Here is a 52,239-nt window from a genome sequence, read left to right on the forward strand (position 1 = left end):
TTTAACAAGCAAATTTTTCTTTTGAAGCTCAAGAGATTCAATTTTCTTCAGGCCAAGTTCAACAATCATAGCATCATTTGCAGCAACTTTGCAAAGTTTATTATATGCCTTTTGAAGATCTGCATCTTCAGAGAGTTCCCCATCAGAAGGGTTCTCTTCAACAGATATGCTCTCATCAACTACAGCAGTAGTGGTGAAAGCAATGAAGTTTCCATCCTCATCACAATCGGACTCATTATCAGAAACTTCACCATCACTAAGGGTTACAGCCATAGCCTTACCCTTAGACTTCAAATAGGTTGGACATTCAGATTTCATATGTCCATACCCTTGACATCCAAAACACTGAGAGCCCAAGGAATTGTTCGAAGATTGACCTACTCTTTCTCTAGGTTTATCATTGTTGTTAACCTTAGTGGGATCATGCTTTCTAAAATTTCTAGGTTCAGCAGTGTTTGTGCCTCTTGCCTTTCTATTGCTATTCCTGAGAAAGTTTCTAAAGTTCTTGGCAAGATAGGCAATCTCTGTAGCAGAGAGCTCATCATCAAATCCACCGCCTTCAACATCATCAACTGACTTAAGAGTCATTGATTTGGATTTGGTAGTTTTGGGTAGATCTAACTCATAGGATTGAAGAGATCCTACAAGTTCATCAATAGGGATGGAGTCCACATCCTTGCTTTCAGTAATAGCAGTCACCTTGGGTCTAAAGTCTTCAGTCAAAGATCTAAGAATCTTCCTAACAATTTTAGGTTGATCATAGATTTCACCCAAGTTAAAAGCAGAATTAACAATATCATTCAGTTTAGCATAGAATTCATCAAAAGATTCATCATCAAACATCCTAATGCTTTCAAATTTAGAAGTCAATTGTTGCAATTTATTTATTTTGACAGCCTTTGTGCCTTCATGCATAGTCTGGAGAATATTCCAAGCAATATAAGCGATCTCAACATTAGAGATTCTCTTAAATTCCTCCATAGAAATAGCGTTAAAAATCGCATTCATAGCCTTGTTATTAAACTAAGCTGCTTCTTTTTGAGAAGTTTCCCACTCACTAACAGGAGTAGTGGGCTTTTCCCATCCGTATTCAACGGAGTTCCATACCCTTTCATCAATGGATTTCAGGAATGCTTTCATCCTTACTTTCCAGTAAGCATAATTATTCTCATCAAAGTAAGGAGGAATAACTAGAAAGTGTCCATATTCCATGACCACAGGGGTCAAGGATTAGCTCAGTAATCAAAGGATTAACAACAAAAGAGCTACCCGCTCTGATACCACTTGATAGTTTTTAGAACCCTTAAAACAATTGATTAAACCTAGGTAATTAGCCAAGTTGTTACTTAGTCCAATTAAACAAGTCTAGGTTATCACAATATAAAAGATCAAATCATGTAAAGCAGCGGAAAATAAATAACACAAGATATGATCACCCAGGAAACCAAACAGATAAAAACCTGGGGAGGATTTGACCTAACTATCCTCAAGGTAAACTTGAATCCACTATCTTGAAAGAATCGAAGTTCATACAATAAGACTTACAAGCCCCCACGCTCGACTTCTTATTGCTACCAACTAATAGAACTTACTGACACAACCACGTGCAAGTTCCGAATCCATGGACTCTTTCTTTCTTGGATTCACCACCAGATACAAGCACACATGCTTGTGTTTTCTTTAAACTTCAATGGCAGCAACTGAATTGATCATCAAGGTGTAGATAAATCTTCTCCTTGAAAACCCTAAGTTTGTGTAAAGGAAAGCTCATCTAGATCTCACAAGAGATTTACATAAACCGCAAATATCAGCAACACTAAAACGTGGCTAGAGTTTGCCTTTTATACTTAGGACAAATAAGAAACCCTAAAAACGTTTTAAAACACTTAGGGCTGAGTTAGACGAATCTGCAGAAAAACATTCTGCCCGAGCTTCGATCGATCGAGCCTGTCTTTCGATCAATCGAGCCAGGCCGAAAGGCACAATCCTTTCCTGCTTTAACTCGATTCCAACTTTACATAGACGCACAACTTTGAGCTAGACTTAAACACTTCTAAACACTTCTAAACACATTGTTTTGATCATGGTTTGCCAACAATACAAATTAGAGTTCTAAATACATAAAATCCTAAACTTTAGAACCTAACAAAGATGACTGGTGACATCATAAGCAGTAATATTACATGCCAATTCAAGCATTAGTACTAAAACCTACAATCTTCTTTGAAGGTTGATCAAGGCCTATTATCAAGTTAGAAAAATTTTACGCATGAAGCAACATGTAAAATGTAACAACACCTACTTTTTTCCCTTAAATTCTTTTGATATGTAAGGAACATTCACAAATAAGGAGAAAATAAGTCAAATGGGATATGACTTCAATGAAACTGACCTCTATCAGCCATGATCGTCAAATAACTCTCTAACTATTGGAAACAACATGACATAGTCATGGTATTATGTATATATCAACATAACAAGCAAAAAGATGAGACAAACATTCATAAACTTTTGGTAGTAAGGATAAAAGATGCATCAATTTTCACTTCCCAAGAAGGGTTATTTGCTTCCAAATAGCATGTTGTCATGATGATAAAGAAAACATATCTTTTTAACTCTATGAATCCAACAAACTCTAACATCAAATCCAATAAAAATTGTTATTAAAAATATCCAATAAAAATTCAATCCAAATGAACATACCACATGAAGAAAATCTAAAAATAATAAAATAAGCTAACAGTCTTATAGCTCAACTATCAATTTACAACAACAACAAAAAAACAATAAATTACATTTTTACAAATTCGTAGAAGCTATACCTTAGATTCCTCAATTAAATTTAAAAAACATAGTTGCATTAACCAATATAGCACAAAAAGTGTCATCAATACAACACTATATTTGAATTTAATTAATAAACCAAATTTATAAGTACCTAAAGAACCGTATCTAAGTTTTTTGGATCCAATCAGCATATCACTCCACAAATTCCTTCAACCCGCCCGGTCTCCAAATCCATACTAGGCTCCTCTTCACCAATTTTATATTAGCATGAGCAAATCCCAGGTCCCTATTCTCAGGCAATTCATGTACATTTCCCTTTTCTTTCCTCTTCAACAACGTCTCCAAAATACTCACGAGCTCTTCAACATTCACTAATGAAGTGTTCCCCATATTAAAACTCTCAAAAGTGCTTCTAAACCTTTCTTTTTTCCTTCACTCCCACTGGCAACCATGCAACCTTCACAACATCATCAATGTATGTAAAATTTCTCCCTACAAAAATACCTCCATGCCTTCAAACGCAATTTTTTTTCCCTTTCATTATATATTCTTAGTGAATTCAAAGTATAATAAGTTTGGTTTCCCCCATGGCCCAAGCACGTACAGTGAAAAATCTCAACCCCGTGAATAAAATCCTATAGATATAATTATAATTATGTGATATTTCTTCATTAGATTTTTTTGTAGCAGCATAGAGACTTGCTAGTCGGTCAGTATGTTCTTCCTTAGAAAATGGTAATTTGGTATTTAAACCATACAGAACTAGAAAAAGCTCGCACGTTTGCAGGTTGAGGGTCAAAAGATTTACATGCTTCGAGTAAATTAATGAATCCAACAATGTTGCTGTGAATATAAGGATGTGCGTTTTTCATAGCGTAACAAGCTTCAGCTTGTGTTGCCAGATGCATCAAGTGGATGAACCAGACAGTGTCAAAAAGCGCGGTGAATGGCAACATGTCGTTTATGTCACCTTCAAGTATGTAGACACCTCTAGGAAGCATGGGTGCAAATTCGGGTTTGAGTTAGGGTGTGGGTGCGGTGCTGCGACTCGGCAATTTTTGAAAACGTAGGGTACGGGTGCGACAAGATACGTTTATTAATAAATTATTACATATATTTTTATTTTTATTTTCTATATATTACTAAGCATATTTTTTCATCTAAGGGTAAGCATATGCTAATTTAAGAGTAATAGTAGATAATAAAGTGGCAAAATTTAGGGTTTGAGATGAGTTTAGGGTTTTTTCTATAAACTAGGATGTCAAAATGGTATGTTTCGACAAAATCTTTTACGTTTTTTTTTTTTAAACACTTATTTCAGCCCATATTGGATCGATTCGAGGCCATTTTGGACAGTATGGGGCTGAATCGGAAAACGAAAAAAAAAATGGTCAAGGATGCATTTGTAGCCGTGTCCATGGCCAGACGACGCGTCAAGTGTATCGGACTCTGGTGCGTTGACCCAATTGGCGCACCCGTGCTTTCCAAGTTAGGTTGGGATAGATTTGAATGATAAATTGAAAAGACATTTGAATATGACAATCTAATTGTTTCTATTAAATAATGTATAATACCGACTTCCCAATCATATTAACTGTGGTTTTAACTATTACTAGTCCAAATGTGTTTTTGACTATTTCTTGTCCAAAATTAATTTAAGTCTCAAAAGGATTCTTTAGATAATTTGTTACTAGCAATGAGCACAATATAATAATAAATAAAAATGTGAAAATCTCATACCCAAGCCAGGCCTAAATCATAAGTGCCCAGCCCATGCCCAAGCCCTAAATTTCTCTATTCTTTCATTTCATCTCTTAGCCTTAAACCCTAAATTTCTCGACTCTTTTTTTGCTCAAAAAAGAAAAAGAAAATTCTCTACTCTTTCATTTCGTTTTCTCTCAACCTTAAACCCTAAATTTCTCTACATCTTCAAAAAAAACTCTCACCTATGGCCTTGCTCCTGTTGTTCAAGAAATTGTCAATGGCATTAGCACGTTTCTACTGTGGTCAAGCCTTAAAACCAAAGCAACAGTCCCTCAAAGAAAGGTAAGGTTATGTATTTGTGATGTTGATTGTAGAATGGAGATTTTTTTGTGGGTTTTGAATATTAAATGCACTTGACAGTTTTGATCGTGATCATTGAATATGATTTTTTTTTTTTTTGGTTGAATGTAGAAGTTTTGTTGTTAATTGTTGAATACGACATTGGAACCATATGATTGTGTTAAATAATGTGTATTAATAAGACTGACTTCCCTTGATTGTGTTTTTATTATGTAGATTTACTTGTTATTGTAAAAAAAAAAAAAAAAAAAAAAAAAGATGATGTATCTCATCGCATAATTAAAAATTTGGACAAATTTGAAGTTGGAAAGGATGCGGCGATGTGGAAGGCTGAAGATCTCCTTTTGCGTAGCAAGACTACTGTTGTTGGTGCTGTCAAGTGCGAATTATCCACTGGATTTAGGCCACTCAGTCTTGTTATTGGAGCTGTGATCGTGATTGATTCTCACTGGAGTGGTCAGCGATTGGAAGAAAAGATGTCTAATGTGGATGGGGTTGTGACTGTGTAGTTGAATGATGTGAAAGTAGCTCTAGATGGACACTCCAATCTTGGAGATGAAGTAGCAAAGCTTGTAATGGAAGTTTCAAATCTTTCTACACTCATTTTGAAGGAGCCGCCCAATGCAGAGGTGGAGAAAAAAATGGATGCTATTCTAGTTACAATAAACAAACTGGTTTCTGAGCTTGCTAAGAAAAATGAGCAGAAGAAGACATATGGCTTGGGGAAGATCATGCATGATATTGTCACCTAGTTATTTGATGACTGGGTGGCAACCATTTTGTTAAAGCTTAAATTGTGTGGCCTCTCTTGTACCTCTCTAGGATGTTTTTCTTATATATTGTTGAATTTTGAATACATTTTGTGAATGATAAACCTGTTAACTAGATAATCATAAGTTAGGTTAATTGAAAAGCTAAGTGCTTAAATTTAAAGCTTGACTAACTAAATATCTGTTTGGGAAATGTTTTTTCTTTTCCAATAACTTGTTTGCATGGTGATTATCAAAAGATATATAGTTTTTTTTTTTTTTTTTTGTATTTTTTATTTAAATGTATTACAAAAACTAAAATGATTATTTGCAAAAAAGTTGAGACAAAAAGCAAATAACTTTTAGCAAATAGGGTGTGGATTTGGGTTTAGGTGCGGGTGCAGGTGTGGGTGTGGGTGTGGGTGTGGCAGGATATGATTATTAATAAATTATTAAATATATTTATATTTTCTATATATTTCTAAACATATTTTTTTTAATATAATGGTAAATATATATATATATATATATATATATATATATATCAATTTAAGAGTAATAGTAGATAATAAAGTGACAAAAATTTAGGGTTTGAGATGAGTTTAGGAATTTTTCTTTAAACTAGGACATCAAAATGGTTCGGACCGTATTGGGTCGAATCCGAAAAAGAGCAAAAAAAAAAATTCGGTCACGAACGCGTGTCCAGCCGCATCCACAGCTGCACAGCGCATTCGTGCGTATTAGACTCGGGTGCACTAACCTTCATCCCGAAAGAGGCCTTGGCATTTGCATTTGAGTTTAGGAATGTAGTATTTGTTGAAGTTTTTCTAGACCTACGACCCCATCTCTGCATTGTTTAAGTGCGAGGGACATGTAAATACTAATGAAATCAGTTTCATCGGTTACCAATATAAGGTTTTTCCATATGGGTTTAGTTTCGACAGCATGCTGGGTGGGAAGGGGGTAGGGGAGTAGGACATAAGGGTTTATGGAGGAGGACTGGCCAACCGATTTTTTTTTTTTTTTGGGGGCAGACAATTCTAGAATCAAAGTTGATAGTTGTTTTTTGATGAGGGTTATTATTGGGTACTCTGGGAGTATACTCCCCCTCTCTCACATAGGGGTGAGTCCCACCTACCATGAGGCCCACCTCGTATACTCCCGGACTACTCAATAAATTTCCTTCCATGTTAGGTGTGTTTTTCTTGCTATGTGTGAATGGTAGTCAATAGGAAGTGTATGTTTTTAGACCCCTTAAACACAACCAGATTAACCTAGTTATTTAGCCAAGTGATTAACTTAGGTAAATTATGCAGATCTAGGTTAACACATATAAATCATATCATTGACAAGTACAGAAAATAAAGAACACAACAATATGATAACCCAGGAAAATCAAACCGGTAAAAAACTTGGGAAGGATTCAACCTAGCTATCCTTAAGGTAAAACTGAATCCACTATGAAAGAATTGAAATTTACACAATAGCGACTTAGACCACTAACATCCTATTACTACCTCGAGTAAGGAACTTACTACCACGACCACGTGACAGCTCCGAGTCCACGGACTACTTGTTTTTCAGATTCCCAACAAGTACAAGCACTTCTGCTTGTATCTTTAAGCTCTTGAAATAGCAACTGAATTGATCACCAAGTTTTTGACATAATCTTGAATCTTGGAAACACTAAGTACACACAGCATAAGGAGCAACCTAAAACGTGGCTAGGGTTTTCCCTTTTATATCTAGGGTAAAACATAAAACCCTACACGTCAAACGAGCTTGGGCTAAGTTGGAAATTCTGTAGAAAAAACAATCTGCACGACTTTTAATCGATCGAGTATAATTCTCGATTGATCGAGTCAGGTAGATTTACACAGTAAATCCTGCAGCGACTCAATTCCAACTTTACATAAAAAACATATACTTTGAGCAAGTCTAAATAAGACTAAAACGTTTTGATCATGGTTTGCTAACATTAGAAAATAGAGTTCTAATACAATAGTTCCTAATTCCTTAGAACTTAACAAACTCCCCCTTTAGCAATCCATGATAAAACACAAAATTGAACAAAATGCTCAAAGTTTACAAAAAAACAGCCTATTACAAAAATATTGCCTAACACAAAAAATCCAACCTAACAACTATCTATCAGTTGCAAGTGTAGACAATAGCACAACTGAATCAACCTGTATATTTCTTAAAACACTCAACAAACGCATAAACGTATGTGTGAAAAATACAAGCAAAACAAAAATAACTTCTTGATTTCACATACTATAAAATAAAGACATATATCATGAATAACCTCATAAATATAAATTAATAAGTGATGTGAAACAAAAAACATATACAAATCAATGTATCTCCCCCTATCATGGACAACCCAATCAAAAAACAAAAAATATCATGAGCCAAAAATATAAATACATAATGAAGCACCTAGATACAATCTAATAGCTCCATAAGCTCCACAAAAACAAAAATCTCCCCCTATCAACAAAAAACCACTACAAATGCACTCCCTCTTTTTGTGACGGAATGCCAAAAGGCAATCAGAATCCATCATCAAAAGGAGGTGACGGAGGCGATCGTCTAATATGCTCCAAATCCACTCGTAAAGCACAAAACTCATCAAGCATGTCCACCAAAAGCTGACCATGAGTCGCCTAAACGGTCATGACAGTCTCTAACATACGTCGAATATTTGAATCATCTGAGGTAGAAGGTGGAGGAACAGCAGCAACAACAAGATCAACAGACTCCTCAGTCGTAGTATCACCTGTAGAAGAAGAAGGAGGAGGTGCAACAACAGAAGGCTCAACCCTAGGACGTTTAGAGCTTGCTCTCAACTGAGCAGCCCTCTGCTTAAGAAATGTAACACCTATAGGAGCGATAATGTGTACAGGCTCAGACGTGAGGAAGTCATCTAAACCAAGATGCAAAAGAATTCGATGAATGAAAACCGGAAAGAAAAGAGCATGAGAAGTAGAGCTACTCCTATAAACCTCAGTCAAAGAACGAAGAAACAGATGAGAAAACCTAATAGGAGCATCAGTAACTAGGGCATACAAAAACGCACAACGCTCCAAAGGAATGGTATGCAGATGAGAGATAGGCCACAAAGAATGACAAGCAATCCTAAAGAAAAGGTAGTGAATCTTAGTGAGCTCAGCAGTAGTGATCCGAGGATTAGAACCCCACTAGATAGAAGACCCAGTGATGTAAGACATGATGTCGTCTAGGGGAGGAGACTCATCATAAGGGTAGATAGGATGCTGGACCACAGGTACCCCAAGAACATCAGCCACTACTGAAGAAGTAATAGTGTACCCTTCATCTCGTATCCAACTCTTAACTAAAGTGTTGGAATCATAGACATGGATAGAGAGGTTCGAGTAGAACTCTCTAATTAGGGTAACCGGAGGTGGATGAAAAATATCCAACAATAGCAACCAGCCCCTACGCTCAAAGTTACACCGAATCTCAGGATCTAGCTCATCTAACAGAACCTTTCTCTTAGCCCAAATATTCCTCTTAAGGTTAAGTTTCTCATAAGTCTCTTGGTGTTTTTCACTCAGAAACCTCTCACTCTCAAAATAATGAATAGAAGAAGAGGAGGCTTTCCTATTGGCTCTAGTCTTCCTAGACATAGTGCTAAGGAAAGGACAAGATACACATAAAAGAACCAAAAAGAAATAAAGGAAAAAACCAACGGCAAACTGCAAGTTAGCACAAAAATATAGAAATAACACTTCTATATGATGCATGAATAGTATAAGCAAATAATGCATGCTCTAATGCAGTGAGAATAAGTTCAATTTAACTTTAAATTCACAAAATTGGTTGAGCATAGAGTTTATATCAAAAACTCCAAAATTTGAAAAACCACTTGTACAATTTTCAAGAAATTTACCAATTGATTATTAAACAAGATAGAGAACTCAATATAATGATCATATGAATCAATCCAACAAGCCAATTTCATCAAATTAAACCTAATTGAACAAAATCCCCAATTCAAATAGATTCAAGCCCTAGAAATTCAAATTTTCTCAAAAACATAAAATTGATCAAATTAAACCACAAAGATCAGTTTTATAGTGTCCCACAACAAAAACTCTTTGATCAATTTCCAAAGAAAAAGCTTTAAACGACAAAAATCCCAAATTCCCTTAGGTTCGAAAATATCCCCAAATACATGACAAAAATGCATGAAAATTGAAAATAAAAGAAAAAGGAGGGGTAATATGGTCTTAGCAGCCTTAGATGACAAAAAGCTTGCAAAAGATTGGAGGGAAAACGGCAAAAAAAAAACTTGATTGGAAGCCTTGACCAATTGAATGAGAGAGAAAGAGTTTTGAAAGTTTTTGAAAAAGTGTTTGAACACGTGAAAACTAAAGATTTTAAAAAACTCTCCACGTGATTTTCGATTGATCGAATATTAGATTCGATCGATCAAAAATGCCTTCGATTGATCCAACAGCAATCGAGCACCAACCGAAATAGACAGAGGTTGACCAAAATTTTAATCGCAATTTCAATCAATCGAGAAACAGGTTCAATCGATCAAAATTCTAGAAAAAATAGATTTTTGAAAAACAAAGCAATTTTATGTAGAAACTCCTCAAAGCATTGAGTATGAGATGAAATGTTTTTCAAAAACACTTATTTTGAACCTAATTTTCCCAAAATTAAGATTTTCAATCAATTCACCTTATATTCTCAAGCATCAAACATGTTTTGAATAAAACTTAAGGAATTTTCAAACTTGGTTGGCCAAACCAAAATCACACACAATAACATGTACAAAGTTTAACAAAGAGTAACTTGTGTAGTGTGTGCAACTAGTAAAAGCTTGAGATACATGTAAGATGATATGTAAATAGAAATCAAGCACAATGTCTACAAAATTCCTTACATAGAATTTGAAAGAGACTATCACCAAAAGAGTTACATCATATAACTCTCACATCTCCTAGTAAATAAACTTGCAATCATATAAGTTTCTTAATTTGCCTCATATTGTACATACCAATTTGATTTGATCAGAAACTTATTAAAATAGCCGGGATAATGTACACACCAGTTTTATTTGATTGCTTTATTTAAAGTCCAATAATGTACACACCAATTTTAGCATTTAAACCGAGGCTACACCTTATGTTCTTTTTGTACATGTGCTACACTTTCTCGAGCACAAAATCTTACGATATGCACTAAGATGTTCATAATTGGCTAGTAAACAGTGGTGAGATGATTATTTATGCCTTTCTCAAAAAGTTCAAGTTCAACAATCAAAGGCATGTGACTTCAAGATCAAGATCATGTGATCAAAAACTATAAACATCTTCCTACACAACATGCACTACAAAGCTCAAACTAGTAAAGTGTAATAAATAAGCTCATCAAAGCTAAACAAGGTACATACGCATGTTATGTAAAAATAAATTGGCTAACCTTGATTTCAAATCCAAGAATATAATGCAAAACACATTTTGCTTCATTTTTTGTTTTTTTTTGTTTTTGTTTTTGTTTTTGTTTTTTTTTTTTATATATATATTTTGAAAAGAGGAAACAAAAACAATCATAGAATAAAATGCATGAATGTTATGCAATGCAAGTCCTAGAAACAAAAACAAAAACAAAAACCAACAAAAAACAAAATTAAATGAATTTGATCAAATGAATTAGTTAAAACCATACTTTGGTTCTCAAAAAAAAAAAAAAAAAAACTTTTATTTATAAACCCATATTTTATATATATATATATATATATGGGGGATAAAATCTTAAAGAACAATATTTATTACATACTGCCCTATGACACACAATTCAGTTTTTGAACTAATAATGTGTTTTAAAACCACAATTTCAATTCAAAAAATCATGTGTGTATGGTATGTGCAACAATGTGTGTACTAACAATTAGCCAAATTATAAATTTGCCTTTTTTTAGTAGGGAAAGTTTTCTTTTTTAGTTTTCTCTCTACTTTAGAGAGAGAAAATTTTGTAGACTAGGGAAGAAAAGACTTCCAAACTCCTTTTTAACCGTTGAGCTCTATTCTCCACCAAAGAAAAGAAAATCATAATCACTAACCACAAAATTGTTAGCTCAACTGAAGGTACTACTACAAGGAAAAGAAGAAGGCAGTGTTTCTGTATTCAAAAACCCAAAAATCTTTATGGGCCACAAGTAGTTAGTACATCAAGTGCCATGTGATTTTTTTGGGAAAAGATAAAAAAAAAAAATAATAATAATAATAATAATAAATAAATAAATAAAAACAACAACAACGACAACAACAACAACAAACGAAAAGAGAGAGAAAAAGAAGGTTGTGCAACAATCAATGTACTCTGTTAATTCCCATAGGCCTTCCAAAAGCTACCTAATACTAATGGATTACAACTTTACGAGATAGGGTTTGATCAAAGATACGGAAGCTATAGCCTAACGAAAAGAGAGAGAAAAAGAAGGTTGTGCAACAATCAATGTACTCTCTTAATTCCCATAGGCCTTCCAAAAGCTACCTAATACTAATGGATTACAACTTTACAAGATAGGGTTTGATCAAAGATACGGAAGCTAAATCAACATATATGAAGATGTCGTGACTCATGAGTATGACTAAGCACATGCTTTATGCCCAACTGAACTGATCTTAGTCCAAATACAGAATATGACGCTTTATTCTAGTACGTTCTAGTTTCAAACATCTCTCTCTCTCTCTCTCTCTCTCTCTCTCTCTCTCCCACATCATGGTCATCCATGCACGTCTCTTTTTGGTTTTACGCATGCAAGAGGACGCGAGTCTTAATGAGGATGCCGATGTCTCCCATACATAGAAACAAAACTGAATGCTGAGAATCAGTACAAAAGGAAAAATACATCGATCCCACAAACCACCCCCCCCCCCCCCCTCCCTCTCACCGCAGCTTTCCTTTAAAACTACAAAACATGTCACTTTTTCCAATGCTCACTGCACCCCTAAACAAGGACAAGCTTCCGTCTCTCTTTACCAAGAAGTTGAAGCTGAAATACATGTGTATGTGAGAGAACGAGGTTTGATTTCATTAGGTATTTTATATTATAGCCAATAATTAGTATACGTGTTCAACCATGGAAGTGCATGTAAGGGTAAGCGGGGGTTAACTAGAGGCTTTAAACTCGTAACTTGGTGAAAATCTGTCACCTAACTCATATCACGAGATCAAAAGAACGCATCCAAATCAAGTGTATTTGTGAAATAATTTCATTAAGTATGTGTTGGATTGATTATGGTGCATGCTCATCACTTGATTTTATGACTAACTCCAGCTAGTAGTATCTAGCTGTTTAGCTAGACAAAAGAATACAGAGGAAATAGTACAAGATTCTAGAGTGACCAATCATTGGTTCATTTTGGTACATGACGCCAAAAATTTTCTAACTTGGTTCATCTAAAAACAATTTTTAACTAGGACCATCTAGTTTTCATTTTGAAAGGGACAATTTCTAACTTGGTTCATCTAAAAAAAAATTTAACTAGGACCATCTAGTTTTCATTTTGAAAGGGACAATTTTTATTCGCAGAAAAAGTCTAAAATTATAACTAGATGATGCCTAAAAGTTAAGATTTAGTCTGATAGCCCAATGCATGCACGATAAGGACAAGGATGGAACATTAAGTAAATGCATGTGAGAGAAGGATATAAACCCAAATTCTTTACCGTTTAAAAATTAAGTATAAATACTATTGACCCGAAAGCTTTTTAACTAGTAAGATCATTTGAATGGGAATAGCTAAAATTTTAGCTAAATTTAATTCTAGAAGTTACTTATAAAAAAATAAAAAATTCCTAGTCCAATTACTCTATTCAAATATATTAAAATGGAGGACTCTCTAAATAAAATGGTAAGCTTTATTCCTAGGGCTGGCTCGATATATTTATAAGGGCTTAAAGATGAAAATTTTAAATGGAATCTTTATTTAAATATCAATTAAATAAATGTATGTAATACCAATTAAAAAAACTGAAGTTAATTTGATGAATTAAAAAATTAATTTTGTGAACTAATACTAACAAAACTAAAGTTAATTTCATATAAAGAATCAAATATCATCATTTAAGAATAAAAATAAAAATTTATTATTCATTTAGAAAGGAGGTTTTCTTCATTTTATATAAGGCAGATTTTGGTGTTAAGAAAGAGATAGGGATTGTTTGGTGTGTGGCCACATGAAAAATTAGGTGGATAATATTGACAATTTATTCTATAGAATATTGGCTTACGAAAATTGAAGTATAAAAAAAAATCCCTCAAAAACTTTATGGTTTATCAATTGGGTAGCTTTTTTGTTGGTATATACTTCAAAAACTTTTTTAGAGGTGAGAAAAATAGTACACAAGCTTTTATATACACACATATATAAAAAAACACTACTTATTATCGTACAATTTTAGAAAATGTTAAAAGTATTACGAATTTTACTATATAAAACACACAAATTAATGTAGCAATAAATATAATTGTTGGGATTTAACCACCTTATAAATGAATATTTGATTTTTTTTTTTTTTTTTTTAGATTAGTGATACAAAAATTTGTAATATCACTAACACCAATACACTTCAACTTTGGGCCATTTTATAATAAGAGGGGCTTTTTTTATAAAAGGTGAAATCATTAAAAATATTGTGGCCTAGGTCTTGAGTTGCTAATCTTTATTACTTGCCAAAATGAAAAATAAAATCAGAGAGTACAAATTAAGTTACAAGCATGCTCTATTATGAGAGAGAGAGAGAGAGAGAGAGAGAGAGAGATGAGAAACTGACGTGTGGAGGTGTTTATTACTGAACCGGTATAATGAGAGGCATGTATAGGGAGATCTCCAACCAAGCAGAAGAGTTTATGTTTTGTGTCTCATCTCCTCGCAATCCTGTCCTAAGGATGAACAAGAGAATCAAATGGGAGAAGCCGCCCATAGGATGGAAAAAATTGAATACTGATGGTTCGATTACTGGGGGTATGGAGCAGGCGGGCTGTGCAGGGGTAGTGAGGGATGAGCATGGGAATTGGGTTGCTGGTTTCACTAGGCATATAGGAATAACTGATATTTTTGCTGCTGAATTGTGGGGGCTGAGGGATGGTCTTTTGCTGTGTAGAAGATTGAATATTCCTTGTCTTATTGTTGAGATAGATGTCAAAGTGATTGTGGATGTCATGAAGAATTCTGCTTATGTAAATCAGATTATATCTCCCATTTTGGACGATTGTAGGCAACTGATGACCGGATTCCAGCAAGTTCAGTTGAAGCATTGCTACCGTCAAGCTAACCGTTGCGCTGATTTGATGGCTAGACTAGGAGCTAATCAAGAGCAAGAGTATATGTTGTTTTCAAGTCCACCTGTGGACTTAGCTAAAACATTGGAGGATGATAGTTCCGGTGTTGTTTTTAACAGACTTTGTTCTGTTTCAGTTGTAGTTTGTTGAGTTTTCTATGAAATCGTCTTTTACCAAAAAAAAAAAGAGAGGCATGTGTGATCTGGGTGGTTCATTTAATCAAAACGGTACCGTTTTTCCTATAACAACTAATCTCACATAAACAAATTAAACAGTTTGTCTTGTTCAAAGCTTTAACATCATCCCAATATTTGATGCTTTATAAGTTGAATGAGAAAATGACTAAAAGTTTTCTCTAGTTTCCTTTCATCTTTCTAAATTATTTATCTACTCCATTTTTTATTCATTGAAAATTAATTGGACGATTGGGATTTCATTAGCATGATCGATCTGAAGGAAAGGCCAACTGAAAGCCATTCATATCCAAAAAAAAAAAAAAGGCAAACATCCCAGAAATACAAATCCTTTGTACCACATTTTGTTTTTCACTTTATGTTCCACCAATTATAACTTGTTATGTGTTTGTTTAATTTTCTTTATAATATAGTCAAAGTTTAAAATGAAAAAAATAAATAAATAAACATATGATAAGTTATGATTGGTAGAATATAAAGTGAAATATAAAATATAGTACAGAAGATTTGTATTCAACACACGACTCCAACAGTAAAGATCATCCTTTATCGGCCACTTAATATAGCCAATATCATCCACCTCAAACACAAAGCCCAACAGCATTGTGCCAAATCACTAATTCACAAAAAAATTGTTGGATTATTAGCTAGATGCGTGACTAGTTCAATATGAATTATTTAATGTCATTAAGATAATTGCGTCATTGGAAACTGCACTGTTATTTCAAGTTTTATATATTACTATAAATTCTTTTCATTGAACTAGTGAGAGGATCGGAAGAATTGTTTATGCTGTGTTAAAAATAAAGAATATAATCTTAGGATTTGATCAATTGAATTGAAGCTTTGCCTCAAGGGCATCGCCAATTAGAATCGAAGTCTCAGATCACTTTTTGTGCAAAGATTCATCTCTACTACTACTACCTTAACCACGACAAGTCACAAGACATTGGTCAAAGGCAAGACTAATGATTCGAGCGAAGTTGTAAGTTGTAACTAGCTCACTGTATAGTCTGTATTGGTAGTTGTGCATTGATCATGCCTTCTTCAGGAATAGTTGATGCTTTTTTAGGTATTTGGATTTTGACAATGCTTTAACCTGTGTTAAAACAAAAAACAAAAACAAAAAACAAAAAACACAGAGAAAGATACAATCTGAATTAAAGATTAGAAACGTATTTACTTGAATTTGACAGAGGTAAAAGTGTCAAATGGGTTGGATCAAGTTAATCGAGTTATAGATCAGGTCGGGTTTAGGTTAACCTATACTTATTTACATGAAAAAAAAAAAAAAAAAATGAAAACATGTATTATTTGTCATTTGCTTAAGCGATGCAACAAATTACAAAGTGTAAAATGCTTTGATTTTTATTTACTTATGTCAAGAAAGAACTCAAATCAACAATGAGTGGCGAATACTCTGATCATCTCCCTCACTCATGCCACCAATAGACTCAACTTGTCAATGTGAGACTAACTAAAGCATCACACTGCTTGATAAAAGAATCTTGAAAGGTGGCGAGTGTACTACGTGTGACAATTGTTAAAAAATATATTTTTAAATGATCCAAAATGAAAACCACTCTAACAATCACATATGATGGAATGTAAGAGCATTTTTATCAGTTTGTGTCAAAATTTCTATCTATTTTAGCAACATAACTTACTTTTTCCATTTTATATACTCATTTTTCAAAACACCCCCATATCAGATTATATATCCTAGCTTTTGCAATAGTTGCGTTCTTCCATGCAAGAAGAAGACTTGGAAAGAGTAAAGAAGTTTGGATCCAAAAAAGTATGTTTAGGCAGTTCCTTCGCTAGGCACAATAGAATGAAGAGTATTTTACACCATATTTCATTAAAATATCAAATTTTCTTTAATTATTTCTCTTTTTTCACACACAACCATCATTAGTCATTCTCTTCCTTTATTCTCGGGATAAGTAAAGAAATATTAAAAAATTAAACGCAAAATGAATAGTGTCAACATAAATTTACACAGTAACTATAATAAATTTTGTAAATTTACACAATTATACATTGACTTATGTGGGTTAGTTTTAGGCAAAAATTTGTAAATTTTACACATTTTCTATTATACACCCACTAATATGAGTGCTTTAAGGCTGGCGGTAAAGTATACCACTAACAAGTGGGATGGTATTTTTGCCTAAATAATCCAATTATGGGATATATTTATTTATTTTTAATAATTTATAAATTAAGAGTTAATTAAATACAATCGGATTTAATTAAAAATGATTGAAAATTAAATAAAAGTGCATCTAGTGGCCCCTATTCCTTGAATTTTTTGTTAAACAATTTATAAATAATTGATTTTATTTTCAAAATAATTATTTGAAAATTGGTTGGATTGGGCATAATCATTTTAGGGTTTGGTCTGACTCAATATTTCTCATCTCTCACTTGAACATAAAGGACACAGGACAATTGAACATCTCTCATATCAATTTCTTCCATCATTTATACCTATCAAGTAGGTCATGCGTCTGTTGAGCATACTTGCAAAAGAAATTTAGGTGTAATACACTAAGTCTTGTTATACTAGCATTGCAATTAAAACACCCTTCTCCAAACCTACAAAAATAAAATGACCAAAATACTCTTGAAATGTCCAAAACAACCAAAATGTGATCCCTACTACAATGAATGCCAAAATTATTGAAATTCATTTTGGTCACAACACCTCACAATGCGCACTTTATTTTGTCATTTTGGACATTTTGTCAATTTGATCATTTTGGATTTTTGGGGGTATTTAGGTATATTTGGAGGTTTTATGAATATTTTGGTCATTTTGAAAGTTTCATGAGTATTTTAGCTATTTTAGAGATTTGTTTGGTTATTTTGGATGGCCCAGAGGTATTTTGGACATTTTAAGAGTACTTTGTTCATTTTGGTGGTCAGAGTATTTTGGTTATTTTATAGATTTCAATAATATCTTGGTCATTTTAAAGGTTTACAGTGTTTTTTTTATAAGGATTTATGAGAATGTAATAATTGAGTAACCAAACGGATCAAGTCTCGGTCAAATAAAAGAATTGGATATTTAATAAATTTTAACTTTTTATTTAAATGGATAATTTTAAATCTTATCCATTTATAACTTGATTTAAAACCCCTACAATCTATCCATTTATCACCTTATGAATGTCGGTCAACTCTACTTTACTTCCCCCTTCATCCAAACTGGTCAATTATATTTTAGGTTTTACTAATATATGCCCTTAGAATATATATATATATATATATATTTTTTTTTTTTTTTTTTTTTTTGGATGGAATCCTTAGGGCTTTTTTTTTTAATTATTTTTATGGAACCCTTAAGGCATTTTTCAAAAAAATTTATATAACCCTTAAAGCATATATTAGTAAACTATTTTAAAAAAATTTTTATTGAAAAGTGAAAATTTAATGAGGGCATATATTAACTAGACCCTTATACTTTTCAACGCACCCTTTTATCTAGTCACTTGTGGTATAGATGTATTCAGGTTTACAAGAGGTATTCATGTTGTATGATTTCCAAAGCAACACTGCTTTCTTTTAAGTTTGAGATGAGCTGATAATTAAGGAAAAAGATAAGACACTATACATGAAACAGGCACAGGCCTAGAGTGCCTAGGTAAAATTTTCCCCAGTCCAATGGCCTGTGCTCTGTGTAGTCCTGAAAGCTAGTTCAGTGTTACAAACACCAAAATTAACAATATATCTACTTCTGCTTTTCTTGGGTTTGAGATCAAAGCAAATTTGCACAGTATCGCATTAGCACACTTCCGAACAGGTCATACACAAAACCAACTCCTTGGCAGCTTGGGGTGAACCCCAATAAGCGCAATAAACCCTATTTCCTGAGTGGAAACAAAAACACACCTACACACACCTATGTGTGAGTAGCTACACACAGCAAGGACAAGTTAAAACTTTACTGGGGAAAACAAAAAAAAGGTGGCACTTTGGTGATTCCATCACAAATCCAAGGTGTATATTGGGTTTGTTCAATTACATAAGGTAGCTTCCTCCTCAATTATTCTGAGCATGTGGTGTACTGCTGCTGCTATGTCATCTACTGAAGTGAGTTGGCATGCTTCTTCAACCTGCATTTAAATTTTAGCCCAAAACTCACTCATTTTCCAAATATTATGAGCAGACAGCTACTAATTCCAAAGACAGAAAAACATTACAATCTTAGAAAGGACATTCTATCTCTATGCCCATGCTCCCCTTGTGATAATAATTGAAGACAGCGACTTATAAAAAATAATAATAATAATGCTAAAATGTCACCGCAGATATTCTTCTTAAAATGTACGTAATAATGATTTCTCGTTAAACTTGAAAAAATATCCCCCTATGAGTTTTATTGGCCAAAGTACCTCTACTATGGGTTCGTTTCATAACAGCTTATTTAGTTAAAATTGAAAAAAAAAATTTGTTAAAGATATTGTAGATAAATGTAAAAACTAGTTGAAATAATACAGTAAGACTCATAAATAGTACCAAAAAGTGAAATGGAACCCATGAATAGTAGTAAAAATAAACTAAACAGTAAAATAAGTTGACTTTAAACTCTAATCTCAAACGCAACTTATATATATAGAGTCCTTTGGGTTTTGTATGAAATTTATTGGGCAAAGTACCTCTACTATACGGATTGCCCAAGCCAATGACCTTTTGGTACTTAAGGGACCAGGGTAGTGTGTGTGCAGACTTTGTTTCAAAACTCTTCAATATGAACTGAGGGGTAGAGGGAATATTTCAGTTGAGGGGAAGGCAGGTTATAAGAAAATAAGTGTACGTCCAAGTGACCAGTTGATCACATAATATTCCACATATATAAATAAATAATATACAAATAATGACTGATATTAATAGATGTTTAAGAAATTTAGCTTGATTTAATTCTTTTCAAAGGCATCTTCAATCCAATTTTATTCAATAGATTTCTAAGAAAATATCTTCATGTAAAGACAGATGATTGATTGATTTCCTCAAATTTTGGCTTAAGCCTTTAAGGTTGCAGCAATTTGATTTAAACAAAATTATTTGGGTGATTGTTAAATAATTATTTAAAGAGAGCATGCAAATCAGTAATCGAAATCCATTTTTAATTCCTGAAAAAAGTTAAATTTACTATCAATTTATCATTAAAAGTTCACAAAGAGATAATAAATGTAATTAATATCACATCAAAAACATATAAGAAATTTTTTTATCAGTTTTAAGAAATTGATATTTATCAATTTGTAAAACCTATAAAACAAAATTGATATTCCTAACATTCAGGTTTATTTAATTAACTTTATTAAGGTTGAGCACTGTGTTAAAAAGGACATGGACCCTAAAGTTACTATGCATGCTGATCACGGGGTACAAGTCAATTCCTCCCTCCAGTACTAAATATGGCTCTAGATTCTTGTTCCATACGAGAGATGTTAAAAATATACTGTTGATTATAAAATAAATTTTTAAAAAAATGAAAAAAGAAAAAAAAAAAAAGGAAAGAAAGGATAAAGAAACATTTTGCTACCATATAGTTAATTACCTTGGCACTGATTGAGTAGAGGACCAGTGGGTCCATAGTGGTCACATTGAGGTGAAGGATGGTGAGGTGAAGAGTCTGAAATCCAGCAACCAGCTTTGAGAGCTGTCTAGGGCTTTTTCGCCACAGAATTCGAAGGTTTGCATGGGTTTCGATCAAAGTGACCTCGATATCAGCTATAGCAGCCTTAGTCTTAGATGTATACTTGTTAGGGATCTGTGACCAGGTGTACTGTGGATACGCAAAAAATTGTGCAAATGGGGGTGGCATAAACTTTGAGGCTGTGCCTGTGGTGTCTTCATTTACATTTAGTCCTCCTACTCCTGCAGGTTGTAGAATTTGGAGTTTTTGAGCTTCAAGGGTCTGCAAGAGGTGCTCAAGTTCCTTCACAAATTCTATAGCACCACCTACTATAGAGGCCTGGTCACCCTACGTACACAAATAAATTTTTAACATTAAAGGGTGTATTCGTTTTTAGTCTTACATCCAACTAATCCAAAGTATAATATGAGATGGAACATATTGAAGATTGACGGAATATATATGATTTACCAAGTTTATATAATGATGATGATGAAGAAAATTGAGAAACTAAGAACTAACCACAATATCTTTGTATATTAAACATTATACAAATAAAATTTTAACATTAAGTGGTGTAATCATTTTTATTCTTACATCCAATCCAAGTGTAATCATTTTTATTCTTACATCCAATCCAAGTATAGTAGGAGATGTACAAAGTTATATAATGATGATGACGAAAATTGAGAAACTAACAACGTCTTTGTATATTAGACCTTATTAGGAAAAATCTAACCCTCACGTTATTCTTTAGAATATATGTTATCCAAGAATATATATATATTAGCAGTTCATCCATATTTCTTTTTCAGATTGAGCTAGACCGCTCACCTAATACTTCTTTTTTCACGAGAGAAACAAACTAAAGGAAAAATCTAAAGAATGACAAATGAAGTAATAGTGGAATAAAAAATGACAAATTTCTGCTCAACTTTTACTTGACTGGTTTCTGAACCTTGTTGTATTACCCAACTTTACGCTGAACTTTTCCAGATGAACAATTTCTAACTTTAAACTCATTCAGTCCGACTTTTCAGAAACTTTACCAAAAGTTTCAAAATTTCTTCCTAGCCATGAAATTTTTTTTGCTATATAGATTTTTCTTAGACAATGATGTGTCGATTAGTGTAGCAAAGTGTAATCGCATGGAATACTTGAACCATATGTATTATAGACAGTTAGCCAAATTTTCCCATAAAGCTTAAACAGAAATTACACAACGAAAGTGACTCAAGAGAGATATGAGTAGAAAGAAAACACACCCTTTGGACATAGGATTCAGGCATGAGGGAGCGTAGGACAGCGAGGTGCTCATTCATCTGTTTGCGGCGGTTTCTCTCAACAGCAATGTGTGTCATCCTTTGTGTCTCAGCTTCTTCTTTGTTCTTACAAGCCCTTGGCTTTCTTCTCCTCTTCTTTCTCCCTTGCACCCCCAAATTCTGCTTCATCTCCACAGATTCTGAGCTTCCACTTCCTGGGTGTCGTTTTCGGGTCATCGATGAAGAGTTCTTCAACGGACTACCTTGGTGATCTTGGGGTGTAGTCATTCCATTCTCTAATAAGAAACTATTCTCATGGTTGTCATATGGGGTTGCTGAGATAGTGTCATAGATTATGAAGTTGAAAAGCTCACTGGAAGAAAGAGCTTCTAAAGCCATTTTTGACCAACTATTTTGTGTTAACCGAATCTTTTTTCTTCAACTAGCTCCAACACTGTCAACTTTTTCCAATTCAAACACAACAATCATTTTATTGCAGGACCATATTCTTGAACTTCTGAGAGAGAGAGAGAGAGAGAGAAAGAAGGTCTAAAATGATAGGAGGGTACTGTATAGAGAAGGATATGATGCACGTGACTCGTGAGAGGGAAGAGAGAAGAGGAGTTGTGCTTTTCTGCTTCTCAAAAAGTGAAGAAAAAAGAAAGAGGTTCCTCTCTCATCCTTTTTTTGGTTTCCTTCCCGATTTCAATAGATGCTGTCAAGGACTGGCACAGTTTCTGCTATGAAGAAGAGGTGTGGGGGGCCCAAATCTATATAGAAATATGCATACAAACAACATAACAAGCTGTGCAAAAGCTACCGCTCACATTCAAATCTGTGTTGGGTTTTGCAGGAAATGACTGGTTCACGCACCCTAGATTCTCATTTATACAATTTAGACGGTAACTGTAATATACGTGCTCCACTACACATTGTACACCCGGTTTATCTAGATTTTTTAATGTTGGGAGCATAAATAATGTTTTTAATCAGAATCTAGGCCATATAACATTGGTTAAATTTTGTTACCATATACACCATCATCTATATTCCTTTGAAATAATATTTTGAAAACATGATTTGAAAGGAGGCGTGCACAGAATATGTGCAACAGTGTGTAATAATCATTCCTCTATTATAATATGGTTTAGAAGGCATATATAATAACAAAATTTAACTAAGTGTTTAGCAATTCCGTGATCAAGATCATCAAAGCCCTTCATTGTCAACACTAGCTGAAAATGGGTTATCTAAAGCGTTGAAGCACCGAGAAATATAAAGACTGCTTAATATAGCAATTGGAATGGCTGAATGCGTTATGTACAAGCAAAGCTTGCTTATCAACGAGTCATTGTAGGCAAGGACGTAGTCCCTTTCTACCATAATCGGAAAGCACCGTAAGCGCTAGGGTAATCACTAATTGGGTAGTATTATCCCTGCCCATTATTATGATTGGAATTGCTATATCGTTAGGAGAATTACAAGCAAAACAACAATTACTAGGTAACCTTAATCCAAATGGGTACGCTACCCTTTAAGCAAGCTTAAGCTACAGTATTCATGTGTGCATTTTTTATTATTATTATTTTAAATGACAGTCACAATTACACCCTCAAAAGTCTACAACTTATTATGATGCATCTCTGATCGAGCAAGCATTAGGCCTACCATTTTGTTTTTAGGCTTGTCTTTTTGTTTTACATTATATGTAATAATCACAGGGCTCTTATATATATCATATGAGAGAGAGAGAGAGAGAGAGCATATACATCATGAGAGTGAGGTTACATACATGGTGAACTGTTGCCTCATCTGATGACGAGGACATAAAAGAAGGGTTGTCGACCTTGGACCACGGTCCAAACTGTCAGACTCTGAGGATAATCCATGTGACCATCAGTTTCACCTCTAGAAAAAGCACATTTTTGCATAAATTAAACCCATCTGCAAATCTCATACTCCATTTCCAACCTAATTTTTGTTTTGGCTTTAGTTGATTTTAAGGGATTTTTTTTTTTTGCTTTTTTTTTGCTTTTTCCTTCTTAAGTTATCAAGGGACAACTTTTTTAACAACAGAACCTATTGCAATTGAAAAATCATTTCACCTAGATTTACCACTAACTTCATTTATTTTATGCACTAATCACAACGAATCATGTCTATTGAAAAAAAAATATATTATATGCCTATATTGATCATTTTCTTTTCCTCAAATCGTTTCTCTATGTATATGATGCAAGGTTCATCATCACAATTAAATTATATATATATATATATAAAACAAGGAAAAAAAATGCATGCATACACCAAAGAATGAGTTATAGATTGTTTCATTCTTTTGAGAATAAATAGGATATGGACAATGTTTATTACACACAAATTTTATGCGTATTCCCAAAAACCAACTGAAATCATGACTTTAAGTCACAATTTCCAAGTGTCAAACTGTGTACAGTAAGTATAACCCATGGGGCATATGATGATGTTATGAGTATTGGTGTGCCTGATATCTGGTGTTGCAATCCAAATATTTTATGATTATGATCTTGGAAATGGTAACCCAGGTAAGAATTTCCGATAAGAATATAAACGGGGGAGTGGGGTGACGTTAAACAGTATGATCTTAGACATTGCCCTCAAGCACAGCAGCACACTAGATGCAATATGCGTGCTTGCGTGCCTCAACTCTCAAGGATCAGTTTCAATATTTGTTATCAAGCGCATGGATCTACATTAAGAATTTTGATTATTTCAATGAATAGCTTGAACCAGAAAAAGAAAAAAGAATTACACTACAGATTTTAGTTAAAACCTACCAAAATTTTAGCCTAATGCCACAAAAATCCGCAATTCCAACAACAGTTGATAAAGTAGAGGCATAGACAACCAAGACAAAAAGGGCTGTGACAGATGCTGCAGACAAGGTATCCACAGACAAGTTTACCAGCCCTGTGAGCACATTAGCCTGCAAATTAAAACGAGATAAATTGTTAGTTTGAGCTTGAGGAATAAGGTTTGCATAATGAGTGAATGGATCTACAGGGTATATTTCTTACCAGAAGAAATGCACCCAGTAAGTTACGGTTAAATGCTTCTTCAAGTACTGAAGTTTTACTTCCAGGAATGTAATCAGAAAGCATTAGTATTGCCAGCACCTGTCAAGCAAGAGACATTTTTATTGGGAACAATATCATATTTAAAATTGAAAACTACATTACATAGCAGTTGTCTTAGCAGAACTAAAATAAATGAGTGCACAATAGGCAGCTACTGATATACTTGCCATACTAAGAGTATGACACTTAAAAAAAAAGTCAGCTAAGGGCATGGATCATCTCCAGTATTTTATTCACCAGCAGCTTCCAGTTTACATTCAACTATGGACACATACACATAAATTAATCAAAGGTCATATAAGAAGCCTTCTGAAACAACACCTTTGTACATCTTCTACTATCTGAAAAAACGTTCCATGATAGGGTGAATTTTAACTGATTTTCGATGTCAATCTCTATCTCCAACCACTCTTGCAGACCATTTATTCAAGCCCCAACAACAGCGATTGTCTGGATTCATGAGTGCAATTTGCTATATATTGATACTAAATAATTATCAATTATACACAAGGAAGAATGAAGCAATTCAATCTTTTGAAAGAGGAAGACAATAGAAACTTCAAAAATAATAGATTAATTGCAAAATAAAACAGAAAAATGAGTGTTCGTGTTTTACTTCAACTTTCCTTTCCTTTCTTTTCTCACTTAATCTCTCAAGAAAAATTAAATTAAATTGAGAGAGAATCCAGTACCCCCAAAAAGTGTTACATAGGAAGGAAAGAGCACTAACCCTATTATTTTTCCCTAATGTCTAACACTGTTTGTGGTGCAAAAGTAATTCAATTTTAATCCAGGCCTCCCTTCACTACTACAGGAAAATTGTTATTTTATTTTATTTAGCTAAAATTTTCTGTGATACATAGGAAAAATTCTCAGCTACAAGCACAAAGAGAGAGGAAGTGGGAAAATGGTGTTTTCTTTTTTGGGTCTTCATAGGGTACAACTTTGAATGAGGTAAGAGCAGCTGTATCTACTTCATGAGCAACGAATAACATGGCATATTATCAGTCACGCAGCTTGCTTTCCAATATGTGGTGCACTGTCAAGTGTCAACCATATAACCTGGAAGCTACTAATGACAAAATACCAGAGAGGATCTGAGCCCGTCAGTTAAAGCCACCGGGATGTCTAACTCAATTCTCAAAATTCTTTCCTAATGCAAAAACCTGAGTTAAGAGGCAATCTCTGTAACAACCTTACCAGGTTAAAAAATTTACCCACCCCCCTCCATAAAAATTCTTCAATTCAATACTAAGTGAAAACAATCATGAAGTAAACAATCTATAACATATGCATGGATCACACTAAAAAGTCTTCAATTCAATACTAAGTGAAAACAATCATGAAGTAAACAATCTATAACATATGCATGGATCACACTAACGTGCTCACTTTAATGACAGAAAATGCAAAATTGTCAGATTTTTGACTCCTTTTGATGGATATCTTTAAAAGAAAACCATGACCTCTGTATGTGGGTCATTAAACCCTGGATGCATGATTGTACCAGTAAGAATTGCGCAGCAGGTGAGGTCCCTTATTGCCAAACATCAAGAGATGTTGAAAGAAGTTAGAGCTTTGAAGTCTCATTTTTAACTGGCTTAACCCTAGAAGCTAGCTACCATTATTATTATTATTTTTGATAAGTAATAAGATTTTATTAAAACCCCAAAAATATGAGTCACCCAAAGTATACAGGATGTATACAACTGGAGACAAGACAATCAAAGCCTCAACTTACAAATATCCAAGAAATGACAAATAGAAGATGAGAAAATACTGCCCCTAGTGGACATCCAATCCAACACCCCGGTGTGAAACCAGTTGGTTTTGTAGTTTTAGAATTCTGCTGATCCCAAGTATTCCAGAGTTCTTAAAAAGAACAGTTTAAAATCCAGTATGTTTCTTTTGATATCTTCAAAACTTTGAGCATTCCTCTCCCTCCAAATACACAGCATAACACAATGCAGAGCAGCTTTCCAAATAATACTATTTCTATGCTTTTCAAAGCACCATGCCAAGCAGCAAGCAAATCAGCAACGGCTTTGGGCATGACCCAATACACCCTCAAAACAGCCAAACACCATAGACCATAATTCCGAGGCAATTGGGCAGTGACGCAATAAATGATTCACCATTTCTGTTTTACCTTTACACATGTAACACCAATCCAACACCCCACCTCTCTTACACAAATTGTCGATAGTCAATAATTTTCCTAGGGCTGTTGTCCAACAGGAGAAAGCTACTCCAGGCAGGATCTTTACCTTCCAAAGGCTCTTCCATGGGAAACACATGTCACTGGGAGAGGCCAAAGCATGATAATTTGCTCCAATTCTCAAAGCACGAAAATTTGCTCTTCCATGGGAAAGAAATTTTACTGTCATAAGGACTTGTTCCAATCCAGTCACTCCCAGTCGCACCTTTCTTCCCACAGCCTGCCTAATTTGCTCCATTTCATCAATGCTGGGGTTCAACCCAAAGATAAGAAAATTCCTTTGGTCTCTAAAACCTTATAAGACTCATAAACAGCTAAACCAGATAGCTTTCACGCAAGCTTCTTCCAGGAGAAGGTTTGGATGTGGTAGGCAGTTTGCTTTACAACCTGATTAACCTGATTAAGCATATACTCTACCTGCACTATCCCCTCTAACTTGAACAGAACACATTTACGTCATCCCAAAATGCTAGAAACCTGAGAACATAGGGCAGGCTGGCCAAAAGGGCTCTATGATACTGTATACAAAGTGGTCTCCAAAATTTGTCTGAACTGTCTTAGGCCAACCCTAGATGCCCTTGTTTGAGCCCTTCAAACTGGCTGCATCCCAGGACAAAAACAAATCCTTGTACAAAAAATTGTGCATAAAATGATGAGTAAACAAGGAACAGCTGGTCACGTGGTTGTCAAGATCGACCTTAAGAAATCGAATAATAGCTTGAATGGTGCTTTCTCAAAAAAAAAACTCATTTGCACTTTAATTCTTGTGAGAGTTGGATTAAACTCATCATGTCCTGCCTATCCTCCATTCCTCCTCATCCTTTTTTTAAATTTATAATAAATGGAATTAAGAAGAAAAAAAAATCTTAAGCACACAGGATGTATAGCAAGCTTTCCTAAAAACAGAGAAAAATTAGGATAAAAAGGAAATAGAGCCTATAAAATCCAGAACCGAATGCTCTTTACTGTTTCCACAAGTACAAGACCACTCAAACAACACTCTCAAACAAATTCTTCAACTCCATAATCGAAAGCTCCACACCATTAAAACTGCAATTATTCCTCTCCTCCATATAGCCCACATTAGACACAGTGAACTATATTCCAAGCAAAAAGGTTACCATGAATACCAACACAAATCTACCACCCAGACAGTACATACACAACTTGCTCAGGCAGCACTACAATACAATGAATTGGTATCTAGCCCACCATTTCACCACCTCATTTCCACATACAACATCTAATCATCAAAGATACCCATTCTCATAAGGCTATTGTTAGTATTATGATTAAATGATTAAATACATCATCTCCTAACAACTTAAACATTTGGAACAATTGGTAATTTATCATAGTATCAGAGCAGGAGATCCTACGTTCGATCCCTATCTGCACTCTACCTCCCAATTGATATGTTAAAAATTCCTCATATCAAACCCCGCTTATTAAGGGTGAGTTTAGACCCACACATGGGGGGAGTGTTATAATTATGGTTAAATGATTAAATTTACAATTTCCTAACTATTAAACTTTTGGGACAATCGGTAATTTTTCAGTTATCAAACTTATCATATGTAAGAAATTTGCTCCATGCTGCATCTGGGCAAAGAATACTACCACCTTTTTAGTGGCCTTTGTACACCATGCATTTCTCTATGGAAAAACCACTCCATTAGTGCCTCTTAAAAACCTCATGTTAGGAACAAACATCAAACTTACCATTACTTTTTAATCTTCATCTCAACCGATCAGGGCCCATATCTCTTGTGATGTTAAAATACAAGGTTTCCAAGAACAAATAAACTCATTCCAATTCCCAATCATTAAAATCACATACAAAATGAATGCTCCATGAACATGTCACCCCCTCATTGAATATCTCCAAGTAAGAATAAACAAAAGCATCCTTCTTCGTTGCTAAAGAGTACAGATTCAGATATAGCACTGTTAAAGGCAGAGCTGAGTCCCACACCAAGCATCAAGCCAAAACCGTACTCTATGACCATCTCCAATCACATATTGAACATGGCTTGAACTCTCCCAAGCAGCCTTAAACTCCTCAATAGACTACATCCATTGAACCCCTTTAACCCTGCAACAAACTCTTATTTTAGCTAGTGTCCTAAAAAAATCAGCCACTAGAATTCTGAAAACTTATCCCCTATTTTGCTTTTAGACCTCAACCTCTGTCAAATCTAATCAAGCTTAAAACCTCAATCCTTTCCTTCACCATCCTAACATCATAATTGTCGTACAAACTTTAACCACAACAGCCCTACTAAGCTCTAGTCACATCTAAAAGTCCTTGAAACCATAGGCATAGTTTTACATAAAATTAGCAATCCTCCTGCCTATAGTATTCACATGCAAACAAATTTTTTTTTTTTATAAGTAATAAGTTGTATTGATATCAAAAAAGTGACACCCTAGTACACTTCGGGTCAAGTAAATCAAGAAGAGAAGAAAGTGATTGGTTACGCAAAGCGGACAACCAATCCAATAAGGTTCTAAAGAAAAATAACTTGAGGTCTAGCATGGATCTCTCATTATTTTCAACACACCTGCTATTTCTTTCCCTCCAAAGACACCACATCAAACAATGGGGAACAATAATTCATATATGTCCATTTTGATGCCGACCAAACCGACCTTGCCAGAAAGGTAGAAGCCCAACAACTAACTTTGGCATAACCCAACTTACTCCAAATAAACCAAAAACCATAGACCACAAATCCACTGGAAAATGAAGGAAAAGATGGTCAACTGGTTCACCATTACACTTAAAAATATAACACCAATGCAAAACCCAAACCTTCCTTTTTCTTAAATTGTCTATCGTCAGACATTTCCCCAAATCAACAGTCCAAACAAAGAAAGCCACTCGAGAAGGGATCTTCTACTTCCATATGCTTTTCCAAGGGAAAAAAGAATCATTAGGGCCAACTAAAAGACAGTAATAAGCACTAACCATAAACCCCTTATTTCTATCTGGTTTCCAGCACATTTTATCATCCCCAAACCCCCTTACATAAGAGCCATAAATGGTATCCATGAAGCTTGACCAAGCCTCCAATTCCCAATCATGGACAGCCCTAAAAATACTTACATCCAATGAAGTACCCCATTAGTCAACTTCATAAGCTTAGCCACCCTTGCCTTCCTATCTCGGCAAATTCTAAATAATTCAAAATAGTTAACAGGAAGAGAAACTGATCTATTCTAGATGCTGAGGAAGAATTAGACCATGTGTAACGGCCCCCTTGCAAAGGGGTATCCATCAGCCCATGAATTGAGATGAAATCAGAAAATTCATACGTAGACTGAGTATAGCTTACAGCTCCTAACCGCTCTGATGAAAAACAGATTACATTAAAGTCGCTTCCCAAACACCATGGCAAATTCCACCAACTGATAAGTCCTGTCAGTTCCTCCCACATTTTCTGACACTTCCTGTTCAAATAAGGGCCGTAGGCACCTATGAAAGCCCACTCAAACTGATCACCAACATTTTTAAATCTGCAAGAGACCGAAAAATGTCCCACCACTTCATCCACCTCTTCTACAACCCTTCGATCCCACATAAGCAAAATACTACCAAAAGCACCTTCAAAACCCAGATACAACCTATCTATATAAGGACAACTCCAGATACTTTGAACAATTCCTCTTGTAATCCACTCCAGTTTAGTCTCAAGCAAACAAACAATATCAGACCTCCAAGTACGCAGCAAATTATGTATCTGAAGCCACTTTTCCAATACATTCAAACCTCTGACATTTCAAGATAACAACTTCAAATTCATTGAGAAACAAGCAAAGCCCTATATCCCAACTATTACCACTACGCCTTGTCGATGTAGAACCGTAATTAATAGAGCTTAATAGTCCCTTTAGCTCCCTTAACCCTTTCATTCCTGAACTCTTCAAATTTCGTGCATTCTTTTCCTTAGCAGCTCTCTGGTGTAACTCAGCTTCAACAGCCAACAGAAAATTGGTTGCTTGCTCTTCCTATCCTTCATAATAGTTATCCATGGCACCCAAGGGCATAGGGAAAGCCAGTGGTTCAACAGATAGAGGCAACAAACACCCCTCATTTGAGGGTTCGGCATCCTCCAAAAAAAGGTATATGACACCCAATCCTCCACAACAACTTCATCCCCACAACCTGGACCTTCATCCCTTCACATGCAAACAATTGGACTTAAATCAGTGGAGTCTCTTAACAAATTTCTAGTAACTACAGGTAGCTCTCTTCACTTGGAATTCTTCAATTTTGATGGATGCATTCCCCACAACTGTGAAGAGTAATTTTTGTAGTAAAGAGATACCTTTCAACTTCTCTATCTATTGTATGATTGTATGTTAATATATTAGAAAAATGTCCTACTCAATGCAAGGCTCTCGCTTCTACAGGGTGTGGGAGTAGTGGTTGGTAGGCAGCCTTACCTCCAAAGATGCACCTTCCAAGAAACTTCCCACTTTACTCACACAAGTCTCCCCCAGCACACGTGAAATCATCTTTCCCTAGGAGTATTTTTTTTTTTGATAATTAACTTAAAAGTATATTGAAAAAACACAGCCCCGTACATAGGAAATGTACTTTCCCTAGGAGTATTGATTAGCTTTACTTTTACCACCCTTCTCTCTTAATAACCGTGAGTCCTCTTCTCATTAAAAAATTACTATCATCTTCATCTTATTTCTATTTCTCTCTCACAGACCATAGCATCCACTCCTCTGTGTCTCTCCGTTCTCTTTTTTTTTTTTTTTTTTTTTACTAGCAGATATGATACACTCTTTTTCTTCTAAAAACATTGACATAGTTGGCAAGTAAGGTACTCATCTTTTCCTTATACTCAGAAAACATATTTTGTTTTAGGTTTAAGGAGAAGAATACCCAAAACTCCATCCTGGCCGAATCTTCCATTTCGGCCAGTATTGGCCAAAACTCACTGGATCAGCCCGAAATTAGTCGACAAAGGCGCTCACATCCCGACCGTATTGGATTTTTTTTATATAAAAAAATTAATTAAAAAAAACGTATGGGACAGGCATGCAGCCGCGTCGCATACAAGTCCGACATGGGTACGGCTACCATTTAGCCGCACCTATGCTTTCCTGGTATTAATAGACAACCACAATATTTGGTGACTTCAACACTAGATGGAAAGTGAAAATGTCATCAAACTATTAGTACAAGTAAAAGGCAAGTTGGATTACCTGCAAGTTCAAAGCCAAGACCATGGTAACATATGTCAGGTTGCACTGCATAATGTGGTTATATTAGTTTTCTTCACACACTAATTAATATTGTTACTTTAACACACATAAAAAAGAACTTTTAAAAGAGTTAGGATATCGCACCATTCTACGGGAAACTCTTTCAACATGTCTGTCAAGAAGAACAGTTATTATCCTAAAACAGGTATTTAGAGAAATTGTTAGGAAGTCACCTTCAAAGTGTTTTTAATAAGAATACTAGCAATTTTTTTTTTTTTATAAGTAAAACAATATTATTGAAAAGAGACTACATCATCAAAATTAACATGAAGTAGTACTAGCAATACTTACCAGAACAGAATAGAAAGAATCAAGGCTCTTATCCCTGCCCATCTGTTGCTTCTCAAGAAAGCAGATGAATTATTTCCGAAAAATAGATAGTTGCCCAACTGGACACCAAGAAGGTACATACCCCAATATCCTGGGAAGAAAAACAATAAATACTCAACTAAAATTTTGTATTAAATGCAGCAAGAATAAGTAAGAGCTACTAAAAAAGACTAAGTTTCAAATAGGTTCTACGTAGTACAAATAACTGGTTTTGTTTACAGCAAAGGGATATGTTGTTGAAGTGATTGTTTTAAGGAATCAGTTACAATTTTCAAAGGATTTTGGGTCTCGGCTTTTCAATCGTATTTGTAATCTTTCTTCAGTGGAATCCAAGTGAGTTTTGTACGGCATCATACTAACATCTCCCAGGGTTTTACTCCCAATTTTTATCACTTGTACAATTATGGTTACCATGGCTTTACTCTTTAACATTTTTGTATTTTCTTGGCAAAACTTAGGTACTATTACTTAAGTGCAGTACATTGGATTCTCCAATTAAATTCAAAAACATATCTGTATTGACCAATACAGCCCACACAATAGTATCTTTTCCAAGGAGAATTACATTCAATCCAGTTATGCGTTTGAATTTAATTGAGGAATCACATATACTGCACCTAAGGAACTACACCTAAGTTTTTTTCCCATTTTCAATATTAATGGTAATTACAAATGCATCCAGTGGGTACCCTCAACCTTTCTCTTACAAGAGGAGGTGCCAATTTGAGCTAAAGAGTAAAGATTATTGGCAACATTTTTGCAACTATAAATGATGACAAAGTACTATCCTTCTTTGGTTGGAAGAGCAGTCTTGAATACAGAACATGTGTTTAGGATCATCAGATTCAAACTTGATTTAGAATCCAGAACAAGACAGACGTTCATATAATAAGTGATCTTTATTGAAAAGCAGAATTCTAAGGTACAATAGAACCTAGCTGATGCAGCAAGCACTGCAATTATTGCTAGGATTGAAAAAATAAAACAGTCATTGGCAGCTCAAGAGTCCATCAAAATGAATAAATAAATCAAGCCAATCTCTGCTGTCAAAATAAAAAGTGAGTCATTGAGTCAAAAGTCCTAACGACATCTTATTCTTATTTGTAAAAAAGAGTATAATGTATGTGCTATCTTCTGTGCACTTAGAAATAGGAGTTAGACCTCCAGAACTGCTCACAGAGGTATTGTTCTTATTTTTGTAAAAGCCACAAGTTATTAATTTTCTAGAAATGTATGTTTGTGTATTCATCCATAGGTCTAATCTCATATGTAATTATTAGGGTAGAAAAAAATTTCTTCTGTCATTAATATGCTCTTGGTTATTGTAGCAAATCAGTTGAAGATTGGAGCAACAAATTTTTAGGTTGCATTATTTAATGAGAATAAATTTGTGAAACTATAGTAGATTATGAAATTTTCTAATATATTGTCTTTCGGATGGAAGGTTTCAATTTGAAGCTAATAACTGAAGGATGATATTAATTTAAGGGATCTTACAAAGAACATCATACGCATCATTTGGAGATTTTTACTATCAATTTCTTGTAATTTTCGAAAATTTTCTAGAATAAACTTTATTTCTCTTGTTTTTAAGAGTTTAGAAATATTTTAGTCAAATATTGAGTCTTCTAATTTGGGCTGAATACTAACATCACTTTTTTACCCACCTATAATAGCTTGTCACATAAGACTTGTTGTGAAAATGCTGTGAATGTAGCAATATTCCAAAAATTATTATGCCCCCTAAACATAATCCTTAACCCCTTAAACAAAAAAACAAAAAACAAAAAAACAAAAAAAACAAGTTCAAATAACAACAATAAAAATTAGATAATAGCAAAAATAACTCAAACAAAAACAAAACTAGGCCAAACAACAATAAGTGAACAAATTATTCAACAAAAAGCCTATTCAACAACAAAAAATTAAAATCCATAATCATTCAAATATGAGACTCGTTCAACTCATTCCATAACAATAATCCCTAATTTCATTTATCCTTGAAAAAAATATCAAAAGAAATATTGTGGCCGTGAGTTCTCCTTAGCAACGTTGGCTCTTCTCAACTCACAGTTATAGCTAGTATCATCCGTTACTCTCTCCCTCTCTCTTTCTGTCTTTCTCCATTTTTTTCTTCCCTATCATCATTTCAAACTCTCTCTCACTTTATTACTCTCATCTCAGCATTCTTAATTCCCATCTTATCTCTTGTCAGTCCTTTTTTTCTTTTTCTTTTTGTTAGTAAAATGACATTGTAATACTTCATGTTTTTTTTTTTTTTTTTTGGGTGATGTCAATCTATTCGAGTTCTCTCTTTATTAAATTTTATATAATTTAAGTTTCCTAGTGACTATCATAGAAAAAATTCCTAGAACTGCCATTGTGTAAAACCCCATGCCTGAGGCCAATCAAATAGAGTATGGATCAGTAAGGACTTCAATCAATCAATAGGTCTCACAAAATCCTCAAATGTGCGCTATTTCGTTTCTTCCACACTAACCACATCAAGCACGCCAGCACCAAATTCCATACATTAGAGGAATGTTTCCAAAACCAGTTTCACCATCTAAATAGAAAGGATGCTATTGTTTCCTACGTCACCCACTAAATCCCAAACATCAAAAACACTTCACTTCATAACTCATATGCGATCTCAAAATGGAGCAAAAGATGATTCACAATTTCCCCACAACACCAATTTACGATGGATAAACCCCTCTTGATGAGGTTATCAACTAAAAGAATCCTACCCCATGCTGCTGACCACAAAAAGAACGACACCCTCTTCGGCGGCTTAACACTTTTAGGAATATTTTTACTTGGGAATTAAGTCTTCTAGAGCCCTTAAAAGAGTGGAGGGGAGTCTATTATCAATAAAATTTTAGTCTACTCTCCTTTTTCTTGGTGGATGCCAGATCTCAATCTTATGGATTCATGTGCACCATGTGCTCTAAGTAGTTTACACCTTAACCTAGATTGTTGGACCTCTTATACTCTTGGAAAAACTTCAGATTCATGTGAAATCAAGCATCATGTGGGGTTTACATGCAGGCAGCAGGCCTGTCCATTTTCATGTTCCATGTCCATCTTGGTATAATGTGTTTACCACAAAACTTCCCAGACTATTCTAACTGACATGATTCACTAAAATTTCTTGATTTATAATGTTAAAGTCACCTTTTTCCCTTTTTTTTCATTTTCAAATACTGATATTCTCAACAACATATTTAACATCTTTCCAAACTCCTCAAAAATCACAGAATTTCTATAAAAGCTCTACATTCTGAACCTTCAACACATCTAAAAGCAGAACAAAATATATCCAGGTCAAGAACTGTAAATTGTAAACATTTCTACTTGATCCTCACCAAATATGCTAAAAATTCCCTCCTTGTTCTGGCTGATGATATCCATTCCCCTTTCATTAGAAAGTAGATATAAATTCAACCCACGCATCAAGCAAATTTGGTAACCTGAACAATCAAGAACTAAATAAGGCTAAAAACTGATCTCTCCGAAGGAATAGATACAAACAAACATATTCAATTGAAAGTATACCTACTAGAACTAATGAACCAAGCATTCCCGAATATCGTGGGGGAACATTAATTATGGATGTAAGGATCGATGTGGCAGCAAGTGTGAAAAAAAAATTCCAGTGCACACCATATTCTCCAACATGGACCTAGAAGGAAAATGAGAAGACAAGCCTCATTTACAAGCATAATAAGATTAAATAATTGAACTATTAAAATTTTACTTTCATGTAAAAACAGTATGAAGTGGCCAATTTATAAAACTATGAATGAACCATGTATTGAAGTCATAAAAAAAAAATTTCACGTGAAGTGGGTTGAATTTAATATCTAAATGACAATTTATATCAATAGGATCTTAGCGTAGTTGGTTTCCACAAATTCTAATTACAAATACCTAAATCTCTATGACTATGAAAATTACCACAACAAGAACACATATTTTAAGATATATTGATTGAAGTAATAATACAAAAGGGTGAACTACCAGTCATAAATAAATAAGGGTGAACTAAGGTTAGTAAATCCCACCTGGACCCAATTCCACAAAAAGTACCTCAACAACATGTTGATGCAGCCATGGAAGTTTAATTTGTTGCTACTTCAAATTGTTGTTCATTTAATATCATTTATAATATAAATAAATATATATATATATATATATATATTGTGTCCCAATCTTTGGCCAGACTATTCCAAACCTACATGAGACATACCAGAAACCCCATGGATTGATAATGTGGTGAATTCAACCTAAGACCTCTAGCCAAGGAAGCACGGACATGGATACAGGTACGGGTTCGACACGGCAACACGGAAATTTCTGAAAAATTAGGACACAGGTACGGTGGGGATACATATATTAATTAAATATTGAATATATTTTTATGTATTGTTAAAGATTTATTTTTCATATAATATTAAACATATTGCAATAATGGACATTATGTTTAATTAAAGTCTAAGAGTCTTTAAAAATACATACATACATACATACATACATATATATATATATATATATATATTTGATCGAGATCTAAAATATTACATCCTTTAATAATTTAAGCTCATGTCCTAATTATATTTAAGCCCACATCCCAACTATATTAAAGCCCATTATGTGAATGTCATGTCCAAGTAGTTTCATAATACATTGAATACACATTGATATGTGAATTGAAAAAAAAAAAAAAAAATGAGATGCGTGGGTGAGAGAGGGGAAGTGGCTAACAGGTAGCCACTCAAAAGTCAAATTGAAAGTTAAAAGAAGAGGCAGTAGGCCACACAACTCTAAAAAAAAGAGATAAGTTTTGAAAACAAAAAATGAGAGAGTTAAGAAAAATGAAGAGACACAATGTGGGAGAAGCTGAAGAAGCATGAGAAAGACTGAAGATGGAGATGCAAGGTTACATATCTCTTATTTTCCCTTTTTTTTTCTCTTTTCTGGGCATGGGCCATGTCCCTCCCGTTTCCTGGCCATGTCCGGTCATTTAAAAAAAAAAAAAGGCTGCAACACGAGTGCAGCCATGTCACACACGTGTCTTGTGTCTGGTACGTATCGAACACGGGTACAACACTCAAAATGCCGTGTCTGTGCTTTCCAGCCTCCGGGCTTAGGTAACATCCCAGACTAATGAACCCCCCACCTGGTACCCCCCCCAAGGCCTACGGGGTGTTCATTTAAGATCTATGTAATCAAGTCAATTTGTAAAGCAAAATTGAAGCAAAAGTAGTATAAACATCTAGTTATAAGTATTCTAGGGTTAAAATAGTTTTAAATTTGGGCTTTTATTTTTAAAATTTGGCCAATTTTGTATTCAACGGCAGAACTTTATTTCTACAACTCCTGCAAATTAAAGGTATTTTAGTAATTTAGTGGAGTTTAGAATTTTGAAGAGATTCTAAGTATCTTACGCTTATTTCCTCAGAGACCAAGTTAGTCTTTTATTACCTTATTAGGATTTTAGTCTATTAGTCAAATTACCAGTCCCAACACTACTAGTGCAAGAAATAGTCCTTGTATATATTTGTGCTGAAAGAATAGATAGAGTTGATTAACAGAAAAGTGGAGTATTTTCAGTATTCAAACACATCGGCCTTACTGTGTTATTTTTCTCCTTTTCTCCTATCTTTTTCTCCACATTGATATTCCATCATTCACATCATTGTTCACGTGTAAGATCACCTTACTGTGTTATTTTTCTCCTTTTCCCTTATCTTTTTCTCCTCATTGATATTCCGTCATTCACATTATTGTTCACGTGTAAGATCACATGCTAAACATGGAGCAAATTCTATTTCAAATTCTTCCCTGCTTTTTCGCAACCTAAGTGCCAATTCAATATTTCAGATAGGCTTTAAAATAAAATATGACAGAGCTACAGCTTTTGAAGGCCTCACATTTTTCTAGGTACAGTTGAACTTTTACACAAAAAATATTTTTAAACAAAATAAACCAAAGAAAATAAGCTATTCTTAACACACACACTAAATTAGATCTTTTTTCTCACACTAAAACTTTAGTTATTCTTGTACCATAAGCCTTCTTTCTAAAAGTTCTAAACCTTAAATTCACAAATCCTCCTAACTCTCAACCTACCATAAGCACACAGACAAATTCCTCAATTTGTCCCATGTCACATGCTTTGTAGCAAACATATGTTAAAAATTAACTTTTACAATGCAGCTTATATCTGCTACTACATTAGTGGCAAACCGAAAAATTTAGATAAAAAGTTCTACCTGATAGTCCACACCTGCCGTAGAAATAAGACGAACAAGTCCTAGAATGATTAGTGGACTAGTAGATTGAAGTGCAGTCTTCCACCTCCTAAAAAAAAAAACCAATTGTCATTATTACTTCTAAATCATTGAATTTTTATAGGTAATTTACACACACCCAATGGGTCATAGACCCACTACCCCACCCACCCTCCACCCCATTCAATACGGAGGGAAGAAATGCCTTCAGAGCTAGAGTTCATTAACTTCACAACCACTGAATTTTTTATCTTTTCATAATTACAATATTCTCTTCTTTATTTTTATTATTATTGGTAAGGTACACACTGGTGGGTCTTGAACACACCACCTCACCCTCCACCTTGCTCTTACAAAAGGAGGTATCATTTGAGTTAGAAGTCATAGAGAAGTTTAGATTAAATCTTCCATTTCAGGACATTCCATTAAGCTAAAAGTATGTGTGATGTGTAGCCAGAAATGATAAACAGTCTATTATGTTTTCCCTTATCTTTCAACAGTTGGCAAGTATATTTGTAAACTATTGTGACCAAGATATTGTTAATCCATCCTTGTGATTAGTTCATCCTTTTATTCTACTTGCGATCAGTTCATCCTTTTATTCTACTCCTCTACCTTTATGAGTTTTTGGATTCTAAATCTCTAGTTCTCCCTTTAATGATAGCAATTGTTGTCTTAACAAACTTGGCTCAGCCAAACAAAACGCAACCATCACAACAGTTTCCTGGCATCCAAACAAACAACCCCCTTATAAATAAAGCACCAAACAATTTCTCAACTCACCTAATCAAACCCCAAAATCACTGCACCCAAAACACAAAAAAATTGCAGAAACCCAATTCATTTGAATGACACAAACCAAACCAAAAGATCCCTAATTAACACCACCAATGACCAACCTCCGTCCACACCACCAACCAAACTCAAAATCCCATCCAATTCATACATGAACAACCAAAATCAAATGGGACTGTCGCCCAGTCAACCATGCCCAAACACTACCAAATCCACCACAATATCCTAAATTGTCCATATGCCCCACAACCAAACACAAAAACCCCCTGCCACCAATGACGAGGAAGATGGCACAAACAGTGGCCCAAATCTAGCCACCACACTCTCCTAAGCTAGTCCAACAATGATGGCATTGACAGTGGCCCCTCATCTTCATCATCATTGTTGGCCTTACAAGCCCACTTCAAGAAGATGCTAGGGGACACTCAGGACAATATGTGCAAAGTGATCAAGGGCAACAAACAAGATGGAAAGTAAAAATAAAAAATAAAAAGCTTTTTCTTTTATAAGTTTTCGTTAATCAAACTAGAAAAGTGCCCCCCCTGTACACAGGAGGTATACAATAGGAACACTAAATTAAGCATGAAAAGTACTACAATCAAGCAAGTCATGAAAAGTAGAAAAAGAAGAAACACCCAAAGCATTTATCCACTAGAGGTATTACATAATTACAACAAACATGACACGGCGACACCAATTCTGACTAGTCTATTAAAGATTTATAACTAACCTCAAAATTTTGGAAACAATGCTTGGTTGTTGTTATTGTTATTGTAGGGAATTGCAACAAACAAAAGGGAAAGTAGCAAGAAAAGAAATCATAAAAATTAAATTAAATGTAAAAAAAAAAAAAAAAACAAAAAACAAAAAACAAAAAAAAAAACAAAACAAAACAAAAACAAAAAAAAAAAAATCAAAAAACAAAAAAAGAAAGAGATCTAACACAAAATTGATAGTACATGGAGATGGAGTCAATATGCAATTGGCCCAAACTCCAAGGGTCTTTTTCAATTTTACCTACTTAAACTAAAAGACAACCCATGGAAGTTGTTTTATGCATGATCAATCTCCCCATTCCTTTACTTCCCCATTTTTTTAGATTATGGCAACTCAACTCAACTGGTAATCATATTCATATCCCCAACAAAATAAAATAAAATAAGACAATCACAATATCTCTCTTCCTCAGTAATTCATCATCTTTAACAAGCAACCCCCCACCCCCTCCTTTTCTCCCAGAGAATATTTCCTTACTTTTTCTTTCTAATGATGGTTTAGAAACCCTGCACAGAAGAAGCCTCAACTGTTATCAGTGGAAATTGTTACTTGATCTCAGACCATGTAGCTACCAAACATAACATACAAGATAATTATTCACTAGTCTGGGATAATAATAAAGCATCAGTTTGTTAACAAAGAAAAACAATAATTTCCAAAAGCACATTAGTTTACTAACCTATACCCCGACATAAGGTTTAACATATTCTATAACCATTAAAATTGGTTTTTCAAATCAAACGCATTTTTTCCCCTTTGGTTATCAAGTTTCACTTCTAAAGAATAGTATAAACCAACCAAAGAGTATCTTTCTGCAAAATTATACTTATTCTCTCAATCAAAATGAGAGTCATAGCAGCATTATAAAAAGGCAAGTTGCAAAACCAAAAAAAAAACATTTTTCTTCTAGAATCTTGAATAATTAAATTAAAAATTATACTTTGCTCAAACAAACGTGCACGCACACACCTCAAATTATCTTTCTGCCAAATTTTGCTCCTTCAATCAATTCAAATGAGACAAAATCATAGCAACGTAACAAAAGGCCAATTGCAGAACCAAACAAACTCCTCTCTCTACTACGAATCTTATGTAACTAAAATGGTCATTGTATTTTTTTTCATATAAATTCCCCTGCAAAAAAAAAAGGTTCTCTAACATCATAGTCATACATCAATTTTTTTTCATCCTTTTGGCTAATAAGTATCACTTCAATTCAAAAAAATATATGCTTAAAGACGTATAATGCCAAGACATTTTCTTTTAAGATGGCCAACTTCCTCCTTCATTTGCCAAAATGTTTGAGGAAGAAAAGCATAATAGAACTTACACAGATGAGACATTTCGTGCTTGTCGTGAAACTAATGAATTTACCAGTACAAAACTGCCAACTCCAATATCCATCTGACATAAAATCAAATTTGAAGTTTATTAGTTCAAATGAACAAATTCAGATTTGTAAAAGTCATCAACACAATAAATAAACTTACATATCAAGTAAAAAGAAATTCACCGCAACATTTTGAAAGAGAGAATCTACAACCTAATCTTTGTAAGCACTACTAATATAAGAATCTAAACTACATATTCCAAAACCAAAATATTTACTTATAAAAAATAAAGTATGAGGATTTCCCCTCTTATGTCTTTCCTACTTTCACTGTAATTGATTCATTCACTCAATTTAGAAAGATAAATACAAACCAATATTAATGCACAAGAGAATTTTCAGACAAGTAAATTGAAAGGTATAAAATATAAGACATAGCAACTGAAGAGTGCAAAGAACTTTAGATGCAGCAGGTGTTTAGACCCAATTCAGATTGTATCATCAGAATGTCCAATGCAAAGAATAACATTTATTCACATGCTAGACTTAATAAAACACATGGTTTCTACTTCTAACAAAATCCTGAAATCTAGGTGGCACATGTGTCAGCCCTTAGACTTGGCTGGCCTTGTGCCATGTCATCATCATCTATTTCATGCATTATACTCTTGCATCACTTGCCACCACCAGGGGAGGAATGCCATTTGGGCTACAGCCCATTGGCTATGAAAACATATAGTTCAACTCCAAAACCAAAGCAATTAAATAAATTTTAATAATAAGAAAACAAAAATAACAGTAATCAACATCTTACCAAACTAGTACCGTAAGTCTCAGTCTTAGCATACTTTCTAGGAAATATTCTGAAGTCAACAGCCAAGATACACAAGCATGTTAAAATCATCTGCAGCAAATGGTTTCAATAACATGAGTAACAAGTTTTTTTTTTTTTTTTTGATAGGTAACATGAGTAACTAGTTAATGTGAAAACTTTAACATAGTTAACCATATTATACAGGTAATAAACTATTTACTGATTGTGAGACAGCATACCATAGAAACCCTGTATGATGAGATAAACTCCTTAGTATAATGGACCCTTCTTTCGAAAGAAGGAGAAGGAAAATCAGATCTGTACCAAAGAATAAACAAGTTTGTCTTAGCTATATCCTATAGAAGTCAATTAGATGCTTATGGCCACTCATGCAATATCCTAAAGCATATATGCCTATATGGTCACATGGTAATGACATTGCCACTGAAAAATAAACAAAACAAGAGAACCATGCGTTTCAAGTGTTACCTTTTCAATGCAATAATAAAAAACAGTACGATGATCAGCAAAATTGCCCATAAATATGTCCAATCAGCAAGAACCTGTCACGAGTAATGATTACAAAACAGAATGCAAAACTTACATGTATTGAAGGAAATTTTTCAGAGATGATTGGATATCAACAAGCACAAATCCAAGCTAAAGAATAGTTGGTATGATAGAACGACACCCCCTCAAATGCACATTCATTAGCTTAGAGCAATGGTACTCACAAGTAGAAGCAAACACTTACAGTGAAAAATAAGATGTTAGGGAGAACAAGGACAAGAAAATCAACAGCCATTGTAGCCATGTAAGCCCTCCAATCCTTAGAACCAAGGATTTCATTATCATTTTTCTTCAATGACGTGTCTACTACGGAAACAAAACCCGAAAAAAAAAAAAAAAAAAAATTAACAATAAAACAAGAAACACAACATCTGCATTGCATATCACATCAATTTCCACACTCAAAACTCACAGAATCGAATAGCCCAACAGAGAAATCATTGAATAGTTTGTGAACAAAACTTTAAAATAGCTAAATTAGTATAATAAAGTTGGTATAACTCTATCTTACATCTTTTGGTTTAATCTAAATGTAGAATAAATTTAGAGTTAAAGGACTAAAGAACAGAGTGTTGGCATTACCGAAAAGGCGATTGGAGGAAAATGAGTGGCGAAGAATAACGAGAATCTGTGAGAACAATAAGAGCAATATGAAAAAATTGAAAGGACATAAAAATATATGTATAAGAAATAAGATGTGGGACTTACAGAGACTATAGTTAAAAGGGCAGAGACTTCGAGCATGGAAGACCCAGTCAAATTGGTCACGAATCTGAAATACCCAGATTAGAAGAAGAAGAAAAAAATGAGAAGAAGGTATATATAGAATGAAAAATGAAAGAGGGTGAGAGAGAAAGACAAACTCTTCTTTAAGGCGCTTGTTGGGATTGAAGGAGTTTGGAAGTGAATCCATTGATTCCGTTTCAACAAAAGCAGAAAGAATTGAGGGTGTGAGTGTGAGTGTGAGTGTGAGGGGAGTGTTGCACTATAAATTCCCAAAAAGGGTAAGTGAGAGAGAGAGAGAGAGAGAGAGAGGAAACCACTCTGCCTCTTCGCCGATCACTCTCCATACCCCGTCGCCTTCCTCATTCTCAAAGCCTGCTTCGATTATGGTTATGTGGGTAAAAACCACTAGTTTCGTCGCCGGAGGCTAGTGAATTTGTGGCTTGCTGGTGATCCGGCTTGGGAAGGTGATGAAGAATGTGAGAATTGGGTTTTGAAGATTTTGCATAATATTTTTTCGAAAATGACAAATTAACATTTTTTTTTTATATATAAAATGGAAAATTATATTATTAATATGACTGAATCTTAAATTGCCTACTTTTGTTTAAAATCTCTTTATACAAATATTCTTTTAGATTCTTTTTTATTTTACTTGGGAAGAGAAACATTAAAAATGGAACAAAATTACATATTTAGCATTATTTTTAACACAAGTGAGTTACAAAAATCTAACTAAACTAACTTCATACGGGTAAAATATAAAATTTTAAATAATAGATAAAGAACTTAAATTTTGATCAAACCACAAGCAAATAAATTGTAATTTGCCCTTTGGAAAATGTTTCAAGTATTTGTTTTGCATGTAAAATGTGGTTAAATTTGTAAAATATTTTTCATTAACCGTAAAATCCTTTTATAAAAAGTTGTAAAACATTTTATCTTTAAAAAATTGGTAAATATTTTACAAAAACACAGCCACCAAATCTAGTGGCTAGGTCATTGATGCTGACAATCCAATGGCCATATCTGCCACTCTAGTGACTTATGTGGTTCAATGGCCAAAGTCGCTCTTCCAAAGACCTATTTTCAGTGGTCCGACCAAAGACTCCGCTCCAGTGGCAGTTGCTAGCAATTCAATTGCCAAAGCTACCATTCCGTTGGTCTAGCCACTAGACCTCTGACACCAACGATACCAATGGCTAGGTCTTTAGTGGCTGAAATCGCCACCCTAGCGATCTAATGATCAAAGCTATTGTTCTGACAATCCAATAGCTATAATCGCCATTCCGACCAACGCTGGTGGTCGAGTCACTAGAGACACCACTCCATCAATAGTTGTCCGCAAGCTGGTTACCATGCCTCCAACACCAATGTAAGTCATGCAAAGTAACAAAAGAAGAAACATCTAAAGCATCTATTCATTATAGGTATTACAAAATTGCAACAAACATGTAGTCGATTCTGACTAATTTGTTAAAGATTCATAATCAACTTTAAAATTTTGAAAACAATGCTTGGCTGTTGTTGTCGTAATTGTAGGAAAAAATTATGCTAATTCAATTCAATTGGTAATCATATTCATATCCCCTAAAAAATTAAATAAGATAAAAATGCAGTCACAATATTTCTCTTCCTCAGTAATTCTTCATCTGTAACAAGCATGTGCCCCCCCACCCCCCCCCCCCCCCCCCCCCAAGCATATTTCCTTACTTTCTTTTTTCTTTCTTCTAATGATAGTTTAAAAAGTCCGCACAGCAAAAACTTCAACTGTTATGAACCTAACTACAAATGACAACTGTTACTTAATCTTAGATTATGTAGCAGTTAAATATAACAATACAACTAATTATTCACTAGTTTGGGATAATAAGAAATCATCAGTTTGTTAACAAAAGAAAAAACAAGAGTTTCCAACGGCATATTAGTTTACTAGCTTTTATGACAATATAAGATACAACATAATTTATAATCATTAAAATTGGTTTTACAACATAATCTATAACCATTAAAATTGGTTTTTCAAATCAAATAGCATTTTTTGTCCATTTGGTTATCAAATTTCACTATAAAGAATAGTATAGACCTACATGAGATTATCTTTCTGTCAAATTATGCTTATTCTCTCGGTCAAAATGAGACAAAATCATAGCAGCATTATAAAAAGGGAAATTGCAAAACCAAACAAATATCTTCTTTCTTCCATAATCTTGAATAATAAAATGAAAATTATATTTTGTTCAAACACGCACACACACACCTCCAAGTAGCTATCTTTTTTCCAAAGTTTGATCATTCTCTCAATTCAAAATGAGACACAATCATTGCAACATAACAAAAAGCCAATTGCAAAACCAAACAAATTCCTCTTTCTACTAGCCTACTAGAAATCTTATGTAACTGAAATGGTCATTGTATTTTTTTCATATATATTTCCTTGCAAAAAAAAAAAAAAAAAGTTTTCTAACATCATAGTCATGCATCAATTTTTTTTTTCCCATCATTTTGGCTAATAAGTACCTTTTCAGTTCTAATAAAATATATGCTTAAAGAAATATGATGATTAACATTTTCTTTTAAGAAGACCAAATTCTTCCTTCATGTGCCAAAATGTTTTAAAACTTTTTGATAGATTCTTCCTTTCAAACTTAAATGTCTTCATATGCCAAATTTTACGTTCTTTTTTTTTTTTTTTTTGAAAGGACCAAATTTTATGGTCTAACGATGGAAATATAAATAGGGTAATTAAGGCCGTTTCTTGTTGCTTCGGTGACTAAAATTAATGGCTTAATCATTTGAAGAATTCACTGTGTTAATATATAAAAGTTTGATACATGAGAGTATATGATGGGAAATATGCGATACTAGATCTCTGTGAAGAATAATTTAAAACTTGTGGTGGATTTATGGAGAGTAGGAAGCAATTTCTCATGTTGAAGAAAAGTCCATTCAAAGGAAGAAAAGCATGGTGTTGATGTTTATTTCAAGGCATCAAATGATTTTAATTTGATTTACTCTTAACGAAGTTTTCTTTATTCTGTTTAAGATTTTATTTTATGTACTTAAAAATGTTTTTCAACTTTTATGAGGATGAATTTTTTTTTTTAAATAATAATAATTTGATGGTTGCAATAGAGGAGAGGGAATTCATGTAGGGAATTAACATGAAATTCTCAAACCTGTGAGAAATAAAATAGAGAAAACACACACCAAAGAAAAATAATCACACACACACAAGATAGTATTTAAGTGGTTCGACAATTTGTTTACGTTTACGGAGTTGCAGAGATTTCACTATTATTAGTTAAAAATACAAAGTACGGCAGTACAGTTTTTCTCTCTCTCAATCAAGAAACCCTAATCACCAAAACAACGGTTTCTATATCTTGCGCATAGGATTCACAATGGGCTACAAAATGGGCCCAACCCTCCGTTCCATAGACTAAGTCTTAGAAAATCTCCCATTAAAAATCACACAACATTATTTTGGGTTGGTTGTCATTCAAATCAAACATAACTAGGCTCCATAAAAGCCAACAAATCTCCTACTTGGAGACTAGTTCAATCACCAACATCAACCGCAATCCTCCAAAAACAATCCCTTATCCCTGCAACTCATGCTCCTGTCCTCAAGCTAAAAGACCAACTAATATTGCACACAACTTCAACTTCTCAATAGTGACACCTTTAGTCAACATGTTTGTCGAGTTCTTAGATCCACAAATCTTCTTAAGTATTACTAGCTTATCTTCGACAAGGTAACGGATAAAGTGATATTTTGTCTATATATGCTTCGACTTTGAATGAAAAGCCAAATTTTTAGCAAGAAAAATTGCATTTTGACTGTCGCTGTGTAGAATGCCCATCTCCTACTTCTTACCTAATTCATCTATGAAACCATGTAGCCAAATCATCTCTTTTCCAGCTTCAATTGTTGCAACATACTTAGCTTCTGTAGTAAACAAAGTAACAATCTTTTGTAGATTTAAAACCCATGATATAGTTGTACCACCCAGAGTAAATACAAACCCAGTGGTACTCTTTCTACTACCAATGTCACTGGCAAAATTAGCATCTACATAACCTTGCAGTTTCAAACTTGCACCTGTGAAGCAAAGACATGTATCTAATGAACCCCTCAGATATCTCAAAATCCACTTGACTGCCTTTCAATGCTGCTTTCCTAACCGACTCATGAATCTGCTCACAACTCCTAATGCATGTGCAATGTCTGGTCTTGTACACACCATAGCATACCTCAAGATGTCAATAGCTGAGGCATAGGGCACCTTGCTCATATGGTCCATTTCTTCTTCTGTCTTCAGTGATTATTCTTTACTTAATTTGAAATGACTACCCAAGGGTGTGCTCACTGGTTTAGCTTCATTTATGTTGAACCTACTGAGAATTTTCTTCACATACTCTGACTGTGAAAGTTTCAATGTATAATTAGTCTTGTCTCTAATGATTCTCATACCAAGGATTTGCTTTGCAGCTCTCAAATCCTTCATTGTAAATTGTTTTGACAATTGCTTCTTTAGATTATTAATCTCCTCAATGTTAGACCCTGCAATGAGCATATCATCCACATACAACAATAAAATGATGTAAGAATTGCCAAAGAACTTAACATAGCAATAGTAATCAGCTTCACATCTCTTAAACCTAATTCTATGCATAAAACTGTCAAATTTCTTGTACCACTATCTTGGAGCTTGTTTTAGGCCATACAAGTTCTTTCTCAATTTGCAAACTAGATTCTATTGTCCCTGAACAATGAACACTTTTGACTAAATCATGTAAATGTCTTCCTCCAAGTCACCATGAAGGAATGTCATCTTCACATTTAACTGCTCAAAATGTAAATTTTTTACAACCACCATTCTCAATATCAGTTTGATTGTTGACATCTTCACAACTAAAGAAAATATTTCTAAGTAGTCAATGCCCTTCTTCTGCTAGAACCCTTTGACAACTAATTTGGCCTTGTAACGCATGCTACCATCATGCTCATTCTTTATTCTGTATACTCACTTGTTGTGCAAAACCTTCTTTCCTACTGGCATTTCAGTCAATTCCCATGTTTGATTCCCCAACAAGGAATCTATCTCATCCTTCATGGCTAACTCCCACTTGCTTGAATTTTTATCTTGCAAGACTTCATTATAACATTCTGGCTCACCACCATCAGTCAACAGGAGATAATTTAAAGCGGGTGAATAATGCTGTGGAGGTTTAATGGTCCTGGAAGATCTACAAACTTTGGCTATAGGTGTACTCTGATCTACTTGTGAATCTACATTCTTCTTATCTTCTTCATCCCTTTTCTGGACAGTACTTTCAGTCAATTCATCTAATTTGATAAACTCAAATTTCTTTTGATCTATCTCTATAACATCTGGCACTATAGTTGACATGTCCTTGTACATAATATGTTCATTGAATATCACATTTCTACTTCTAATGATTTTTCTGTTTTGTTCATCCCAAAACCGATAGCTAAATTTCTCATCACCATAATCAATGAAAAAACATATTTTAGACTTTGCATCCAAGTTTACTACGAGCAACAAAAACAATATGAACATAAAAAAACACAATCAAAAATTTTTAAATGGGAAAATTTTACCTCTTTACCGCTCTAAACCTCTTCAGGAAGTCTGAACTCCATGGGAACTGATGGTCCTCGGTTTATCAGGTAATCTGCAGTACTAACTGCATCAACCTAGAAAGTTTTTGGTAATCCAGCATGCAACCTCATACTTCTAGCACGCTCATTGAAAGTTCTGTTCATGTTCTCAGCCACACCGTTCTATTGTGGTGTCCCAAGAATAGTTTTCTCCATCTTGATTCCATGTACAGCACAATACTCATTGAACTCTCCATCTATGTACTCTCCTCCATTATCTAACCTCAAACATTTTACTTTCAGACCTATTTCTGTCTCAACCATAGCCTTCCACTTCTTAAAAGTCTCAAATACATAGGATTTATTTTTTAGAAAATAAACCTATACCTTTTTGCTTGAGTCATCAATGAAAGTGACGTAATACCTTGAACCTCCAAGGGATGCAACCGGAGAAGGCCCCCACAAATTAGTGTGTACTAACTTCAATTTTTTAGCCTTTAGTGTCCTGCCAGTTTTCAAGAAGCTCACATTTTTCTGCTTTCCTAAGATGTAGCTTTCACACATGTCAAAATCAACGGACTTCAATTCTGGTAGTTTCCCTTTTAACAGCAGCATCTTCATCCCTTTCTCACTCATGTAATCAAGTCTGCAATGCCATAGACTTGTATTAGTACTTGTTTCAGCAACTGCAATTGTGTCTCTTAGACTTGAAGTCATATATAAAGTACCAGTCTTCTTTCCATGGGTCAATACTCTAACTCCCTTTATAACCTTCCAAGTACCACCAACAAACAAAATTGCATGCCTTTCACCGTCAAGTTGTCCAACAGAAATCAGATTCCTCCGAGGCTAGGAAGAGCCCATTCTTGATGACTCCTAGTACCTGTCTATCAAGAATAGCCCATTTCTCATCCTTCATAGTTGCAGGTTTTTCCCCTAAAAGCGGCAAATGCAACTTCTTCCCATAAAGATTGATGGGATAGAAAAAATTGTTATCTCTAGTTCGTCCATATGGGTCGTCCGTGAGCCAAAGGCCAAACATTCAAGAAGGTCGTCTATGGACAAAGGAGTCGTCCATAGGCAAAGTGCACGGACAACCACATGACACTTAGGAAATTCTCAAGAATGGATTTACTAACATGTCTTGAGGATTCGATCCACGGAATTCCAGAGTGGGAACCAAACCCGTATTCATTGCCACAAATTCCTCATAAATGTTTAACTTCCCTCAACGGTTGTAACTTCTATAGTCGTTGAGGAAGTTATGTCAAAATTCACTAATTTCCTCAAATCCTGGGGAAGTTACTAAATCAATAACCGTTCCAAGGTTCTCTATATAAAGACTGACCGGTATCAAATAAAGGAAAGTTTTTCCTAACATTACTCCCTAGAAGTTGGAACTTGATTTTTGAGAGAGAAACTAACTTAGCCATCGGAGAGGACTTGGTCGGTTAACCCCGGTCGCCTTTTTGAGAAGTGTGTTCATCCTTGCAGGACTTCGCAACAACCATTAGCCCATCGAAGCCAGAGCATTCAGCCTACTAATTCTATGCAGCATCAAAGATAATCCTCGATTTGCATCCTCCAAAATCCAAAGTTTGTGCCATTGAACTTTTCTATTCCAGATGTCTTTCCTACTTCCTCTGTCATTGCTCCCACTCAAACCTAACCCTAGGCTCTGATACCAGTTGTAGGGAATTAACACGAAATTCCCAAACTTGTGAGAAACAAAATAAAGAAAACACACGCCAAAGAAAAATAATCACACGCACAAGACAATATTTACGTGATTTGGCAATTTGCCTACGTCCACGGACTAAGCCTCAGAAAATCTCCCATTAAAAACCACACAACATTATCAGGTCGGGGCGTCATCCGGATCAAACACAACTAGACTCCACAAAGCCCAACAACTCGAACCCTGGACATCTTTGTTGGAAATACTTAGAAATGTCAGTTAAGATACAAGACTCTCTTGATTGTATTAGGATATGCTATCGCTACTATATTAGGAAATGATGCCATTGCAAAAAAAATATGATGTAGCTGTCACTTAAATTCTAATTAAGTACATTTGAGAGTGATATATTCTATATATAAACAAGATATCACCCCAACTAAGAAAAATATATATGATTTTCCAAGAGTCTTGTAAGTTGTAACTCAATTGGCACTTTCTAGTGTTTCCAATAAAAATATTCATGGTTTGAATCCTCTTATCTCTAACCCCAACTGTGGAATTATCAAAAAATAAAAAGAAAAAAAAAGTAAAGAAAGATATATGATCAAAACTCCAAATTCTCTCCTTAACAGCCAATGAGATGCTA

At 34.3% G+C, this 52,239-nt stretch overlaps 2 protein-coding genes and 1 pseudogene across 5 annotated transcripts; all 3 read right to left on the reverse strand.

The window, feature by feature from the left end:
* Positions 1-2,979: 2,979 nt before the first annotated feature.
* LOC126708498 (UDP-glucuronate 4-epimerase 3-like) lies at positions 2,980-6,473 on the reverse strand (annotated as a pseudogene).
* A 12,373-nt stretch (positions 6,474-18,846) lies between these two features.
* On the reverse strand, positions 18,847-22,864 carry LOC126709719 (transcription factor bHLH71-like). Its single transcript, XM_050410050.1, has 3 exons — positions 22,035-22,864; positions 20,692-21,117; positions 18,847-19,243 (listed from the first exon to the last, which is right to left on the reverse strand). The coding sequence occupies exons 1-3, from the start codon at positions 22,428-22,430 to the stop codon at positions 19,145-19,147; spliced, it is 921 nt and encodes a 306-aa protein (XP_050266007.1). The 5' UTR covers positions 22,431-22,864; the 3' UTR covers positions 18,847-19,144.
* Positions 22,865-24,728: 1,864 nt separating this feature from the next.
* On the reverse strand, positions 24,729-44,816 carry LOC126709042 (uncharacterized protein At4g17910). Of its 4 annotated transcripts, XM_050409113.1 has the most exons (17): positions 44,424-44,816; positions 44,269-44,332; positions 44,143-44,188; positions 43,745-43,866; positions 43,480-43,553; positions 43,230-43,308; positions 42,991-43,080; positions 42,177-42,250; positions 39,257-39,344; positions 36,537-36,663; positions 36,347-36,451; positions 32,940-33,069; positions 32,733-32,784; positions 32,589-32,633; positions 25,088-25,186; positions 24,848-24,996; positions 24,729-24,759 (listed from the first exon to the last, which is right to left on the reverse strand). In XM_050409113.1, coding segments are annotated over exons 1-17 (1,395 nt in total). In that variant the 5' UTR covers positions 44,474-44,816; the 3' UTR covers positions 24,729-24,758. The 4 variants fall into 4 exon arrangements, with proteins under 4 accessions (XP_050265070.1, XP_050265071.1, XP_050265069.1 ...); XM_050409114.1 differs by having other exon boundaries at positions 24,729-24,996; positions 43,745-43,863; XM_050409112.1 differs by having other exon boundaries at positions 24,729-24,996.
* Positions 44,817-52,239: the final 7,423 nt, after the last annotated feature.

This window comes from Quercus robur, chromosome 12, assembly GCF_932294415.1.
Source record: "Quercus robur chromosome 12, dhQueRobu3.1, whole genome shotgun sequence".
Taxonomy (NCBI): Eukaryota; Viridiplantae; Streptophyta; class Magnoliopsida; order Fagales; family Fagaceae; genus Quercus; species Quercus robur.

Bases quoted from the DNA above. Each gene is read 5' to 3' on its own strand.
- LOC126709042 (XM_050409112.1), bottom strand. From the start codon at position 44,473: ATGGATTCACTTCCAAACTCCTTCAATCCCAACAAGCGCCTTAAAGAA. The intron at 25,187-32,588 runs GTAATCCAACTT...CTTGCTTGACAG, and splicing joins TCTTGGCTTTGAACTTGCAG to GTGCTGGCAATACTAATGCT. The intron at 24,997-25,087 runs GTAAGAAATATA...TTTAATTTGCAG, and splicing joins TACTGGGTGCATTTCTTCTG to GCTAATGTGCTCACAGGGCT.
- LOC126709719 (XM_050410050.1), bottom strand. From the start codon at position 22,430: ATGGCTTTAGAAGCTCTTTCTTCCAGTGAGCTTTTCAACTTCATAATC. The intron at 21,118-22,034 runs GTGTGTTTTCTT...TTGTGTACGTAG, and splicing joins CTGAATCCTATGTCCAAAGG to GGTGACCAGGCCTCTATAGT. The intron at 19,244-20,691 runs GTAATTAACTAT...ATTTAAATGCAG, and splicing joins TCTACTCAATCAGTGCCAAG to GTTGAAGAAGCATGCCAACT.